This window comes from Sparus aurata, chromosome 8 (genome assembly GCF_900880675.1).
Source record: "Sparus aurata chromosome 8, fSpaAur1.1, whole genome shotgun sequence".
NCBI lineage: Eukaryota > Metazoa > Chordata > Actinopteri > Spariformes > Sparidae > Sparus > Sparus aurata.
In genome coordinates, this window is record NC_044194.1 from 36,016,847 (window position 1) to 36,086,790 (window position 69,944).

The following is a 69,944-nucleotide window of genomic DNA, read 5'->3' on the forward strand; positions in this document are numbered from 1 at the left end:
CCTTTGATTGGCTGTTGAAAGCTCGGTACTCCCCCCGTGGGATCATGAGAACTGAGTGGTGCATTCAAGGGCAATAGGACATTCAACCGCAATACGACATTCAACCTTTGCTGATGTAAACAAATGAAAATAATGAAAAAAATTTACTCTCTTCTTTGATCTAATTATGTGTTTTTTCCACCTGGGCTACAAGAGCATAATGTACTCAGCATGTCCTGGATGGCTCTCAGTTCACTGTGGGCGGGGCCTGCTGCTCCTCTGACCACCTCAGCATAGGACGGTCTGGCTGGCTGGGTCTGTTCCTGCTGCTGTTGTGGTGGTGGTGGTGGTGCAAAAGGTGTGGGAGGTGGCAAGGTCCTAGGTCTGGGGTTGATCTGTGCAGACTGGGTATGGCTGCTGCTCTCCTGAGGTCTGTGTTGAGGGTGTATCTACTGCTGCCTGGGCCTGGGTTGGTAGGCTCTCCTCATCGTGCTGATGGCCGGTCCTGAGAGGTGCCTCTCTGTTGTTGGGGTGTTGGGGGTTCCTGAGTTGCTCCCTCTGTTGAGAGTTCCTCTTCGGTTCAGTGTTACATCTTTCAGTGTCTTAGTGAATCGTGGAACTGCTTCCTTGAAGAGGTGTACATGGTCAAAAAGATCTTGTATAGTGAGAGAGGGGTAGTGGACAATGTGAACGTTTGGCCATAGTTCACAGTCTCTGGAGATGCTGACGTTCACTCTCTGTATTGTGTGTGGAGGAAAATCCTTCCTGGGTAACTTCACAATCTTAGAGTTAGGGAAGGTGCGACATGCCTTCTCAATGACGGCTCTAAGAGACAGGGCCACCCTCTCCTGTTGTGCCATCAGGTCATTTGTACCTGTGTGGATTAGGATGTGGCTTGGGGAGCCAAGATGAGACTCAGAGAGAATATCCATGGCTGCCTTTGTGTTTGAACACCAAAGTTTTGCCACTTTCTGCCTGGGGAAAAGCCTTTTCTCATCAATGAATCTTCCGTTTGAGTCGATCAGTAGCACAATATCTGCTTTTGCAGTGGAACCTTCTGATCTAATGGGACCATCAGAGTGTGACTCTGGCTGCTCTGGTTGAGAGAGGGGATCATCCTGCTGGGTGTTCTGGGAGGGGCGCACTGCTGTGTGTTGGTCAGTCCTCAGTGGTTCAGATTCAGTGAGGGAGTTCACCTGTTCCTTCAGACCATCCAGTGCTCTGTCCCTGTCTTTGAGTTCCTCTGTCAGAGCAACAAGCTGAATCTTGTGGCTCTCTCTTTTCCAGCTCCAGTTCTTCTAGAAGTCTTTTAGAGCCGCAGTCTCTTTCCTGTGACTCTGTCTCTCATGGTTTAGCTCTTTCACCTGTTCTGATAGTGTACCAAGCTCTCTCCTCTGGCTCGCGTTCTCTCGCTGTATCTCTCTCACTTGTTCTCTCAGAGTGGACAGCTCTTTCTTGTGGTCTTCTCTGTCTTTCAGTAATTGTTTTTGATGGGTTGTTTATATCTTTTCTTGCTCTTTTCTCATCTGTTCCATTTGTTGTTGTTGTGACAGATGAGCTGAGTTTTGGTTCGTCTGATTTAAGACCATTTCCCTGAGCTGCACCAGCTCTCCTTCTAACCGGGTGAAGTGTTCCTTCAGGTCTGTAAAGGAGGTCTGATGTGGAGGGGTCAGGGTCCGCTCTGTGTCACGGCGCTCCTCCTTAGTTGGGATGCTAGAGACAGTTGGAGGGTCTGTTTCACCGGCATGAGGCTGAAGTTCCGTAGGAGAGGTGTTTTCTTTCACTACCAGATATTTAAGTGCCTGGAAACTGTCTTGGAAAGGCTTGAGATACACCTGTACCATGACTTTACCACTTTTATAAACATTGACAGTTGTCATTATGCTGTCAAAGTCGTCTGGGTCTCTCATCTTCAACTGCCAGTACTCCTTGTTGCCCTTTTTTGCCACTGAAGGGTGATGGTCGATAATGGCCCTGTGCCAGGCTTCAGGTCTTTGAGTGTAGAAGATGAAATTACTGATTTCTCCACTTTTAAAAAGATCATCAAAAAGGGTTTCCGGCTGTCCCTTAAGAAGCTCCTGTTTGAATGTGCTTCTCCCGGTGTCATTCTTGATGTTGGGTGGGTAGTGTATGTGGATGATGTCACTCATGCTCTGCTCTGGACAGTGAGGGAGGGTTGTCTGCTGTTTAGGATGGCTCACTGGTCAGGTTTCTTTGAATACAACTCTCTATAAAAGCAAATAACCTCTGTCTGTCTGTCTGTGTGTGTGTGTGTGTGTGTGTGTGTGTGTGTGTGTGTGTGTGTGTGTATTCCTCAAATATCTCTGCGGATCAGGATCAGACAGACCTGAGAGTTTAGACATGGCTGCTGCGTGGTTCAGGGGTGTGCTATTTTGCATTTGTTTGGACTGCAATTATACCATTAATAAATTATTTCATATATGCTATACAAATTTCACGAGCATTGTCCACCGGAGCCACTATAGTCATGTGCACACCAGAGCCAATCACTGCACACCGTGGCCACGCGCACACCAGAGCCAATCACTGCAGAGCCCACTGCGACCCCCCACCTTAAAAAACAAGCAGATTTATACCTGCAGCGGCGCGAGCTGGACCAGGATTTTGCCGGCGGTTCGGTCCCGTTCTGTTCTGTTCTGTGCATCTAAACTGACTGTTGTGGATTAATGAGATTAAACGAGTCCGGACCGAGTCTGTTCGGGTCTGAGGAGATCCGGAGACGCGCGGACAACAAAGTGGAATCGGAATCTGTGGATGTTCGTGTGTAGCTAGCCGCTAGCTAGCAGCTAGCCGCTAGCCGCTAGCTACACGGCCCACCTCCCGAGGCGACGGACCGGAAGCATCGGCACGTCCAAAACCGGACCTAGGGTAAATAATGTCCGCCACGCTTTTTCGCGAACATTGCCGTCACGTTTGCTTTGTGTCTGCTGCAGGAAGAAACAGTAAAAACAGGCTTTTGTCACGAAAGTGTCCAAGTAGCAAGTTTGGTTGTTGAGGAACAGGAAGTTGTGGGAGGGACCTAGGCGGATGATTGACATGCAACGACGGTCGTTGTGTGTGAGAGTTGAGAGATTTGTGACATTTAGCGTGTTTGGAGTGTGTAGTTAGTGTGTTATGTAGTGTTTGGTGTAGTGTGTTTAGTGAGTAGTGGAGTCGTTTTTTTGTTTAATGAGTCAGAATAGAGGAGAGGCTGAATATGGAGCAGGCAGTGCAGCTCTTCATTCAGCTGGAAGGAGCTCAGGCAGACCTGAGCATTGCCTGCATTTAAATGTAAATAGTTACATATAACTTTGTAAATGTTTTAAATGTATGCACACATTTAGATAAACAACAATTTATATTTGCATTATAAGTAAAAAAAAAAAAAAAAAAAAAAGGTTTGTTAAACATATTTGTGGTTTTCACAGCAAAAAAATCTAACTTCTTCCAACTCGGATTTCATGTTTTTTTTTTGTGATTTTAGGTCCATTGTGTTAATACAGTATGTCAAAATAAAAGAAATAACTGTACAGTCACACATGTGAGGTTGTGCTGAAATAATGACACCAAGTAAATAGCTTTTAAGATGAAATATAATGGCAAAATCAAAAATAGTCAAAAACAGCCAATTATACCCTGGAATATCAGATTTCACAACAAACCTAAATATCCCTGACGTCCCACCTTCAAACACAGCCTCATTTGGCCATCCATGAAAAAGCTCCTTAACCTCCCACTTTTTTATAGGAATACACTTTTCTTACGGGCACTGCACGAGTGTTGAATAAAAAAGATGGAACGAGATGGCTGTTTTCCAACTGCTACTTTTATCATCCACTGTTAGTTTCCAACTGCCATATTTAGCTGCCGCTAGTTCCAACTGCCATTTTTGAGTTCCAAATGTTATTGTTTGACCACAGCTCCAAGTGTTTATGTGGATTATTCTCAGTAACCTTTTGTAACCCTTAAACAAACAACTATAAATTAAAGTTGTCAACAGTCCAGTGGTGTTGTTTCTTCTGTTAGCTGTATGTAGGCCTACTCACTCCCTTTAGATTATCTGTTGTTTGTTGATTTTGTTGATTGTCCTCCTGTTTCCTGTCTCCTAGTAACAAGCTCCTACAGACTCCTTTTAGCTCCTGCTAACTCTTGCGAGCTCTGTCACTTTTTCGTTGGGGAATTTTCTTCTTTTCTCTTGTTTTTCCTCTTTTCCAGTTCGACTTTTCGACTTTTCTGTTGTCCTTGGTCTTGTCTTTAAGTTGTTCAAAATTTGATTTTCTCTTCTCAATTTAAAAATGACAAAAATACATACATATCTAGGAGCTCATGTAGCACATGTCCTCCTGCTTTGGAATCTTCTCTTTATCTCTCTCTGTTCTTCTGTTTTCTTTTCTGTTTTTCTTCTTTCTGGAAGGTAATTCCTCCAAAAGCATTTTCCTCTTCAAAATTTGACACAAAATTAAAAGTTTATCTCATCTTAAAACCAAAAAAAAGAGATAATCTTCAGGAGCTCATGTTGCTCGGGCACCACTTGGCGATGCCTTTGCCTGCTCAGTCGACCTTCTGGATTCAAACTCTTCACCTATATTTTATGTAAATCACCTGTATCAGATATTCTGAGCATGAAAACTGTGGCTCTTCCTGAAATTTCTTCCATCTCTTTTTTTCCTGTTAAAAGGTTTTTCAATGTGACATGTTTTTCCATCACTCAAAGGGTCACTCAAGGGTCTAAGGACAGAGGATGTCATTCACTGTACAGAAGTAATTTGAGCTTATTTGATATAATCAAATGCAGTCTAATCAGTTTGATTCTTTATTTAGGCTTAGCGAGGAGATAAATCAATTTAAAAGTAGGAGCAAAGGATGATTTTAACGACAGCTGACAGAGCACAACTTGCGAGATGACTTTCACTGTTTAGATTTTTGGTTCCTGTTCTGGTGACAATAGAACTTGGAATGAAAACCAAGTATAAAAATAATCAGCACTCAGGCCTAAAGCTTTGGGCAGTCCTATTGAGAGGGCATTTTTTATAAAATACAGTGTTTTGGGAAATTAATTTAGATGCTTGATGCTTGACCTGCTCTACCCGCTGTAGCTCAGCGGGTAGAGCAGGTCAAGCATGTTGAAGTGTCCTTGAGCAAGACACTAAACCCCAAATTGCTCCTGATGTGCAGTTGGCACCTTGCATGGCGGCCTCTGCCATCAATGAGAGCTAGGGGTGGGCGGATTGATCCAAATATCAATAGTACCGATACCAAGGTGAGTATTGGTTTCGGATTGATACTAGCGTGATGAGATCGATATTTTTGTTGTAGTTTCTCTTCTATAAATTCAGCAAATCACAGAGTTTGTGTGAGCGCAGCACTCCTCTTCACTTCTCTCACTCTGCTCACTCAGATTCACTGTAACTGGAACTCAAAAATATATACTTGTATTGATATAGAGCCTACCTCAAACCTGAAGTTTGAATATGGCAGAATATAATAACCCCTTTGTGTATCTGTTGAAGGAACATCAGTATTTCTATTTAGGCTTCATGCAGATAGGTTATAGATTTAATTAAGTTAAATATAATTTTCTTATTTGGCTAAAATCTTTGTCCTGTGTTCTATCGTTATCATAATCATGGTCAACTAGTTAAAGGAAAAAGTACTAAATCACTCAATGATCAGGAATGTTCAGGTAAAAAGTATTGGTATCGGCAATACTGGCCCTGTAATTACTTGGTATCAGATCGATACCAAAATTTGCAGTATCACCCACCCCTAGTGAGAGCCCTGCGATGAACAGGCGACTTGTCCAGGCAGTACCCTGCCCTCACCCAGAGACAGCTGGGGTTGACTCCAGCAAAAACCCCTGCATCCCCATAAAAGGGATAAAGCGGTTACAGACAATGGATGGATGGATGGGCTTTAAAAGGAATATGTATCAGCAAGAAACTGTGTAAACAATAGTTTCAGTGAAAGTGGTATTCAGGACCAACACCAGGATCAGGCCGTTCAGGCTATCACTATGGGACAGCAGCAAAATTAGGTCTGCAGACAAGAAAACTATTTAAAACTGTGGTTCTGTTTCATGGAGGCCCATAGTGGACTTTAATAAAATGATAATACAAACTTAAATAATAACAATAGTATTGTCATTTTCGATATATGTATGTGTTATTTGAGTAAAAGTTCCAATTGAACTACAAATGTAAATATGAAAATGGAAATACAATCAAATTTCCATTTTCGTGAGCACATACTCATCATTCCATAGCCATATAAAAATAAAAATTGCAAAGCTGTTTGACAGTTTCATAGACTTTATTTGCTCTACAGTGGACAATATTCAGATTAAATAAACACAACAGCACTCCCCCAGTGTATTGAAGTTAAATGTGTATGTCTGCACACTCTCTTTATGAAAGTTCATCTTATCTGTAAATAGCCCAATATATAGTTACCTAAAGTGATAACAGGTTACACAGTTAACTATCTAACTAATCCATTGCAACACATTAAACAACATTGCATGTTGGGCTGAATAAAAAGGAAATGAACAACGTTTTCTATCCATTCCAAAACTATTGTAACGACCTCGTATCTTTTTAGATCGGTGTTTGCAGAAACAAGATGAATAATCTAATATCATATCATATCATATCATATCATATCATATCATTCGCTTAAGGCATCATTTTGAAATGTTGATGTCGTTACTGACGTTCACAATTTGGGCCGCTATCACTAAACACAAATCAGATTCAAATACTGATCTCAGATCTGTCCACATTCCATGCCAGCAGCGCCCGCCGACAGCGCCGAGCAGCGCCTTTCCCCTGTCGTGTCTTGATGACGTTGAGGTAATGGCCGCTCTCGCTGTGTCTTGCCCAGTGTTTTACTGTCTCTAGCATAGCGGTTAAATTAAACCGTATTATCTTTATTGTAGACTGTAAAAAACAATAGCAGTGGGAGAGGGCAGTTCGTAACGCTGCAGTGCCGTCTTTGAACAGCTCCGGGTCGGCAAGGTGAATGCAAATGTGTGGTTGTTAGCAGCTAGCCAAAGTGTAGCTGCGCTTTTAGCTTAGCCTCAGTGGAGACTTCATTGTTAATTGAAAGATATGTGAATGTGCTATATTGTCCACTCCTGGCTAAAGCGGTTGTGGCCGTTAGTTGTGAATTTAAGCTAACCGACTTGTTTGTTCATATTCTTCGCCGTAAATTTGCTGTTTGGTGACGGCAGGTGTGCTCGTTAGTTAAGCAGCTTCGTGTTGGCAAGTTATGGGCCTCGTTTAAAACTAGCGCAACCCAGTTATTAGAAGTGTTATCAGTTATGTTACGCTGCAGGTGAACTTGTGTAGTTATTACAAACTTGGAAATGTTGTCTTATGATATACATATGAGTAGGTAAATTAAACCGTGGAATCCTCAAAAAATCATATGTTTCAATTTTAGCTCCTACCATTAGCGCATAATTGTTAGCTAGCTTACTATAGCTGTTCAGGGTTTGCAGTGCAGTTGCATTAGCGGCACCGGAAGCTGATTTAAACAACGATATATCGAGTAGCAAAACTAAAGGAGTGCTAGTCTTCTTCTCAATTTAGATAGCGATTTTGTTTCCAAGCTAAATATTTTTTTGGGTTGGCTGTCAACGTTACATTTTGTGTGCTGTCTAGTCAAATATATGTTGTGTATCATGTAGAGTGTCATATGCCAGACGATATTGGAAGGTGTGATAATGCAGTTTGCCTTTTCTCAACTTGTTGAAGTATATAAGTTAAGTATGAGAAAATATTAGTACATACTAGCAGTAAATAGGAGTTGGGTGTACGAATTCCACAGTACGTTTCCGTTAAGAAAGACTTAAGGTTGTGGTTGTTGTTAGGTGGACAACTTAAAGATTGGTTTTATTGTAGTATTTTCTATGGGTGGAACTTTCACTCTAGACAGCTATATTGGCTAGGACTACTGCATGATGTTCTTTTCATGATACAGTATACGTTCAAGATCAAAGTTCCAGCTCAATTAGCACTTTGGTGTTACAGACTACTGTGTTTCTTTTTACACCAGAATATTCTCAAATGGATACCCCTGAAAGTCCTACCCAGTCCCCTCAATCCCCTGAAGAGGACGAGAGGGGCCTTTCAGACAATGAGCTGCTGGATTCTCCTGATGAAGAGGAGGACAGGGTAATATCAGACAGTGAGATAGTCCATGAGGAGGACGAAGAGGAGATGGAAAGCCGAGTAAGAGGTTCAGAATTGGAGGGGGAGAGGGAAGAGGGGGATGAGGTGGTACCTGACTTTGTCTCAGACCCAGAGGATGAGGAGCCTGTGGGAGAAATGGAAGGGATGGGACAGGAGGATGAGGCCATGTTACTCATGGAGGTGGATGATGACCATCCAAAGGGGGACCAGTTGGATGGGGAAAGAGAGGAGCAAGAGGATCGAGTCATTGACACACCTCAGTCTCCAGACTCCGAGCCAGAGCAGGGCAAGAGCTTCATTGCTGAAGAGGATGGAGATGATAGGGAGGAAGTATACAGTGACTACCGAAAGAAAGCCCCAGCAGAGCCTCAAACAGTTAAGGTGGATGAAGAGGAGGAGGAACACAAAAGTAAGGCTGAAGAGGAAGAGGAAGATGAAATGATGAGGGCTGAACAGAGAAGGAGAGCTGTTGCAGTGAGGGATGACTCGGTATCTGTTTCCCGGGAGCTGGATGAGCATGAACTGGATTACGATGAGGAGGTCCCAGAGGAACCCAGCATCCCTATTCATGAGGAAGAGGAAGATGATGAAGACACAAAAGCAGAGGGAGAAGTAGAGGAGAGTAAGGAAAAGAGCAGTAAGAAGGAGAAAAAAACAATCCTTCCTCCATCTCCTACAGACAGTGACATCAAGAGGACGGATGACTCGAAAGGCCCTGAGAGGATGCATAGAGATTCCTTCAGAGACAAGAAGAAGGATGAAGATGACGGAGAGATTGATGAAGGAGAGATTGACGTAAGTGATCCTAGTTTTACCAGTAGTTGTTTGTTAATCAGCGTGTGGTGATTGGCCATGTGCAGATAAATGGTGAAAAAAAATACCCTTCATATTCCGAATGTTTTTGTGCCTGTAGGGCTGCATGATATAAGAGATACACCATCTTCAATTTTCTTGGCCGATCCCACATAGACAGACATTTGTATATTTATAATAAAACGTAGACTATTGGATAATTCTTAAATTGTCTTCAAAACTGCACCAGATTACAGGATCTTCTCTCACTCTCACTTAAACAAGTCTCAAAATAAAGCTGTTACTGGACAGAGCTTCTTTTATCTACAAATGGTATCCTACTGAAAATGAATTGCAGTATATTCCACTATATAACATGTTGTAAGCTATTTTATTCAGTGGCCTGTCAGTGAATTGGTCTAAGTGAATTGAATATGGAATCAGATATATCTGGCACTGATTGGCCAGTTGTCAGTCATTGCTGGTCATACCCAAAACCAGCTGACTCTGGTCCCTGGCCAGTCCATCTGTGCTTCTCAACATATTGAGGTAAATCATATTGTCCTTATTATGACATATTTTTGAACTGCAATATGATTCATCACTAGTGGAAATTAATGTTTTTTGCATCACAGTTTTCATTTTAGCTGAAAAAACATGTTAAAAAAATTATGCGACATTTGTTGCGGTCTGCAATAAACACGTTTCCTTATATCTGATGAACAAGGTATGGAGTCCAGGATATCTTTTAGTTATTCTTAAAAATATATCTCTGTTATTGAAATTAAGAGTGTAAGAACTTGCCCATTTGTTGTGTACTTGTTTGTCTTAATTGTGCTCTTCTAATTGACTTGAATGTTAGTGTTGCTATTAGTACAACCCAACAAAGTCCAGTCCAGTTAATTGCTTTTTAGCTAAACATAGCACAAAAAGAATAAATTTGTCTTTGGTAGATTATTTCTTTGTTGTTACAATGCTTCTCAGCAATAAATCTTGTACTGTTTGAAAGCCTGTTTATTTCCCTTTTTGAATGGTACCACATTTGCATTTGTTTGGATGAGCAGCAGGAGCTAATTATGTGGGTTGCGCCCATGAAAAATTGGCCAAATCTTCTCTGCCAAACAGCTTATTCTGCAATTGACTCTTATTTGGTGTTGTTTGGTGGATTGGATGATTGAAGTCAGAAGAAACAAGACAAACTGGCAATTTAACAATTTATTAGTTTAACAAACAGCTAGTGTGGGGAAGAACCATACACAGCCACAGCCGCCTGGCAGCTGTTCCTCATGTTGGTCACTAGCTCTTTCTTCCCTGTACTCTACTGTGCATTTTACTCTTGAATGCAAAGAAAAAGTAGAGTTAGTGTGAAAAACACACTGGTACAAGTGACTCTGAATAATGACATCCAGACTGGTAAATAATGTTATGATTTGCTATGCTTCGACTCTAAATCGCTCTTTCTCTTTATCAAAGAGCAGCGTAGAACGTATTCAGGAGGCACCTTTTATAAGTGATGTTGACCATCACATTCCCTTGCTATGACAGCGTTGTAGGTGGACAGGTTGAAATTAAACTGAAACGTGCAAATCGCTGCAGTGTCCACATAGGCCAACCTCCTCCCACTCCTCTGAATAGGGTAGCAGAGATAGGTGATTTTTATCACTGGCACCTAATGTAACCCTGTATGAAAGTTCAGTTTCACATACTTGTGATCTCCTTTCAGATTTTAAGATTAAGGCCGTCACTTTCATTTCTGAAAATTTGACTTGTTCATTGATTACGTGTCATAAAATAAACAATGGCAAATTCATATCCCAAAATATTGTTTCAGCTTTTAAATGTGAAATGTAAATCAGGTTCTCTTGAAATGCTATCTAACTAGCATGATTAGTAGGAAGGACTTTGAAATGCTCTAATGTGCCTTTTGTCTGTCTGAGTAGGACGATGACCTGGAAGAGGGCGAGGTCAAAGATCCCTCAGACAGGAAGATCAGGCCACGTCCAATCTGCAGGTTCTTCATCAAAGGTAGGTGGTGACAAGAAGATCTTATTCTTTCCCAGACCCATGGATGCTATTATTTGCTGCAATATGCGTAGTAGTTTATATCGCTATGCATGGATGTGTAAGCTGTTCAGTAACAAAAATTGCTGTGACACACTGGCAAAGATATCTTTCAGGTCATTTAGAAAGAGTATGGCAGTTACCTAGCTTGTCTTCAAGAAACCATGGACCAGTTTATTTCTCAACAGTAAGATGTCTCACTAGGAGTTGTCTTCAATTCTGACACTTTTTAGTCAATTTGAACGTTGCGATGGAATGTTACAAAAGAGGAGGATGTTTCATTCTGTTTCTGAGGATTGCCTTGACAGATACAAGTAAAGATAACAAGCTGATATACAAAAGCACAATGACTGACGTTGGGCTGTTTTTGACTTGATAGACAGTGACAAGACATTAGTAGTGACTTCACTATGATTGAACATAATAACAATCTAACATTGTAATAACATCTGGAATCATGTTGGAGACCATGTGAGAATTGTTGCTGTTTGTGTTATCTATTGTTATGCAGGTTGTTTTATAGCAGGTGGAGCCGTTGTACTCAATATACATTTCAGTTTCTTTCTCTACTGCCCATAGTAAGATGTACTCAATAAGGATTGAAGTACTTGAAATTACGTTGGTTAAATTGGTTGGTTGATTGATTGTCAGGAATAAATACACAGATTCACCATTGTTCTATTTAGAACTAATCTTTAAGGATGGATAACAATTCTCCAAATTCACAATTTGATTTGACTTTTGATTTGAAAAAAGAAAAGAAGAAAAAATAATTTAATGTAAACCAAAAAACATAAATTACTATCCTTCAGTGTTTCAACAATAAAAGAAAGAAATTCAGTTTGTCACAAAATTTGGTCTCTCAAATCTCCAAAGGATCTTTGTCAATGTTACCATTTCCATTCAGTTGTTCCTCCTCTAATCAAAAAAGGTTCTGTGAAATATCTTTGACACTGTCCGAATTACCCTTGAACCAGTCAGCTGAATGACACCCCTAGCTAACATTAAAGTGAAACTCTCGCCAGAAAGCAACCAAGGCTTTATTTGTGATGGAATATGAGTCAAACCTTCGTGTAAAAGTATAATTAAGACAACAGATGCACTTTTAAGATTTACCGTAGTTTCGTTTTCGGGCAAGCTAATTTTCAATGGAGTGCGGGGCACTGGAATGCTAGCATCAAAATCTGATAAAGGAGGAAGGAGGTCCACCATTACTCTCCCGCCTGTTAGGTCACACTCAGGGATCTTTAGTAAACTCTGCGTACACAAACATTGTTCTCAATGCTCGTGTTCATGTGTAGAGATGCTGGTGATACTACGAGCAAAGTTTCATGTTGTGACAAGCATAAGAGTGCCCCTGCACTCCTTTGAAAATTAGCTTGCCCGAAAACGAAACTAAGGTAAATCTTAAGTGCCTCTTTCATCGTAATTCTGCTTTTACATGAAGGTTTGACACATATTCAATCACAAATAAAGCCTTGGTTGCTCTTTGGCGAGAGTTTCACTTTAATGTCTGTAAATGTGCAATGTATTTTTGATTGCTAAAATTTTGTCAGCTATGGTTTTGTGTCAACTAATTTGCCACTCAATTTGTGGGTGTTTACAAGAATGCACATTTTCAGTGCTTTTCTCCAAACAAGTAGCCTTCATGACAAAAAGAAATGTTTTTGTTGTTTGGGTAACTGCCTGTTTTGCCAATTGCCTGCAAATTATTTAAACCATATGATTACATTTTCTTTCTTCCAGGTAACTGTACTTGGGGTATGAACTGTAGGTTCATCCACCCTGGAGTCAATGACAAAGGTAACTATTCTCTCATCAGTAAGCCAGACCCCTTCTCACCAAATGGAGCGCCTCCAGGAGGACCACACCCACTCATACCCAATAATCCCTGGGTAAATTTCACTCCCACTACTACTATTTTTATAGCACTGATATGAAGACGATCATATTATTATTATTATTATTATCATTATTATTATTATTATTATTATTACTATTAACTTTGTGAAACAGTAGGCTTTTGCTTTTGAAGAAGTCTCTGTCTGCAGTTCTAGTGACACTATCACTGGGTCTCCGTATCTCTCTGTGAGCATATATGCCAATATTGAGAAACTGTGAATTCATTTGTCACCTTTTCAGGCTGGACCTGCAGTGGAGGAGCTCCCTCCACCCCCTCCTCCTGTGGAGCCTCCTGTGGAGAGTGCCTGGGAGAGAGGGCTCAGGCATGCCAAAGAGGTACATGCTGTCTGTTAGCTTAATAACGGTACAAGCAGAAGAGCTTATAATTTGCAGGGTTTGCAGTCGATAAAGCATTATTTTCATGCTGGTGTATGCATGTACGCGTCGTTTGTGTAGTTTTTTTTAAAGGTGAGAGGGACAAATGTGTCAATTTAGCTTTACCAACAAGCTGTTTGTTACCTGTCTGCTCAAAGCCTCAGCTCTAACTGTATTATACACTCTGTTGACAGTTCATCAGGTACACCTAGCTAAAGTTTCTATGTTTGTTTATATTTTAAACAAAATGTTCCCTATGGTTCTGTGTCCAACAGGTCCTGAAGAAGGCCACCATCCGTAAGGAGCAGGAGCCAGACTTTGAGGAGAAGCGTTTCAATGTGACCATCGGAGAAGACGAGAGAGAATTTGACAAAGAGAACGATTTCTTCCGAGAACGCAGTTACCGTATCATCAGAGAGTATGTCTTCTTCCCTTTGAAGATTTAGCACACTGTTTAGTGATCTAAAGTGAATGACGTGTCTAAGTTAAGCGTATGCCGTGTTCAAGTCAACTGGGCGCAAAGTAAGGTGCATGGTGTAGAGGGGTTGTATTTAGACTCTTAATTAGACATGGGTGTGTTTTGGGTGTAACAAAAATGAAATCCATCAGGATGCCATCTCCCATTCCCTTTTAAGAGCCAGGTGCACCAGGACCTTGAGCATAAAAATGGTGGCAGTCATCTTCAGACAGGTATGAGGTCCTCAGCTGATGGACCCTCTGCCTCTGCTACCTCATAGTCTTCAACAACTCCATTTAAGAGCATATGGTAAAACTGACTGATGTGAAGGAAGGGGGAGCGCTTGTGCTCATCCCTCTGTGTGTGCGGATTTCAGTCCATGGATTAGGCGGTAAAGTTCATAAAAATTATCATTCTGATCATCCTGAGCTTAAAAGAGGAAATTATTAATGACATTACCTGCAGCAATCACCCAGCAGCAGAATTATATATGTTTATCTTTACTTTAACATGAGCATTTGTACACGAGGAACAGCTGATTAACTTCTTGGATTATTTAAAACTCCTGGCTTGCCAATAAGATCAGTTAGTATTTCATGTTAATGTATGTTACATCAATTGGTAAAAAAGTCCAGGTTCATACAATAAAATGGTTTGGCTTGAAGCAGCTATCCTGATAAATTTGGAGACTGGGTCTTAAAATATTTGTTGGAGAGTTTCCTCTTCAGCTTTTAGTTTGGCTGTTTAAATGTGCCACAGTATTTGTTACAGTGACATTGCTGCACATGAAAATGTTTGAAAGGCCTCAAGATGGCAGTGTGGCATCAGTGCACCTAACCTAACCTCACTTTAAGACCAACACACCCAGGAGCGCACAGGTGGAGCATAAGCACATGTGAGGTAGGCACTGGGCGTAAAAAAAAAAATGATAGCTTCGGTCTGAAACTAGCAAGGACTGGCACACAGTTCTCCCCTTTGCTCCAGGCATTAGACAGAGCCCACAGTGTCATTGATGCTAAGCACCGGTCTCAGGTAGAACCTTTTATCCAGGGAGTGTGGTCCTTGCACACAAATATTTCTGTGTGTAACAATTATTCAGGTTGAAGTTAATATTTTTCGATGAGCTAACATAACTCTTTTCCTGTTCAAACCTGAAAGCTATAATTATTTTGTCACATTGTATCTGTAACATCAGCTGTACAATCTGTTGTTAGCTGACAACTTTTCTTTAACATGATGTAGATCCCTTGTGCGTTATTTGACAGTCTAATGAGAAATGCTGTTGTGTTTCATCATGACAGTACATCAAAGAATAGTGTTGTTACTTAACGTATCCATGTAACAACACGTCTTATAGGAGCATGCTCTCTGAAAAATGTTTTCTTTGTTTTTTGTTATTTATTATTTTTTAAAAATTGAATTAACACTTGGTTAAAACCATTTTACCAGTTACACCACACCAGTCTCAAATCTCTGTATAAATATTTGTACTAAGGGGCCATCTTCTCTGTAACAAAAGGCTTTATTTTCTGCTGGCGCAACCAGTCACAGCAAACTTTGCCATTTAAATTAACACACAATTAGTGGGGAATACACAAACTAAATATGATAGATAAATTGTCATTAATGCTATTTTTTTTTTTTTCTCTTTCAGTGAAATGGACTTCAGAGATCCTTTATATGGGTAAGTGCAGACTAACAGATTCATAAAACTCTTAACACCTCACCTATGCCCCTTTCATCTATCAACTCCGGACAATATGCGGAGAAATCAGATTATGATATTGTCAACATTTGCTTGTTAACGCATGCAGCACATAACAGGAGAGTGTTCATGTTAGGTGTGTTCACACATGTTGGGAAAACCCTGTACAGTTTGAGGGAGGGGCACTGCCTGGGTAGGAGTCTACAAACTTCTCTATAATGATTTACCTGCAATATCAACGAGAATGGAAAGTAATATACAGGCAAACAGAAAAGAGTAGCACAAAGATCCCACGTGGAAAGAAAGATGCAACATTTTGGATATCTGTTCAACAGCAGCGTGAGTGGGTCATATAGAAGGGCAAGATTCTTACCAAATGTTTTGCAGAACTTGACGGGCAGTTTAAATGCCGTTATCTCACGTCCCGGTGTTGAAATGCCCATTTGCTCGTTTTGAATTCACTTGGGTCAGTTGTCTGCTTTCCACACATGTGGCTCACTCAGATTTAGCACTAGGGAGCTGGCAGGTTGAAGCCCGGGGTAATAATGGTGGTCACACATATAGCTCCTCTGGCCAATATCTGGATAAATCCAGAGTTACAGTCCATGTGTAAAAAGGGGTTTGGTCAGATCTGTTCTTTATTAGAACCTGAATCTTCACTCGATCATAGTGTAGACAGATTTTTATTGTCATTGTTTCACAAACACAGAAAAAAAATTGTGCAGAGATAATAATCCACAACCGTTAGCAGATTGGCTCTGCTGTACTGTACATTAGCAGCTGTTAATGTGTCTGGTTGCCCTGACATCTTGGAAGAATGAATGTTTTTTAATCAACTGTTGAATAGAACATTGCTCAAAAGTTTTGTCATGCTTAAACAGAGCATCAATATTTCTGTGCAGCTTTTTTTTCCAAAGTGAAATTATTCATGAAACAGTGATGTTCCATTCAGTGACTTCAAATTTAAACAGCTAAAACATAATGAACATATGTACACTGTCCTGTATCAGTCTGTAAAAGGACATACGTCAAGCAAAAAGAAAATCAAGAAGTAAAGAATAAATTGATTTGTGTGCTAAATGAACATCCTAGTAACCTTTTCTGTGCAATTTCTCAACTATTTCACCCTGCAGTGACCCATATGCTGATCCATACTATGACTATGAAATGGAGGCCCTATGGCGAGGTGGCCAGTATGAAAACTTCAGAGTGCAGTACACAGAAGCTCCTCTTCCATATCCCTACACTGTGAGTAGCGGTCTGTCTCTTTAACGTCACAGGTTTTATTACTATAGCGTGTGTCTGTTGTTTTCTCGGAACTGTTAGAAACACGTCAATAAGCCACATCGCTACTGCTTGACATGGTCCCTGGCACAAACTGTAGTCAGTTCTGACTCAATCCCACATACCCCAGAATTAATCACTCAGGCACCAAATCTTTATAAAATATTCCCCACTGTATACACTCTTTACCCCTGATGGAGAAACTTTTTTGCAAGGCTACATTCGCTAGGCTCTTTCAGTCCCTTCAGGATGTTACAATGTTGCGGTGCTAATCTCTGTGAATTCTGATAAACCTTGCAGTTTTGTCCATTTTTTTTTTTGTTTGTGTGTGTCTTATAGTATTGAGTTTAGTAGGAAATAGAGGGTCAGGGCCATGCCACAAACAGGGTAGGGAAGCCAAAAAGTATAGACTAACACTGTTGATTTTGGTCTTTTAAAGAGATTAATTTACTATAAGGAAACATGTAGTATGTCAGTCTGAGAGTTATCCCTGTAAATGTGTTAGCAAATAGCATGTTTTTGCTGAAAACTGAGCATATCTGCCGCTACAGGATCGTGAACGCGACCGCGACCCTCGGGAGCGTAACCGGGACAGAGAGAGGGAGAGAGATCACCGCGAAAGGGAACGCCGACAGAGAGAGAGGGAGCGAGAGAGAGAGAGGGAGCGTGAGAAGGAGAGGATGCGGCGGAAAGAAGAATGGGAGAGGGACCGGATCAAGCGGGATGAGAAAGAGAGGCCAAGGATGCGTCCTCCTAGAGATGCAAGAGAGAAGAAAGATGAGGACAAACTGAAAACACGGTCGCCTCTCAGTTTGCCACCCAAGTAAGTCAAATTTCAATTGGCTGGATTGAATTTGCTTAAAAAAAAGTAATTGGGGGAAAATAATTGGTCTCACTAATGTATGTTAATTACATTTAAAACCGTCTTCTTGCCAGGCAGTTAGTTAAAGCAGTGACTAAGTGTTGCAGGGCAGCTGTGGCCCAGTGGTAGGGCCAGCAACTTGTTATCAGAACTGGTTCAATTCCCCTGGTCTGCATGTTGAGGTGAAGTGAAGGCCCCTAACTGCTCCTGATGTGCTGGTCGGCACCTTGCACCTTGCCATCAGTGTATGAATATATGTATGAATTACTGTAAGTCAGTTTGGGCAAAAGCATTTGCTATTGCAAATTTGATTTGAAAAGGTACATATTTTTCATGGAATCATTATGCTTCAAATGTAAAAAAAAAAAAAAAAGGTCACTGCTGGCTGGTAACTGTGTTTTTATAAGATTTCAGATTAATGTCTTACTGCCATCTTACTCAATAATTTTAAAATCATTCACATGTTTGATTTAGTTGCTAATGTCATCATTCTTCTAGCCTGTATTGCCTGCAGTGGTTTAAGGTTTGTGATTCAGCTCTGAGAGTATATTTTAATAGTGTACTGTGGTATTGAAGCCATAAACTGCACATCTATGAAATCCGACATTAAACTTCCACAGAGAGGAATCTGAAAAGTGAAATGAAAATGTGATCATCACTGAAAATTGAGAGACAGACAGAGAGAGACAGAGATCATATTACCTTTTGTTATACCTTATGGGATTACTTGCCCCACTTCCTTTTTGTTTCATTCCTTCCTCAAAGGAAACAACCTTTGATAGGAATAAACACTGAGGGCCAAAAATAGCTCCTGTGTTATGATTCTATTTTTAGCTCCCAGTTGTGCTCTGAATGTTTGCTTTTGCATCACACCTGTGGAATTTCTCATTCACTTGGGGACACGCGTCTTTTGTACTTGCGTGTGTACACATTTGTTTTCATTGAATGGTTGATAATATTTTTATAATTCCAAATATGTGTTATTTTAATTTGCCTTTGCTACATGTGATATTAACCTTCAAAGTGTGAGTGCTGTTATTGTCTAAAGGCAGTTTCTGTTGTACAGTAATAGTAAACCAAAACATAGTCGTCAAAGTGCATTCTTTATTAGACAGCAACCAGCACAGAGATAGGACTCCTTCCAGCTTTCATTTAAAGTTTTGCAATAGAGGAAGTTTTATTCAAAGTGGGAAATGCCAGTTATCTTTTTCATTTCCTCCAACAAATATTTAGAGACAGGCTTGAAGATAAACAATATAATCTTGCTGGGTTTTTTTTGTTTATTTTTTAAAGTAAACATTTACCTCCCTTCTCGGGAAATCACATACATGTTGAAGGTAGCTTGAATAATCGAACAGGTCATTGCTAGAGATGCACCGATCAGGATTTTTGAGGCCGATCACCAATCACTGAAAGCAGTATCTGCTGATCCCGATATTGCCGATCACCGATCACAGCGTCAAATCCATAAATTCTTCTATATTGTTGTCTTGTGTAACTTTCATATATTTAATTAATGATTCTTCTTACACAACATTGACATTGTAGTATTAAGTATAAGAATTAGGAGATGAGAAAGTATCATGAATTGACCACCGTTTTATTGCAGGCTGAGGCAATGTGCAATATTTCACACTCTAGAGACTCTCTTAGAGACAACTTGGACTCAGCTTACACAGAGGAACTGTAGCTTACTAGTGGGAATGCAGTCAGGGTGGGAATTTTGTCATTTTAGGGGCAAGTCCATTTGGCCTTCACTTCACATGGATTATGTATTAAAACATTTTTTTAATACCAATATCAAGTTAATGTTACATTAAGTAGGGTTAGGGTGAGGTGATTTTTGTGACACCACACTGAATATTAGTGTTATTGAATATTTCTCCCAATAGAAATTCCCCAAAATTATGGCAAAGCACATTTTTTCCAAACAAAAAATTGTAGAATAACCAGCAGGAGACCACTGATGTGTGGAGTGATTTTGGTGACACTACACTCTGAATAATAGTGAAGTTATTGAATTTTTTGTAGTTTCTCTTTTCGGTGTTGCACTTTGTAGACGGTCCCTGCGCCCTCGTCTCACAGCTGGCTGATCACAGACCAGAGTTAATGTCCAGACGCTCGTTCTGATTAACATACGGTTGTAGCTTGTTGTCTATTGTAGTACGGTAGGAAAGACCCGTTGTTTGTGTTTTAACAAGGCTTCACTTATGAGTTATTGATCCGGTAAGTTTGAATCTGTGAATATATTTCCAACTTTACCGGACTAAATCCTACCACATAAGTCAGTTACGTCTCATGTCAAAACCGGCTGCACTCGCTTTCGCACCTGTGCTGTAAGTTTCGTTCTTCTGTTTTGAGACGCTGCTGCTGTTTGAGAGGTTTTCACGTGAGATCATCGTGATGATGAGACTCCACCTGCGCAAACCGCGGACTCACTGAAGTTACTGTGAGTGACTACTGTGCACTAGTGATGGAACGGCAGTTCTTTTTACTGTGCTGAATCTCTAGAATCCGTTCATTAAAATGATTCGTCCAAAAGATTTGTTCACCGAATCGTTCAGTGCTCTCCAACTCCCTGAACTGATAAGCAGCCAAAGGATCTGTCATTCAGTTCATTAATCAGCCCTGAGGTTCACGTTCACTTACTGAGGGACGGTGCGTTCACGGACTATAGTACACAATCATTCGCGGGAGACGCAGCGCTGCTTTGAGTGGTATACATGCACTAAAATTATTACACAGTGAATGTGTCCTCTGTGCACAGCAAAATCACTTAACATGATGCTACACGGATGTTAGCAACACAGCGCTAATTTTAGCAGTACGGTTACTGAACGTGAATCAACTCCTCTGCCCTGAGTGAGTGACTGACTGACACAGCGCCACTTTTGGCACAGTACGTGAACGAGAATCACGTCCTCAGCGACGTGAATCACGAGTGAGTGACAGCGTGAGGGACCTGCTGAGGACGTGAATCACGTTGGCGCTGTCATTTATTTTCTAATGCTAAGTATTTACAGCAATTCAGTTTAATCACAATTTGTTAGTACACTCAAAAAAATGCAAAATTTGCAGAGAGAAAAGATAATACGTTAAGAAACTAACCTTATTTTTTAAAAACTAGCGAACATATTCACGTTCCAACCCATGACAACTCAGAAGTCATTACTACATAAAGGTTGGGCAGTATTGGTTTCATGATAGTCACCTATGTCCAGTTCGGCCACGACATAGTTGCAATTCAATTTAATATTGATCGATTCAATATTGATTTAAATGCTTCGATATTGATTCAGTAATAATTATTAATAAACAATTACCTGTTGATAATTTTTAAATTAGAAAAAGTAATCTTAAATTATAAATCTTTCCTCTAGGAAGTTCTAGTTCGAATTGAACTGAATTGAGCGGGGACCGAGAGGTGGCCGGCAAGGGACAGCGGGTGGTCGGGGGCCGCTGCTTGCCTGAATCGATTCAGAGGATTTTCTGAATCAGTATTGAATTGGGAAAAAATATGTTGCAATGCATTGATGAATCAATATTTTTAACCACCTCTACGAGAGTTGTTTGGTTGTTGCTGCTGTTTACAGTGGCTTGCAAAAGTATTCATACCCCTAGAACATTTCCACATTTTGTCACATTTCAACCACAAACGTCAGTGTATTTTATTGGGATTTTATGTTTTGGGGTTTTTTGTTTTTTTTCAAATAAAAAAAACAGAAAAATGTGGCATCCAAAAGTATTCAGTCCCCCTGCGGCAATACTTGGTATAACTACCTTTCGCTGCAATGACAGCAAAAGTCTTTTGGGGTATGTCTCTACCAGCTTTCCACATCTAGAGACTGGAGCTGTTTAAAGTTTAGTATCTCATACTATAAAGATCTGAACATACTGACATGATCTTGTCACTCGTCTTGGTATTGGTAATAATAATAGTAACGGCATTTCAACACTGTAATGAACTGTACCCTATTCCTGGACCAAAGTTTGAATATTGAACTAATTAGTTTGTCTTGCAAACAAATGCCACTGTGTTCTTTCCTTCATGTTTATGTCCATCCATGTTCACTAAAATGTTGGCCAATGAATTATTTAAATTGGCACAAAAATGGTCACCCCGAAGATTTCAGAATAAACTACAAAGGATTTAATTATTGTTATTGTTATTTGTCTCCAACTGGCATTGATCATGTTTACAATCTCCTCAGTAGGCCAATGGAACCTCCCTCAAAGAAGGAGGTTGTTCCAGTTATGAGGCGACCAGATGAGTGGAAGGACCCGTGGCGTCGGTCCAAATCACCCAGGAGACGTCCCGGGCTGGGGTCCCCGCCACGAGGTCGCAGACGACATAGGCCCTCAGGCTCCTCCGTCTCTCTGTCCAACTCCTCCAGGTATGAAGTCTTCCTATAAGTCAAGATATCATGTGTCTTCATGATGGGGGGGACAAGTGTTCTTGAGTTGAAAAACAAGCAGCATGTATTATCAACTTCTGCTTTAACAACTTTTAAGTATTGGTTAAATTAAGACACGATTTGTTCAAATATGAAAGAGATTCCTTACCATTCTTGTTTGATTTAGGACTCAGATGCTTAGCAGTCCCAATTCTCTATTGACATTTCTTACTATAAAGCAAGTGAAGCCAATCTGTCTGTCTTTCTCTCTCTTTCTTTTCTTTCTGTGGTTGGCATATCTTGAGAACCAATTATCCAATCCACTTCATACCTGGCAAGTGTGTTATTGAGGACTAGGGGTGTGAAACATTGGCAGTGTCAAGATTCCATTCGTTATGATTTGATTTCTATTTGTGGGTGTCCAGACTGATTCAGAATTGATTTTTGATTCAAAACGATTCTCGATTCAAAATTGTTTAACAATTGAACTAATAGAAAAGGGGTAAGTATTTTCAGTGTTTTGCTCCAGTTTAATGTGTGCTAAACCATTCACTGGTGTCCTTATTCTGCTGAAATAAAACACGAGACACAACTGTAAATTAAGATAAACATTCTGCAGCCTTGTATTTTAAAAAGCTAACAGCAGTAGTTAATGAATTAAGGAATTTGAAAGCATGCATGCTTTTATGTGAACAACAAAATAAGGGAGTGTGCTCTGCTGTGTTATTAACATTGCAAGTCCAGCACTGAGAGCAGTGTGGGGGGGATCTATCATTGTATAGTACAACATGCTGAGCAGAGTTTTTTAAGGAAACACAGGCTGAGCATAGTTATTGTCTTCACCAAGTTTTTGTTGAATGCTGCGGTGTGGGTTTGTCAGCTTTTTTTTTTTTTTTGTAACCGCTGCTCCATTCTGTTAATGTCACGTCATAACATCTCGGCAACAACAACGGCACAAAATTATTAACGTCATAATATGAAAATGCAAAAAGCGGTTTATATACATTTTTATATGATATGTTTTTAACAGTTGGGATGAAGATCTGAATAAAACTACTCCCTGACATATTTAGGGGGCCAAGCCCGAGGGGCCGAGGGAACGCGTATGCTTGCATAGAGGGTCCGACATCCACCCACCACAGTCTCAAAAAATCCTGTGGGAAACACTGTATACTTATATATTACTTATGACAAAATAACCACACCGAGCGTCCGTTTGTCCGTCCGTCCGTCCCCGGGCTCCTCACCGTCAGCCGGGGGACGGATGGACAGATGGACGCTCGTCACCCAGCCAGGGGACGCTTTTTTTACGAGAAGACCGCGGCAGCCCACAAACACCCGCTATAAAGCAGCTAACATTGAAAATGAGCTAGCAGTATAGCGGCGCAGTGCCGCTGTTCACGGGAGGTCCAGCTATCGGTGGAGAGAGCAAGGTAGGGTGCTTTCCTCATTTCGTTTTCAATATCCCCCCGGCATACTTCATAAAGTTCTGGGATCACTTTACTACTAAAATGGGTGCGGGAAGGTGAGCCTAAACAATGTGCTGCTCTCTTGCCTCTGCTCCTGAGGGGGTCACACTGCATGCGCGGCTGCGTACCGAAAATGCCGTTGTTTGCCGGTTCGGTAAAATACCGAATATTGTTGCATCCCTAATATACATAAAACAGCACATATACCTGATGGTAAACCCTCTTGTGTCACAAAGAAGCACAACTATATAAATTCTTAATTTTTTTCCCCCTATGAACCTGTTGACCCCCCACTCCTACAGACTGGAGAAGACCCCATCCTTGTATAGATCCTGAAACGTCTTGATACCTTTTCTGTGCCACTGAGAAAAAGTTGAGTCTGTCAGTGAGGGTAGGACTAGCATTTTTTATTAACTTCAGCGATTCTAACTAAAGAAGTGGCATTTCCTGTGCCTAGTCTACTTCTAGATAAAAGTCAACTAGCATATTTTTAAGGTAGAATTGTCTTTGTATTTCCCTTGCATTTGAAGGTGTAGTTTAAATTTAGGGATGACCGATACTGATGCTGGCATCAGGTATCGATACTGATGCTGGCATCAGGTATCGGGCCGATATTGTGCTCCTATGGTCATACCCATACTCACATGCAACACACCGATACCACTTTATAGCATTAGGTCGTACATTGCATGAAACTGAAGACCGCAATCAGAGGGCAGCTTGTCATTTCTTGTTGTTTCACACAGGCGGTCGATGGTCTGAGTTTGGACCCAGACGAGATCCTATACAGACCTGGACCTATAGTCAATACATTTTTAAAGTATTTAAAATTTTGGCGGAGCGCTTCTATGTTGACGGTGCCGCCAGTTTAGTGGATCAGGAAATCCACTGACCAAGCATGCGAGTTAAGCTATCCCACATGCTACCCAGCCAATCAAATCGGTGCATTTTAGGCAATAAACATTACGTCTCTGAATTAGAGCTGTCCCAAACGATTATTTTTCAAACAATTAATCTAGCGATTATTTTTTCGATTAGTCGACTAATCTAACGATTAATTTAACGTTACATGACCAAACAAAAGTAACGTAGTAACTGTAACTGTCGTTGGTAACTTATATGAGGGAAAAAAATACCACAGTTGTAGGCGGAGCAGCGTCTGTCCTCCCACCTGTCCTACCAACTCTTCACATCACACATTTAATTTCTGCCCGAAAAACAGCGTCTGTCACCAGCATAAACCTTTAACTCACTCAAGTGGTTGTGTTGATAGAAATCACCGCGATGGTCAGCCCTCCCGACCGAGACTAGTGAACTTTCCCCCAGAAAACAGCTTTCGTCCCCACAAGTGACAGATTCACGCAGCTACCTGTTTACTGATGGCGATTATGTAGTAATGTAATTTAGCACGAAAACGTAACTCTTTCCCCTTCCAGGATGTTTAGGGGGCCGGGTTTCTGTGTGGATTACATGGCAGTTCGTCTTTATTCCAGCGGTGCTTCGCTCTGTGTGAACGAAAAAACGGCGAAGAATTGATGAACCGCCGCTGCAGCATTAATGCAGCGTCTCTGTGTGAGAGAGGCTATTCTCAGCCTCCGCAGGTACTACCACTTCCTGTTTGGGACGACGCGCCGACGCAAATTATTCATGCCGACGAATTTATGTAGTCGATTACGTCGACGCGTCGTCCCAACCCTACTCTGAATACAGACAGCTGAAAGAGGTGAAAAGCGAATGACAGACAGAAAGATGAGTGAGCGATACAGGGAGAGAAGACTGAGACATGTGAGCTGGAAGTGTAAAAAAATAACTTCACATGGTGCTCTCTAAGAGCTAATGTTCCCCCACAGCCGCTTTGATTTTTGGACAGTACAAAAAGCCTTTTACTGATGGAGAGGCTGTCAAGGAGCGCATGAGTGCAGTAACTGTAAGTTCTTATTTAAGATGCACAATTTTTAAGAAGTTATTTTATTCATTTTAAATGTGGAGACTATGCAGTTGTTTGAGATATTAAGTTATCAGTGTAATAAGTTTCATAGTTTAATTTGTCAAATTTCATTGATATGACAGACGTATAAGACAATGTGAATGTGGCGTTTTTTTGTTGAAACAGGAAATTATGATTATTTATATTTATTTTTGTTCAATTTATTATCATTTGTTGTAACAAGCAGAGAAGCAAATAAATCTGTCTTCCAATTCAGTGCATCTGTAACCTTATAGTTATTTTCGTGGTATAAATATCGGTATCAGTACTCGGTATCGGCAAGTACACAAATGAAAATACTTATACTCAGTTTGAAAAAATGGTATCAGTGAAACCCTATTTAAATTAGTGTAAAACAACTAAAAAAAACAACAACTGGCGGCTGCTTTAGAGAGTGAGTCGCTTCCAGTATGTGTCAGAGGTACAAGCATGGTGCTGCAGTCACAGAAAAGTGTATTTTATTATTACTGTAGTCAGGTATAAAGTTTGTAGAGTTTGTTACTGAAATGATGCATGTCATTTGCTGCCACAGAAGAGAAAATAAAAATCACTGTTCATGTAACAGTATTACGACATTGTCCAGCATTTTTGACAGCAGAGTTAATCTGGTCAGATTTTCCTATAAATCCTTCTACACAAAAGACCCCCGTCCTTTACTGGCAGAATACACTTTTGTTTGTGTAAGAATTGGGGACAGGCAAAAATACTATGTTTGATTATTCTTTTAAAGGAGCTGTTCATTAATCTTCTAACCTGTGTGTGTGTGTGTGTGTGTGTGTGTGTGTGTGTGTGTGTTGCAGGTCTTCATCTCGCTCTTCATCCTACACAGGTTCTGGGTCGTCTCGTTCTCATAGTCGCTCCTCCTCGTTCAGTTCCTACTCCAGCCACTCATCCCAGCGCAGCTCTTTCAGTGGCAGCCGCTCTAGGTAAACATTTAGTGTGTGTGTGTGTGTCTACATGTATCTAACTACACCTAGCTGTTGAATGTCATGTTCAGTGACTAAGCAGCACACAATCAGAGAGTCTTTAATCTACTTCTGTTCAATTTACAGATGTTTAGCCTACTAATCTCCCTCCCTCTTGTTGTTCAGCAGACTACCAGGGCCACAAAAATCTTTGTTAGCATAACTCACATGTTATTATTTCCTACCCGTATGTTCAGTGGTTGTCGGGTATTAATGGGTTGACACGTTATTCTCAAAGTTGGTTTGTAAAAACAAACTGACTGACTGTGAGCTACAGTTTCTCCAACGTTAAACTCTCTGTCACTTTGGCTGTCACAGCTGTAGTGTCTCTGGGTGCATTAGTTGAAGCAGACAGGTTGGGTGGAAGCATCAGGACAGCTCCCCCTCAGACAGCCTTCCTATTTGCTCCACCTAACTAGCTCAGAGACACCGCAGCAAGAGTGATTCCGGAGGACCGGTGTCAATGTGAAGAGTGTTTCCCTGCAAAACTACAGCTCAAATACAACTAAAAAGAGACAGTTTGCGTCAAGCATGGAAAACGGAACCAAGAAGCCAACCAGTTAGAGGCAGAGTCGGGCAGGTCATATGAGAACTCCATGTGAATAACAATAAATGCTACATAACTGTTGGATGTGTAAATAAGCTACTGTATCTTAACAATTTCACCATATCAACTTAAAAGGTGAATAGGTGTCAGTGTTAGGATCAAACTTGTTTCTCCTGCCCCCAGTAGGCCAAGGATAGTTTGCAGGTGCAGTTCCAGCAGTATGCCATTTTCCAACTGTACTTTTGTATTATAATAGACAGGAAAATGTACACGGTCTGATTACCATCTACTGTATTGACTTCTACTGTATTTGTGGTGTTAAAAAATCATGTGACGTGAATTATTTTTGAAATTAACAACACTTTCATGACCTTTGTTGATTTATAGGTCTCGATCATTTTCTACATCTCCCTCCCCAAGTCCAGCTGCACCAAGGAATGCTAAGAACAAACCAGACGCTCCTCCTGTGTTAGCTAAAGGGTAACTCTTACATCCATTAAATCCATAGTCAGTTATGCTTATATGATATTCTTCCATCCTTGTATCTCTCTTAAATACATATTTCAATCAATTGATTTTTTTCCCTCTAACAGTAAATAATGTAACTCATGGGGGACTTAGAATTATGAGGTTTGGGGTTGTTCCCACATCACATTGCTTCATCCCTGTGTACAGAGTGTTTATTGATTATAAGCTAGAAAATTGCATGTGCTCTGTTGTAGGTATGTTAGTTGTTAGCACATGCCTGGCCATCACTGTCTGCATGCCTTCTTCCTCCCTAAGCATGCCGCTGAAGCCAGGTGCCATGCCCCCTCCTCGCAGAGACAAACTTCCCATGAAGAAAGCTCCCAGTCCTCTTCCACCCAGTGGACCACAGGGCAGGCCTTCCAAACCCCTGCCAGAGGGAGGGAAGCCTCCCACCAATCCCCGGGAGCCTGGACGTGCAGGTAGCGGTGGAACAGCGAGACCCCTGCCCCCACGGGAACCTGGAAAACCTCCCAACCCAAGAGAAGACAGGCGGAAAGAACGGCAGCAGCGCCCTCCTCGGAGGTAAGTGTCCCACTTTCAAGTTGGTGTTTTTTGAGGTGGGTCTTAAATTCATTTGTCTAAATTTAGGGCCTTGAAAAGTCTTAAATTTGTGGAAATTGTCTTAAAATGGTCTGAATTTCATTGCTCAAAGGTCTTAAAAATTGGTATTGGGGAAGAGAAGTATTTTTCACTTGACCACGGGAAAGAATGAGCGAGTGAATGGTTATTACCTCGCCAGTGTGCGTTTGGTTGAGTGTGGAGAGAAGACTGGAGATGACAGCGCAACTCACATCTGGTACTAATGAAAAATGTTTAAACAGTTTTTTTGCTTGTAGCTAACCACTAGTGCTAACGTTAGCCTAGCAACAGAATTTTGCTCTGGTATGGCTTGGCCCAATACTGCCTTTTTGCTGCCATTTGTCTTAGCTGATGGGGAAGTGCTAATTTTCTAGTTTCTAGTTTTAATACAACAACATTAGGACAAGCAAATACAAGGAACAAAAAAGACAAGAAACCAAAGTGCAAAAACAGAGACCAAAAAAGTTTTTAAAAAATGGCCAGTGTCAGAGAAGAAGACCAGGAAGCCAGGGCCAAAGGGGATCAAGGCAGGCCCGCTGTAATGAGGATATCAAACTCCCAGTTCAATGCACCACAGCCACATACAAAAAAGAACAAAGTCATTGTATTTCCTCAAGATGTAGACAAGAAACCATGTCATTCAGCCATTTTTGAAGCAGGGAGGGAAGATTGACTTCCATTCTCTTAAGATGGCCTGTTTTGCAATGACCACACCAAACGTGAGAGCTTGTTGTAAAGCAGAGGGGAGAACTAGTGAGTCATTGGAACAGCCCAGTATCACTAGCCCTTTTTACACAGCATCTCCGCATTAGGAGTGGTGGTTCTGCAATTCTCCGCTGATGGTGATTCACACAGAGCGAAGCATCTCCGTCGTTCCGCCGTGTAATTCACACAGAAAGCCGCCACTGCGGCTCCTAAACAGGCGTGACGGTACACGTCATGTTGATGACGTTGGTGTTTCCCCTGTAAATCTAAACCCGCGGTCAGTTTATAATCATATTGTTGCTGTTGTAATGTGTTGTGATTGAGATACTGACCCACCAAACACCCTGGAAAGTGATGAAGTTGCATTTTTTGTGTTAAATTACATAATTATACATAATCACCATCAGTGAACAGGACGCTGTCTGACTCTGTCACTTGCGGGGACGGAGGCTGTTTTCTGGGGGAAAGTTCCCTGAAGTCTCGGTCAGGAGGTTTTTCTAGGGCTCACCAATAATGCGGCCCTGATACTACCTCCAGAGGCGGATCAGTGCCAGAGCCAAATTTCCCCTGCTTAGAGCAGGACCAGAAAAGATGTCAGAGTCCTGTCAGCTGATTTATATTTATCACAAGTGGTAGAGACAAAAGGGAAAAATCTGTTCAGTTTGGTTTTAGAAAGGTTCAGTCAGTGAATGACTTTAAACTGAAGGAGCTGACGTCTAACATAAATAGAGCATGCTTTTATCCTTTTTAGCCCTTTCTCCTGTAACTCATTTGAGATTATTACACCAGTGTCCTTGATCCACATCTCTTTGATCCCGAGAGAGGGGGTTGCCATGAAAAAGATGTTAACAAACTGGGAGATCACATGTTTGGAGGTGGGAGCTTTGGTCATGCTATCATAAAAAAAACTAGTTGTATTGCGGTCGTATCAAGGCGAATTGCTAAACAAAATTTCTTATTTGCAAACATCAAGCTTCCATCCTTTTACTTCAATGGATGATCTACATGGAGACACACGCGGTGTGCACAGAGGGGAGGGGCTGTGTGTGTGAGATGCGTGAGTGACAGTAGCCCCATACACACTGCCCTTTGAGTGCGGGGATCCTGCGCCAGTTCTCTGCCTCTCCCTCTGTGTGAAAGTTTCAGAGGCGGCAAGGAGTGAAATTTTAATTGTCGATCTGACAGTCTGAAAACTACACAGGTCCTTCCAAAGCGGAAGGTATTAAGGAGACAGGTTGTCAACTCCTGCATTACAGACTTTGTTCAGGTCAGGATGAAGCCTCTGACGCAGTACTTTACATGAGGTGGGCCTATACGCTTTAACTTGCCCCAGAAACCTTGTGTGCATCAGTGTTAGGCATCAAATCTTGAGCAGTTGCCAGTTTCATGATGTGATTTAGGTGCTTATGTGTAAGCCTGGGTGCAGTTTAGTTTTATTCATGCTCTGGACAGAAAAGGCCTGTTCACACAGGTAAGTGGTCCCACACATCCACAAAACTTTACTGAGTTACTGATAAAATGTGTCCACGCCCGCAGAGGCAAATATGTCCTTTAAAACTGAATCACACTGTATGTCAGTTTCCTCAAGTTGGATGTCAACCGGCAGATCTGAAGCCTTGACTGCAGCCCTTTTTACACAGAGATTCCACATTATCGCCGCAATGATGTCTTGCCTTAATGCAGCCTTTGCTTGTTCAAACGGAACCATTTTTTAACCAACAGAGGCATAATGGTACACATCATTTATTTGTTTTTTTTTTGTTTTTTTAGTTTCCTCAGGTTTTCACCTGAAAATGTAACATGTATCAGGCAACTGTTTATAATATTATGGATGCTGTTATAATGTGTTGTGATCGAGATCCTGACCCCCCATGCATCGTGGAAAGTGACAAAGATCATTTTTGGTGTAAATGACATCACATAATTGGCATCAGTTAATAGAAGACCCTGTCTGGGGAGGGGTGCTGTTTTCTGGGGAAAAGTTCACTGAAGTCTTGGTCAGGAGGTTTTTCTACTTGCTAGCTGCTAGAGACAGTAACTACACCAACACAATAGTGGAAGCAGACAAAGACATGGTGATCGACAGGAGCCACCTTGCTTGCTCTCGCTGCTGGGAACAGACAGTGGTTTTTAGGCAGAAATGTGCTGAAGAGTCGGTAGGGCAGACAGGATGACAGCCACTTTTCCATGCATAAATTCAATATTCTATTCTTCATATAAGATGCTGAAGACACTACCTGCAACCACATTACTTTTGGTTGGTCCTATAATGTTGCTTTGTGGGTTGAAGTGTGGGACATTTCTATTTTATTTGATGAGTTAAGGATGTGTTTAATCTTTAGACCAATACACCCCTGCCTTGTGCTGCTGGCATTTCCATTTACCCAGACTTTGTCTTGCCTCTGTTGTTTCTACCTCCGCTGGACTATTCCATCTCTGTAACTTTAACACAGAGGGCGGGATGAAAGACCATGTCAGTAATCTGCACCAGCTTGATAAAATCCTCAGTCAAGCCAAGGTCTTATCAACGCCCATATGAATATGGCCAACTGAGCAACATTTGTAAAGTCTGTGCTCTCATCAGTTGCAACCGAAAAATGCAACAAATGCCTCTCCGGTAAGCTCTAAAATCCTTTCTGCCACAGTGTTTCTTGTCAGGCTGATGTTGCAGGGTATCCGCGGAGTCTTAAAAAGTCTTAAAAAGTCTCTAATTTGACAATCTCAATTTTAGGCCTTAAAAAGTCTTAAATACGTTCATATTTTGCATATAGGTCTTAAATTACTTTTAGTCGGGTCTTAAATATGTACGCTCATTAACCGCTTCCGTCATCGCCTTTTTTGTTTGTTTGTTTGGAGTAAATGTGTTGGTGAGATTCTCAGTCATCTCCGTGTGTTCTTCTGTCTGAAGTATCCAGGAACGTAAGTGGTATTTTGCCGACAGTGCGGTCCGAATTTATCGCCGCACACTTCGCCAGTTCCGTAACGACTTCGAAAGCGGAATCTGCAAGAGGACCCTCAAATTGGGCACACTCAGTGTGAAAGCGCTGAAAAAACACCAGTTAGCTTCTAAAGGTCTACAGCTAAGTCATGTAATCACACACTTCTGTACGCCTTTGTCACCAGTTCCCGGTCCAATTTCATCCAGTTCTGCTCGACCCGAACTCTACACTGCCTCTGCCACCTAACAGTCAAGTGACATTCATTTGACATCTTTGGCCCAACTCCGACGTTAAAAACGGAGGTGCTTTCGATTTTGAACACTGTGTGTGTGTCAGTGTGTGCGCACACACCAGGGTTATTATAGTTAACTCAAATTAAATTCCTTGATAAAAACTAAACTTAAACTACTTGGATCACTTGTTAAACTAATTGAAACTAAATTAAAATGAAAAAACTAACTGAAAAACTAAATTAAAATAAAAACTAATGAAAATGTTAAAACTATAATAACCCTGACACACACTCATTCACTCCATTCTTCATTGTTTGAGCTGCTCTGTGAATGGCAATTAATGTGGTTATTTGTTTAAAGGTCCCATATTATACTGTTTTTCATCAATTTCACACAGCTGTCAGAGGTCCAACAAATCTGTATTTGATATGTATTGCCCCAAACACATCCGTGGTCCTGAACTCCAGCTGTCTAAAAGTCGCTCTGCTGAGCTCTGTTCACAGCACTCTGTTTCTGTGCCTGCACCTTTAAATGCTAATGTGCTGCGTCTGTCAACGCCTACTTGGGGAGCCTTGCCTGCTACGTCACTCTCAGGGAGGGGAAGCCCCTTATGCTAACGGTAACATGTGCTAATGTTAACGGTGGATGTAACACTATGGCTCGCTAGGGCTGGGCGATATGTCGATATAAAACTTATATCGACATATTTTTTAAAAGTGATATGGAATTAGACCATATCGCATACGATTTCTAAGCAGCCTCTAGGTGTGAAAGCAGGCTGGGCCGAAAAACATTATTGAAGCAGTTAGTATTTACATCAGGGTGTTTTTTTTTTTATCAATCCTGCATACAAATGTGACTTGCGAGTGTATGATAAGTGTTTACTAATTAATTAACTACCAAGCAAGATGAAGCCACTTCTAGTTTCTATGTTCTCAACCTATAGTGATTAGGGATCAGATTGGTTCTAAAACATGCACATTTTCACATTTAGACAGTATTTTAAAGTTTGACAGCTTCCTGTGGATTTAGTCCTTGTCACTTCAGCTGCCATTCATGCAAGAACAAGACCCTGAAGGAGGCTACGTATATTACAGATGTAATTGCACTCAAGACCAATAAAGATGATGTATTTTGATGATGGACACATTTACATTGCTTTTTGGTTTTCTCTCGCTTGTCATCTAAACATGCGCGGTCTCATCCTTACAAGCACAAGTTCTCGGCATATATAGACCAGAAAATGATATGGGGAGTTATAGCATGCCAGCATTTCACTACCATTTCAATGTTTATATCTGTCAAACATGTCAAAGTTATGAACATGGAAAAACAAATGCTCGTGAAAAGTTACATTCAAATTGGAAAAAAGCAACCAAACATAACCTTTAGATCCATTGTTTGTCTTTTTTATGTTGGCCTTGCAGACCTGTTTTTGCTGTATACTGCCACACCCAACACAGTGTCTTTCCAAGAAAGCACTGAAAAAAAATGCTTTTATCACCACAAAATCTGATAATAAAATTGTCTCAGTCAATTGACTAATAATTGATTGCTTAGCATCGTTCGTCAACTCTTTTTTAACTATTTTCAGTGAAAATAATCAAGTCAAAGATGTTATTGTATGATGAGTTTCATTTTGTCATGTTGTACTGAAACCTGGTTAGGAGGCCTCATAGTGTTGTGTGAGCGCAGCGTGGGCATACTGTGTGGATGTTGTGGTAATATTTAATGATGCGAATGTGAGAACGTTGGCATGTAGGCAACTTTGTTGAATTGGCTCACATTTGCAAGGAAGTTGAATAGTGGATGACAACTCTGCAATGAACAGAACATTTGCATATTTGTGTTTGTATGTGTCATCAGGTTGTACTGCAGGTGTGTACAACAGCTGTAAATTCTGGGGGAAGACCATAGATATTTTGCGTGTGTGCATGATGGAGTGGGTGGATGGAAAGAGGCAAAACTGAACCTGTGTGTTTGACAGAGAGCTACATTAGCCAAAGAGGAAGAACATTTAAAGGCCAGCGAAGAACAGTAAAGGTGTGTAAGACTGTTTCCCCTGTGTGTGGGTGTGGGTGTGTGGGTGTGGGCAGACGCCAGTTACACAGTGGGAATTATCCCGGAAAACCATTTTTTTATTCAATTTGTAAATTACTTCTCTCTGATCTCCAGATATGGTATAGGTTCATGATGCTTGCCTAGGGCAGTGGGACGGGGTATCATTCTGAACATATTATATATGTATACAGATATAGTGTATCACAATTTCATGCGGCCCTGGGTTTGAGTCCCGGCCTGGGGCCCTTTGCTGCGTGTCACTCCCCCTCTCTCTCAGCCTGTTTCCTGACACATCTTCAGCTGCTTTGTCAAAAAAAGCCAAAAGGCCAAAAAACATTTTTTCACAATAATTAGTCCAGATAAAGCTACATTTTAATTATTATTTATCATACCAATATTGAAATTATATCTGATACAGTAGGTAGCACTGTGCCACTTAAAAATTGGTGTGCTATCTGCCACTACCACAGAGAAACTGAGGAAGAGAAGGGGGGTAGAATGACAACAAGCACCGCTTGCTAGTGGTTCACAGATGTTGTATCCCATATGGACAACTGTAATTGGTCCGTGTGTAAGCATCGCACTTTTTTGACTTATCCTCTGGTGCTTAGTGGCGGTGCTAAAGGAGTAATGACAATTTTTTGTAGGCCAACCCCAGAATTTGGCATTGCCCTGGTTCTTGACAAAACCCAATGGGAGTTTTTGATTGGAATTTGGATTATCATCGAAAAATAAGAGCTGTAGAAAACACATGCTAACGATATTTAGCCCTTTAGTTCACCAAAATAATCTCCACAGATGAACACCACTTTTGTGGGGGTTTTTTCAAAGCATAGATTAAATTGCTACAAGTAAAACGCTAATGGTAGGCTATAAAACCAGGAAACGCACTACACTGTTGGGGAGAGAAGGGACGGACTGGATGTCTGAAGGGCAGGCCACTTAACGAGCTGCCCAGTGACAAATGCTGGCTTGCCGCAACCAAGTCAATTTAACTTGGTGTTTATGGAGGGGCTGCCTTCCCTGCAGTCTCTTAGCCTGTCTGCTCTCTCCAGTCCAGAGACACAGCTGAGAGTCGAAAGGGTCGGTTTGTTTTAAAGGGGTACAACTGGCAATCCGTTCATTGCCGCCAGCACACATATATCAGGGTTCGTACGGGTGCTTGAAATCCGTGAAAGTGCTTGAAATTCAATGTTGTGTTTTCAAGGTCTGAAAAGTGCTTGGATTTTAGTTTAAGTGCTTGAAAGTGCTTACCATTATGTCTATGCTAATTTCATATACTCTATGTCTTTCACAAAATTGGGATCAGACTGGATAGTTTGCTTATAACAAGGAGAAATAAAATCAGTAAGAGATCCGTATGTGGAGATGTTTCCTCCTGGGCTCCGCTGAGCCTCTCTGCTCCTCTCCGCGACCTGCCGGTCTGTGTGTGACCCCGCCCCTTTCGAAGAGAGACAGCAGGAGATGACAAAATGCCGGGAAGCGTTGGCTTCAAAATGATAACTACAAACTATGGTTAAGATAAGGACCTAATCAAAGAGTGGCGTCATGCAAGGTCTGCAAAAAGATTTGCAGATGTGTGCAATGGGAGAGTCTGCGCTCTCCAGTCACAAGAAATGTAAGTTAAGACTTTTTGAGTAACTTAGGCCAACACTGCATGTTAACACTTTATGTTAACCGCTAACGTTAGCTAAACCATAACACGCTAAATAATAATTAACACACCATTAATCACGTTAAGTGACCTCGTTAAGTTAGCGCCTGATTGTCCGTGTGTCGTTACACATGCAGACTGGTAGCAATAGAGAAGGATGGCTGAAGAGAAGGTCGAATTTGATGCACCAGAGCTGAAAGTGCCAGAGTCAGAAACCGACTGTTCAGTTTGTCTCTGTAACGTCACACCAGGCACTAACATACGTAAGAGCTTTAAGTGTGAAAAGGAAATGTTCACTTTTCTCCCATTTTCATGACTTGCTTCTAATAAAGTAAGATTAGCCTACATTGTAAGGCCCTTTAGCAAATGTTTATGAAGTTTTTGTATGTTTTATCTGGATACAGACTGATGTGAAACAGATTGACGTTATGTTGCTGATATATTATAGTCAATAGCCCAACAGCACTAACCTGTTGAGGCAATGATAGCTTACCTTGTTATTGCTAGCCTGGACGGGGATCTTGCTCACAATTTTTCTAAAAGACGGAGAATCCACTGTTGAAAGTGGCAGCATATCTTCGACAACATACTCTGCCACAGTCTCCTCACTTCTTGAGGTTCAAGCATCGCAGAACAGGAGAATGTTTTTGCTGCTTAGTTTTTTCTCCGCTCTCATCCTGTTTGCTTTCTTTTGGTTACTAGCTTAATGTTAGTGTGGCACCGCTCTAGATGTTTCGTTAAATTACTTGTGTTGTTTCGCGAGGTAGAGAGATCTTTTGGTTTTGCACACAAAGTGCACGTAGCTATAATGTTCTTCACATCCTTGTCTCTGAGGAACTAAAAATAATGAGCGTATGTCCATCTTGCGAGTGTAGAGTCCAACTTGTCTGCTGCTGCAGTCGTCTTCTCCTCAATCAATAGTTCTCCAGCACTAACAGGAAGCTGTTGGCAAATTTGTATAAAAACAACACACCACTTGCATTGTAACGCGCGTTACTGGGATTTGTACCAAGTAAAATATTTTTTTTGTAATGCCTGACATTACTGCGTTACAGCAAAAAGTAATGCAATACAGTAATTGCATTGCTTTTGTAATGTGTTACTCCCAACACTGCATTTTGAAACATACAAAAAAAGAAAATTACAGGGTGCTCTCAGGTCTCTCTTTGTCTCGGTGCGAGTGTGTCTGAAGAACGCCAAGTGGCTTCCATTTTTTTGGATAAAACTTTGTGTTCTCTTTTAATTTCTAAACTTTTTGCTATTTTGAAACATAATTTTAGAAGTTTACAGCATAACACAATGTACATAATTGTGATAAAAAGTGAAAAAAAATAAAAATGAGTGTATATATTCCTGTAGATCATGTATTTTACCCCAGCGATATGGTGCTGGAAAAATTTGAAAATGACCCTTAAAAGTGCTTGAAAAGTGCTTGAATTTGACCTTGAAAAATGTGTACGAACCCTGATATATAGATGCTCACTAAAGATGACTGCTCCATCCGGCAGAGATGGCGGAGAATTGGCCAACATCCGCTGCAGTGATAGGCAGCGTCTCTGTGTGAAAAGGGCTACTGTCAATAACTACAGCAGATGTGAGAAAAATCCTGCTGAGAGTCAATATAAATAAGTTCTGCTGGTCCAAATAATATGCGTGGCCATGGATCAAAAACGTGCCAATCAGCTGAACTCATGAAACCTGTGACACTGATTACAACACTTTGCAACTAGATATTGGAATTCCTCTCAAGCAGAGGGTTCGGATTTGCTGTCAAACATCCTCTACATTAGTGCTCAATATTGGAGCACACAGCAACTATGATTGCACACCAAGATATAAACAGAACTATATTGTCAAATATGCGGACGACACCACTATCATCAGCTGTATTATAAAAAATGATGAGAGTTCATACCAGGAGGAAATCAACAAATTGCAGACTGGTGCATAAAGAAGAATTTACTGCACAGTATCAGCAAAACCAAGGAACTAGTTGATTTTTGAAGGGAAAAAAAAGAAAAATTGTCTACATCAGTGGAGCTGAGGTTGAGCAGTTGAACAGATATAGGTTCCTTGGAATTGCCATCACTGAAAGCCGATCTTGGTCATCACTCATCACCACCCTAGTTAAAAATCCTCAGAAAAGTCTCCACTTACTATGGCTAAAGTCTGGAGCAAGATTCTGGTCAGCTTTTACAGAGGAGCAATAGAAAACATCCTTGCTGCAAACGTTACAAACTCGCTTGGTTCATGCACAGCCCAGGACACTAAGCAGGGTTCGACATAAGCCATGGCCCGCTGGCCCGGGGCCAGTAAAAGTAGGTGCAGGGCATGTCGATTGGTCAGACGGGCCAGTGACTGACCAATCGCTGATTACACTGATTACAGTGATTGGCCGGTCACTGCCCGTACGACAATCGTGATTCACTAGAATGCATGCAGGAAATGCTTAGAGTGAAGGCGGGAAAGTGATTCGGAAAAATGTCGGCAAAGGAGTGCTACGAGTCCGAGAGGAGGAAAAGGGGATTTCTCCCGAGGTGGAGGGATCAGTATACCTGGCTGAACCACCGCGACGGCGTAATGTGAAGTAGTATGTATGCTCGTGAAGTATGTCGGCAGTTTCCGGCGAAGGCTGACCGCGGTGGATCATTTTTTTAAAAACACCGACAACTACCGAAAACACACTGGACGCCCATGAGAAAAGCAAACATCATCTGCAATGTCTGCTCGCTAAGCGTGCAGTGGACAACCCTTCATCAGTGAGAGTCTGTGTGTCACATTGATTATGTGATATGCGGCATTAATTAGTTTCTGGATCTGCTGTTTTCGCTCTCCACCCCGCGTCTTGCCCAGATGTTAAGCGGGCCTGATGAAGGGTTGTCCACCGCACGCTTAGCGAGCAGACATTGCAGATAATGTTTGCTTTTCTCAAACACTGACAGCAGAGATGATGAGTTTGCAGCGAGTGCTGGTCGGCTGAATCGTTTCCTCCGCCACAACAACTTCATTTGCAGAAGGATGCCAGAGAATTCACCGAGAAGCTGGCGAAGTTTGACATTTTCATCTCGGATTTTTGTGAGGAAGGAATTAAACGCCTGTCCCAAATAAACGCCTGATGTCTTTTAACACAAAAAAAGTGATTGAAACAAATAAACGCCCCGGCCATTATTTGGTATTTTACGGTATGATAACTCGCCCGGCCGGGGAGAGAGACATACAGAGAGAGAGGAGGAGGGGGGACCCCAACTGCAATGAACCAGCTTTGGGGGAGCCCAGCGTGCAAAAGGTTGAGAACCCCTGCTCTAAACAATTAAATGGGTCTTTATTTATTTATTTTTTTCAAAACATTTTTTATTTTCATTTTTTCGTGGCTGGGCCACTAAAATTACACATGGGGCCAGTAAAACTCGAATCTACTTGCCAAGCGGGCCAGTAAGAAAAAAATGTTGTGTTGGACACTGCTAAGGCTTTACAGTGGGTGATTAAAACTGCCCAGAACATCACTGGTACCATCTACAGAGCATCAGTGACATTGGTGAAATGCTATTTCTGCACAGAGCCAAAACGATGCTAAAAGACAACACTCGTTAGACACCTGAACTCATTCCCCAATATGGATTAAACAATCACTGATATACTCATTGACTAGTGTCATTTAAAAGGCATAATTAAAATCTTAAAAGCCATTCTGATTGTTCATCTTTCTGAATGTTTAAGTCAATTTTAGATCAGTTTGGATTGGTAAAAAGAGACTTTCTGCGATTGGCAGAAAACGAGTGCTTTTCTTTGTGAGTTTGTGATTTCTGCTGTGAACTGCTCTCAATTCATTCTCAAGACTCCGATCTATAGAATGCTATGTCTATCATGATTCAGGACTGGTAGCAGCCTGTTGGTTTATGTTGAGATTGTGTTTTAGACTGATTGTCTACCAGGGCAGTTGCACTTCAAGAGAGAGTGCAGACAAATGTCCTTTGAGTTGATCTGAATCTTGGCTGAGAGAGAGACCTTGAGAGCTAAAAGGATATAGCCCACTGCTAACCGGTTCTACAGAGATGGACTGTGATGCAGCAGACATGGGGCATGTAAGTTAGGAGAAATTGAGCCTGTTGTGTTCTAAAAAGCCTTCAAGTACACTCCGGGGTGAAATTTGTCTATAATTTACTACATGTAACTACTAAACTACTTGTTATTGCTAAAATGTGCTTATATGTTTGATAATACCTGAACAAACAGCAGTACACTTTGGTTTCGGTTACATAAAAAAACGACCTGTTGTGTGCTGAGTTATTTGTCTTTCTTTTCCAGGCGAACTGTGAGTGGGAGTGTTAGTGGAAGTGGTAGCAGTTATACTGGTTCTAGCTCCAGATCCTCCTCCAACTCCCTGTCACACTCACGATCACGCTCACGTTCCGGATCCAGAAAATCCAGGTGCTCACCTATGTCAACACCCTGACACATAAGAACTGATGACCATGGTGACAAAAAAAATGTTGCTGATGATATATTGCATGTTGGGGGGCATTCATTTATGTAAATGACCTTATTTATAGATAAGAACTTCTTTTATAAATGACTGTCACACTTTCATAATGTAACATCAGTTATGTCAGCACATATATGTAGATAATGATAATCTGAAACAATTAAGAGGTTTGCATAAAACGTTTCAAGGAAATGGCAGTGGTTCTTCTGGGGAAAATGTACAGTCAAAATATGTTAAAAGGCAAGTTTTTTCCCAGCTCATTATATTTAATAAGATATGTTGCCCTAGAGGAACCAATAACAGAACCAAAACACAAAAGTGAAGCAAATCATTTTTTGTAACTGCAAACATTCTACAACAAATATGAATACATGTTGTAAATCTTTCTTTGAGTTTCTCGTTCAGCAAGAAATTTCAGTCCAATTTAGTGTATAATAAGCAATGGGTGTGGCAATACGCAAACAAAGAATCACAAAAATGCTGAAATTTGGTTCTGGCTTCAAATTTCAAAATGTTCTAACTGAAAAACCATCTGGAGTACAGCTATAGGATTTTGCAAGGTCCGGTGAATTTAATGGAAGTTTAAAAAGTTGTTATTTTATTTGAATTTATTAATTTTTGCATTTATTTGTTTTTGAGAAAATCTATAACATGAACTTGGGATTTCTGGGTGAGAAGGAATGAACCTATCGCAGACCTTTTAAACTACTATTGTAGGAGTGGCAGATTTGTGGGAAATGGTAAATTGCCAAGGGGCCTGAGTTGTACATTCCCTATGCCTGACCAGTTTTGCTTAGAGTATGTATTAAAACAATGTTGTTCTTATATTTTTCTCCACTTTGTTGATGAGTTTTTTATTATTGAAAAAGAAACCATTATATATACTAGTGCAGTAACAAAACAATGCATCTTTTTAATCTTAAAAGTAGGTTGGTCACTTTGATCCTACTGAATTCCTTCTGTTAGACATCCTGTCTGAAAACTTTTTTATGAAATAAGACTATTTTTGTTCTTGGAACCAGTCATCCTCAATGAATGGCCAAATTAGTAGGGGTGGGAATGTCTTGGCACCTCACGAATCGATTCAGAGGTCAACGATTAGATTCTAAACCAATTCTCGATGCATGATTTATAATAATAAGAAGAATAAGAAGAAGAATACAATCTGAGTTTGCTAATCACTTCGTACTTTTGTGGTGATCATTAAAGACAATCAACAGATTAATTAACTTCACATTTAATTCCTATTTGATTTCAATGTTTCATTAAAGAAAAGGCTTTTCTTTGTCACAAATACATTTGACTTGAACAGGGAATCCTTCTGTTGCAGGCAATGAAAAAAAAACAGTATAGTAGCCTATATAAAAATAAAAAAGCTTTAAATGCAGCTTGCATTTCAACACATTATGGACCTATGTATCAACTCTCATACTAAAACATGACTACTCTTGGTCATTGATCATAAAAAAATAAACAGATTAATTTTTCTACTCTATGTGTCTATAAAGACAAAGCTGCTCTCAGTCAAAGATAAGAATAAGACTTCTCTTATCACAAAATCCCCCTGTTATGGGTGATAGGCAGCATATCCCAATGCTATCCAAGCGTTGCGCAACAAAGCGCGACTGAATACAGATGCAAGTCCTCTGCAATCAAAGTTACAGTAGAGTTTGTAATCCACTTCGCTCTTTCCAAGTTGGAAAGTTGATATCGCTTGCTCGATGGTCCTCTGGTTGGAAGCAACTACAACTATGCTTCCACACGCTTGCTGTTAAAGCAGAGGCTGCCAGTTGAATGTTGCACTGAGCCATCTCATGTTTTTTTGTTATGTGCGCACAATCGACTGGCCGGGCGCTGCACTTCCGCAATTAGGAGTTCCGCCTCTTACATTCCGTCAACAGTCAGTTGTCAATTAACATTTAGAAAATCGATTTTTGACTTTTGTAAATCGATTCAGAATGGTCTGTGTCGCGATGCATCTACGAATCGATTATTTCTCCCACCCCTACTAATTAGACTACACACAACATCATAAAAGGGACAGAATGAGGTTGTTTATTAGCCCATGGGTCACTAGTTTAGTAAAACTGCCCTACTGTTACCCTCACAGTCATGGCACTAATGTCTCGCTGCTTTTAGGTTTTGGTACTGTCAGAATTGTAGCTTATCTATCTGTTGCATTTATCTTAAGTCACTTTTTTGTAAGTTAAAAATCCGAAATATATACGTATCTTAAAGATACGTTAAATGGGTCATTCTAACTGATTACACAGACTGACTGTTATTTTCACTTGCTTTCATGTGCCGACTCTGTTGGGAAACCCTCTAGGAAATCCAGGTATGATAATTAGTTTTTTGGTTTGTTGTAAGTGTATGTGCAGACGTGTGTGGCTTGTTTACACACAACTGTGATGACAGCACTCAGTCATCACATACCCTATGTATCTTCTCAGTTTGACTGAGAACCAGCTGCTAATGATCAGCCTGTTGTTTTTTGCTGCAGATCATTGAGCGTGAGCAGTGTGTCATCGGTGTCATCAGTGTCGTCCAGCAGCAGCTCGGTGCATAGTGCGGACTCTGATGACATGTATGCTGACCTGGCCAGTCCGGTGTCCTCTGCCAGCTCCCGTTCACCCACACCAAACCATCCCCGCAAGGAGCGAGGGCCAGCACGAGATCGGCCTCAACATGGCAGAGACAAGAACAGAGGTTAGTGTAGGCATTAAAGTAGACATGAGTCGGGCACACAGGACACGTAGGCTAGCTGATGCACAACGGCATTGCTGTCAAATCATAAAGCCTCAGATATGTCAATATTCAATTCTTTAACCAATAACGGCCAGGTAGAGAACTACCTGTACCCCATCATCTCTCATGGTTATAACTGCATAATGTACATTTCAGAGCACTAATTTCATGCAGTCACCACTCTACTTTTTTTCACGATTAATTCCTTAAACCTTTAATAATAAAGCTGCACAGTTAACGTAAGCACTTTCTGTAGGTTGGTCAAAGTAAAGTCTCAGCAGAATAACTGGGTATTGTGGCCAGTAATGCAAGGTTGTTGACATAAAACTGTCTGTTTAAGGGATAGTTTGTGTTTTTTGAAGTGGGGTCATATAAAGTACATATCTATAGTCGGTCTGTTCCCTACCGTAATCACTGATCAGCGCAGCCTCAGTTTGGAGAAGTAGAGAGCTGCTCCAGCCCAGACACTCAGCTTTGTACTGCAGTGAACGGAGTCCAGAGGCAAAGTGAACTAATTTTTTAGGTGGGCCTTGTTTTAGGTGGTTAAAATTCAAGTGTACGTTATATAGAGAAAATTCACACCGCTGTACATTGCTGTCAGACCACCCTTTCTTTGGCATTTTGTCAACCATAGAACCTCCGTATCCCTACGCAGTTGCGCTAATGCATAGAGATAAGAAGGTTCTATGGTCTGTGTCTGAAATTGTTAAGTTTCGTTTTGATCAAAAGCAAACAGAGTTGTGTGAATAAACCTCTCTTCCAGCAGCTGGGCCTCGCACTTTATTTCGCCGCTCGCAGATCACCTGATGCGCTAATGCGTAGGGATACGGAGGTTCTAAGGTTGAGAAAATGTAGTGCCAAAAGAAAGGATGGTCTGTCTGCGATGTACAGCGGTGTGAATTTTCTCTATATAACGTACACTTGAACAAATTTTTTAGGTGGGCCTTGTTTTAGGTGGTTAAAATTCACTTTGCATCTGGACTCCGTTCACTGCAGTACAAAGCTGAGTGTCTGGGCTGCAGCAGCTCTCTACTTCTCCAAACTGAGGCTGCGCTGATCGGTGATTACGGTAGGAAACAGGCCGACTATAGATATGTACTTTATATGATCCACTTCAAAAAACACAAACTATCCCTTTAATAGAAGCTTAACAGCAAAGATGTGTGTTAAAGACGGATATTTCCATATTCATCCTTCCACATATTCTCTTAGTTGTTGTTTGTCAAAGTAATAAATTATGCAATTTTTAGAATGTATTTTTGATTTTCCTCTTAATGAAAAAAAAAAGCACTGCATGGTTCATTAGTCCTCACGTCCTTTTTGTCCTTGTCACAGAGAGACAGTCTAAAAAAGATGACGCCTTTAGGGAGGACCGCAGAAAGATGGATCCATCTGGTGCCCCACCTCGAGGAGGCAACCCATTGCCCAGATCAGGACCCGGCAGCAGGGGTGGTCACCCTATACACCCCCCACCAGGCAACATGCTTCCCCAAGGAAGCTACGGGGGTTCAGGATCCCACAAAGACATTAAACTCACCCTCCTTAACAAGGTTACTATTACTCTCCTTTCCGTTTTTTAAAGGGTCTTTTCACCCAAATCACAAAATACACATTTCTTACCCACTTCGAATAGTGTCATTTCTTTTACATTTTACGTGCAATAGACATGAGATAGCCCAGATAAACTTGTGACCAACTAGACCTGAACTGACCATATTATACTCAACTGAGTAAGGTTAGTTGAAGCGAGAAATTCAAGAAAATGAATGGAGAAAATTAGACATTGGACAAGTTGGTAGTTGGTAATCTTTGACACCCATCTTGACACAACAGACGCACTGCACAGTCAGAAGTAGTCAGTCTGTATGTTAGTCAGGAGAGTGAATTTGTTACAGGTTTTCGGATGCACAACAGAAGAACACGACACTGTAGACTACTCACAATGAGTTAGAGATATTGTGATATGGTTGTACACTGTAAATGCATATGCAAGGATATGCTGTAAAAAGCACAAAATAAATAAGAATTTGGAAATGTCACAGAATAAACAAACAGTGAAACACTAAATTATCCCAAAATCCCTAACTCATTTTGAGTAGTGAATTAAAATCCAAAAACATCCATCTTCACGCTGCCTATTGAGGCTCATACAAAACAGGTTGTGATGCGACACACACCAATCAGCCACAACATTAAACCAACTGATCAACATCTTTCAATTTATTGTTCTGCTGGGAAACCTTGGCTCCTGAAACACACTTGAAACACACCAACCATCCAAACACCGCTGTGGAGTAGAGTACACCCCCTCAAACAGGACAATGCGCCCTGACATACCAAAAAAACTGCTCGGTAGCGGTTCAAGGAACACAACAAAGAGCCCAAGGTGTTGACCTGGCCTCCAATTCTCCAGTTGCCAATCTGATCGAGCACCTGTGGGAGGTGCTAGAACAAGCCGTATCCAATATACAGAACCCAAAGACTCCACCACTAATCTCCAGACACCGCAGGACACCCTTAGAAGTCTTATGACCATGCCTTGAGGTCAAAGCTGTTTTGACTATACAAGGGGAACCTGCACAATTAAAAGTAGGTAGTTTTAATGTTGTGGCTGAACAGTGTGTATGCTGCCGGTTTGTGTTTGAATTAAGCATTCTTTGTAGCTGCACATGTGTTACCCTTCAATTGTTGGCTCTTTTTCTTCGAGTCAGCCAATTTAGGTCCAAATTTATGTGAAGAAGCATAAAGTCATATTTCCTCTGAAAAACACTGGGTAAATCTCCAGGAAAATTACTTGAGTTTATGATTTAAATTTAAATTGGTTTGCCTTCGGATGTGGAATAAATGAGTTGGCCTCTTTCTAGCAGCAGGGAGATAAGGGCAACAGGAAGAGGTACCTGCCCACAGACAAAGACAGGCCTGGTTCCCCCCTCAGCAAGAGAATGGCCATGTCTCCAGACAGAGGTGAGAAATGTGCTAACTAAAATTATACACACACCTTTTACTGTTAACACTATTTCAGTTAATCCTAATGTAGCATTTTGGTCAGATTTCACACAGTTACAATGGACTTGTTTTGTATTGTATTGCTGGTAATGTCAGTAGTATATCCTAGATCAAGAGATCTTTATACACATTGTCATTTTGATAACATTTATTTGTTTAGTCTTCAACAATTGCTGTATGTTGTTTGGTGTAAAAAAAGGAATAATATAAATGCTAACATTCATGCAGAAACCATTTTTTGATTAATCAGTGAGACCATTAACAGAATATTAATGAATGCTATTTATTCTATTTATCAATTACGTTTGCCAAACACAAGTTGGTTTCGGCTCCTGAAGTGAGGGCTTTCTTCTCTGTGTATTTGACTATAGATTTTATACTTTATATTTTTCATTTATTGAATTTCTTTTTATAGTATAAAATTTAAGAGATCTTCATCTGGTTAAGAATTAAAAATATAGTAATTAGTTTTAGCCCTATGGGAATTAGTTAGAAGTGTTTTATCAGTCATTAACAGATTATATTCATGATGCATGTTCTCAGTTACCTTAATTTTATCATTAAGCAATGCAAACTGTTGCATTTCACTTGCACTGCAGATTGTTTTTGAAGAGCTGTTTAGTCTATAAAATGTCCAATAGATATCCAATACATTACATAGAAAACTAAACCTAATTAAATCACCATTTATCTCAACACGAGAAGTTGGAACAAGTCTTCAATTGTTTGTACTGTACTTAGCAATGCCCTTATGTGCAGTACTTTGAGCGGCTCATGATGGGATACAGGGAACTACATGTATGACTCAAACAACGACGTCACAGACCATGGTTCAATTACTTCTTGTTCCGGATCAGACGTGAAAGTACAGGGTTGTTTTGACGTGAATGGCCATTCTGTTCATTAAATCTCTATTACAAAGACACAAGGCCACAGCCTAATTTCTTTTGTTGAGAAATTTCATGAAACACTTTTAAGAACTGTTAAGACTACATTACTGTTGCACTTTAAAAACTATGTATTCATAGCCAAACATCTAAACCATTCATTCCTAACAGCCTCAGTTACTGAAAATTGTGTTTTTCAGGCCGTGATAAAAGGATACCTGGCCGACCCCCGCTCTCCCCTCGTATGGATCGGCCCAGAGGCCAAGGCCCCCGACCCATGCCACCCCAGGGAGACAGGTTGGTGCATCCTTGAACATGTTATTCCTTTAGGACTGTGATATACATCCTTAAACACTTAGTTATTCAGCAACAAAGTTTACAAGGGCAGTCAGCTTGAAGAGTGGGTTGTCAGAGCATGAAGTTTGCTTGTTCCTAAAATGAGGAACAAGCCACTGAAGAGGAAGCACACAGATATTACACTTTCTCTGCACGTGTAATAACATTCACCAGATCTCGCAAAAATTCCTGAATTTGAAATGGGTGCTTTGCTACGGAAGAGGATTAGGGCCACATGTGAATTTTTTTTTTAGTTCTGACTTTAAAGTCAGAATTCTGACTTTTTTCTCAGAATTCTGACTTTAATCTCAGAATTCTGAGATTAAAGTCAGAAGTCTGCACATGTAAAAAAATTTTGAGTTCTGACTTTAATCACAGAATTCTGAGAAAAAAGTCAGAATTCTGACTTTAAAGGAGTCATCACCCGGAAATTGCAATTTCTCTTGTTAAATCATGCATATTGGTGTTGTACCTCTGTTGAAACTTGCCTGAAAAGCTGGAGTTTGAAAGTGGCTTATTTTTTTCGCTTTGGCTCTTTTTCCGAACAGGAATAGTGCACAGTAGTGCGCGTTCCTAAAGCACGAGATTTTGACTCTGCTCCTGTGGTGACGTTACCACAGGAGGCTACTTGCATATTAAGCATTGGCTCACAGCCGTCCTCAGCCAGAGTGAGCACGCCGAATCTGCTTATTTCTCTGTCATTTTCACGCCATACATCGTCACCGCCAGCATTAAAACTCAGGTCTTACATGTAAAACACGAGTGTGAAAAGTAAGACGGAAAAAAAAAGAATTTACCATTCAGAGACATCCTGCTGTAAACGTGTCTCTTCCACCGTCTCTGCCTCTTCACTCTCCCGTTCGGTTTCCGACTCTGGCTCGTACATAAATGCCTGAATTCCGTAAGGTTCGTCATTTAGTGTGTGCGCCATGACAGGGGGCTGTTTATGTTTTGGAGTCTGTGTGTGCATGCAGGCTCGCCCCCCATTCCGGCTCTGTCCTTCCTGCGGCCAATCAACGCACGCCTCATTACATATTAATACAATGCACATCCGGACCGGTCAAAACCTCGCGCATAATCTCGCGTGAGAAAGTCGCGGTATGAAAAAGTGTCAGAACAAGCTCTATGTTTGATTTTTTTTTTTTTTTTTTAATTTCTAATAAGTTTTAAGGATTGATCCAAAGCGATCCAAGAGGGACTGGATATGTAAAAAACCAGGTGATGACTCCTTTAATCTCAGAATTCTGACTTTTTTCTCAGAATTCTGACTTTAAAGTCAGAACTAAAAAAAAAAATTCACATGTGACCCTAATCCTCTTCCGTACAGTAGGGCCAAGTTCAATACATTTTTATCACATCCTGGGACAATGGAAACAATAATGTAAAAACTTGAAATTAGTAATTTCGACAGGTTCCAGGTGTGTATATACACACTACTCACAATAAGTTAGGGATATTGTGAGAGACTCAGTGGATTTCATACATACGGTGTTTGTTTCACTTCAGAGAGTTTTGGGATAAGGAGGCAATTGTATTGGGGTGATAGACACACCTCATTTTGTGTTTTCCACGTAATGGTCTCACTGTGTACAGTGTGCCTTACATATTGGGGCCAATACCAAAAAACTAAAAGACAACCCTTTTCAACGTGGCATCAATTTCAACATTCTGTGGGTATAAAAAGCTGGTATTGTCAGTAAGTCATTCCAAGTTCATCATTCAAACAGCCATGAACACACGACGTCACTTAACGGACGAGCAGCGCCACCTGGCCATAGCGCGCCTTCGGGTCGGTGGCAGGCAGTCAGATGTTGCTCGTGAACTTGGTGTGTCTCAAAGTGTCATCAGCAGACTTGCATCAAGACACAGAACTACTGGCAGAGTTCGTGACAGACCCAGGAGTGGAGCCCCACGAGTGACAGACCGCAACGATGACCAGTACCTAAGGACCTATGCACTCAGACATCGTTATGCAACTGCCACACAGCTGCAGGCCCAGTTACGAGATGTGAGGGGTACTGGGGTTTCCAGACAAACCATTCGAAACCGACTCCACCGCTTTGGCTTGAATGCCAGACGACTGTTGCAGGTGACTCCACTGACACCAAGACACCACCGTGAACGTTTGCAGTGGGCACAAGACCATGTGACCTGGACAATGCAGTAGTGATCTACCGTCCTGCTCACTGATGAGTGTCGGGTCACCTTGCACAGAAATGATGGTCGTCAGCGTTGCTGGAGAAGGCGAGGTGAGCGATACGCCGAGGTCAACATGGTCCCCAGGGTTCCCTTTGGTGGAGGAGGTGCAACAGTCTGGGCAGGCATCACCAGTCAGCGCAAAACAGATTTGGTTATTGTAGATGGCTCAGTCACTGCACGTTCTTACCTCAGAGACATCATAGAACCCATCATCATCCTCCAATTCCGCCAGCACACCCCCAACTTTCTGTTCATGGATGATAATGCTCCACCACATCATGCCAGAATTGTCACAGCTCGACTTCAGGAAGTGGGAGTGCCTCATATGGTATGGCCAGCAATGTCCCCTGACCTGAACCCCATAGAGCACGTCTGGGACCAGCTGAAGCAGAGACTGGATGATCGTACCCCACCCCCACGTGACCTGGCAGAACTGCGTGTAGCACTTGTGGAGGAGTGGAACGCATTGCCTCAGAACAACATCATGAGGCTAGTGAGGAGCATGAGACGTCGCTGTCAAGCTGTCATTGCGGCAAATGGTGGAAACACCCGCTACTGACATTGTCAATTTTTGTTATTTGGGGCTATCCTTGTTATTGTCTAAATTTTTGGGGTAATAAATATTAAACTAATGAAAATGGTGTTTCTTCTCATTCATTATTAGTAATATCAAAGGGAACTTTTACTTATTTCATTCAAATTCAGACCAAATAGGAAAAGCACTCATGTAAATAACAATATCCCTAACTTATTGTGAGTAGTGTATCTATATATCTATATATCTATATCTATATCTATCTATATCTATATATATATATATAAATAGATAGATAGATAGATAGATAGATAGATATAGATAGAGAGATATATAGATATAGATATAGATATATAGATATATATAGATATATATAGATATATATAGATATATATATATAGATATAGATAGATATAGATAGATATAGATATAGAGATAGAGATAGAGATAGAGATATAGATAGATATAGATAGATATAGATAGATATAGATAGAGAGATATATAGATATAGATATAGATATAGATAGATATAGATAGATATAGATATATATAGATATATATAGATAGATATAGATATATATAGATAGATATAGATATATATAGATAGATATAGAGATAGAGATAGAGATATAGATAGATATAGATATAGATAGATATAGATAGATATAGATATATATAGATATATAGATAGATATAGATATATAGATAGATATAGATATATATAGATAGATATAGAGATAGAGATAGAGATATAGATATAGATATAGATATAGATAGATATAGATAGATATAGATATAGATATATATATAGATATATATATATATAGATATATATATATAGATATATAGATATAGATAGATATAGATAGATATAGATAGATATATAGATATAGATAGATAGATATATAGATATAGATAGATAGATATATAGATATAGATAGATAGATATATATTAGATATATAGATAGATAGATATATATTAGATAGATAGATAGATAGATAGATAGATAGATAGATAGATAGATAGATAGATATCTATCTATCTATCTATCTATCTATCTACTCACAATAAGTTAGGGATATTGTTATTTACATGAGTGCTTTTCCTATTTGGTCTGAATTTGAATGAAATAAGTAAAAGTTCCCTTTGATATTACTAATAATGAATGAGAAGAAACACCATTTTCATTAGTTTAATATTTATTACCCCAAAAATTTAGACAATAACAAGGATAGCCCCAAATAACAAAAATTGACAATGTCAGTAGCGGGTGTTTCCACCATTTGCCACAATGACAGCTTGACAGCGACGTCTCATGCTCCTCACTAGCCTCATGATGTTGTTCTGAGGCAATGCGTTCCACTCCTCCACAAGTGCTACACACAGTTCTGCCAGGTCACGTGGGGGTGGGGTACGATCATCCAGTCTCTGCTTCAGCTGGTCCCAGACGTGCTCTATGGGGTTCAGGTCAGGGGACATTGCTGGCCATACCATATGAGGCACTCCCACTTCCTGAAGTCGAGCTGTGACAATTCTGGCACGATGTGGTGGAGCATTATCATCCATGAACAGAAAGTTGGGGGTGTGCTGGTGGAATTGGGGGATGATGATGGGTTCTATGATGTCTCTGAGGTAAGAACGTGCAGTGACTGAGCCATCTACAATAACTAAATCTGTTTTGCGCTGACTGGTGATGCCTGCCCAGACTGTTGCACCTCCTCCACCAAAGGGAACCCTGGGGACCATGTTGACCTCGGCATATCGCTCACCTCGCCTTCTCCAGCAACGCTGACGACCATCATTTCTGTGCAAGGTGACCCGAAACTCATCAGTGAGCAGGACGGTAGATCACTGCTGCATTGTCCAGGTCACATGGTCTTGTGCCCACTGCAAACGTTCACGGCGGTGTCTTGGTGTCAGTGGAGTCACCTGCAACGGTCGTCTGGCATTCAAGCCAAAGCGGTGGCGTCGGTTTGGAATGGTTTGTTTGGAAACCCCAGTACCCCTCACATCTCGTAACTGGGCCTGCAGCTGTGTGGCAGTTGCATAACGATGTCTGAGTGCATAGGTCCTTAGGTACTGGTCATCGTTGCGGTCTGTCACTCGTGGGGCTCCACTCCTGGGTCTGTCACGAACTCTGCCAGTAGTTCTGTGTCTTGATGCAAGTCTGCTGATGACACTTTGAGACACACCAAGTTCACGAGCAACATCTGACTGCCTGCCACCGACCCGAAGGCGCGCTATGGCCAGGTGGCACTGCTCGTCCGTTAAGTGACGTTGTGTGTTCATGGCTGTTTGAATGATGAACTTGGAATGACTTACTGACAATACCAGCTTTTTATACCCACAGAATGTTGAAATTGATGCCACATTGAAAAGGGTTGTCTTTTAGTTTTTGGTATTGGCCCCAATATGTAAGGCACACTGTACACAGTAAGACCATTACGTGGAAAACACAAAATGAGGTGTGTCTATCACCCCAATACAATTGCCTCCTTATCCCAAAACTCTCTGAAGTGAAACAAACACCGTATGTATGAAATCCACTGAGTCTCTCACAATATCCCTAACTTATTGTGAGTAGGGAATATGTATATATATGTTTTTATATATGTGTATATATATGTATATGTGATGTGGGAAGACAGAATTTTTTTTAACTGAGTAAATGAGGCAAAATGCTTGTCAATATACAAATCTCTCAAAGACACTTTCCCTTTCGGTATCCAACTACTAAAGGAAACATCTGTAACAGATGGGGGGAATTCATGATTGCAGCACATTTGGGTGTGACTAGAAGTATCTGGGAGACTGCAACCCTTTTCAATGTGCTGCCATGTCCTCAAGCAGTTCAAAATGATCCAATTGCCCACATGTCTGTAAATGTTTGTAGGGCAACTGGACCCCAAAAAAGAAGTGCTGGCAGAGTGTTATTTTTAAACATCACCCTTGTCAATGGCAACCCAGGAAGTAGTCTCAGACGTAACTTCTGTGCTATAACCTTCTCACCCTTCTCTCTGGGCTTATGTAAATGTATTTTCAATATTCTGTGAGCTTTATAGTCCCAAATGAAAGACATAACTATTGAATCTAATTATTTGACTAAAAAAATGACTTTGTCACAAAATAGGTACATTTTGAAAGATGTATAAAAGAAAGGGGAGACCATTTTAATCGCTTTTCCACTCTGTCAAGGAAGTTCAGCTTAAAAATGTATTTAGGCTTTTTTGGCAACTCTACTCCAAGACAATCCAGTCTGTCCATGATTTTGCAAGGGAAATTATAGAGAAGATCGCTGCTAAATTCGACACCCAAAAACAAATTCACTCTTCTGCCAATTCATTGTATATCCTGAAACTGCACCGAAAGACCTTATAAGATTCTGAAAAATGGTGACGGAGTGCTCAGGCTGTGATTAAAAGAGAACAGCATCAACAGCAAACAGAGAGATGATCCACGTTACCTAATCAGATGGGCTCAATAGAAGGATGATTCCTAATACTGATAGCAAGTGGCTCAATAGCAATGGCAAAAACAGGCTGAGTGGACAACCTTGAAGCGTCCCGCAATGTAATGAGAATGGCTTAGATTTTTCTTGGTTCGTCAGAATGGAAGAATTAGGGTGAGTATATACCATTGGGGTCCATGCAACAATTTGGTGGCCAAACCCAGATTCCTCCAGTATCGCCACCATGTAGGCCTATTCCAGCTAATCAGATGTGTATCAGAAAGATCAGGCAGCAAGTTAAATGTCTTATATCTTGGAAAAGGGCTTATTCGTCAAAATTTCTGCCATACACATTACACCATACACAAGGAGTGTAACTTGAAATGAATGAATATAGCCAGTTACCAAGTGTACCTGCCTTGTACCAATGATGCCGTAATGAAATTAGTTTGAAACACATACTTGTCATGATTTTTACCTCCTCCAAGGAGGTTATGTTTTCAGCTTTTCCGTTTATTGGTTGGTTTGTTGATTTGTCAGCAGGATAACAAAAAAACTACTGATCAGATTTCCACAAAGTAAGGATATGTATGGGTCTCGGCCCAGAATAAACCCCATTAACTTTTGATGTGATCTAGATAAAGGGACGGATCCAGGAGATTTTTCTCACATTCTTTAACACTGAGAAGTAGAGCATTTTTCCACATTTTTGTTAGTATCTCAGAATAACGCATGGATCCTGATGGAAAAAGATCAGGCATATTAAGGTGGCTGGTTTCTATGAGTGAGAACAATTTGATGTGGATCCTAAAATCTGGATCTAGCAGATTTTGGTATTTCTAGTTTAGGGCTGTTCTTTAATATTGTATTGCTTGTTATTGCTAAGACTGCTTTTCCACCAAAATTAGCACGTCTATGCAGGCTTTTTAAACGCCGAAAAATCGCCTATTGACCCCCGCCCCACTTCCCGTAGGAAAGGCAGCCTGTCTTTGAAGCGTTACGTTGTATGTTATTGACATCACATTTCTTGTCATGAATGTGCTGGACGCAGTTGTAACAGAGGAGAAAACAACAGGCCCATTGTGAAAAAGCGTTTGTAAAACAATGGATAGATGTTTTGAGCATCACAATTCCCGCAAAATGACTAATTTCACTATCAAAGAACGGCTACACAATTACATTATTTTATTACTCAAGTTTAGCTCACTCATATCCCAAATTCCTTCCTTATTTTCACACCACTACAAGATGTTGATAATGCATCATAATTTTGCGCAGCATTTAGCATGTTCACCTTGGTGTTGAGTTTAGATCAAAGTCAAGCCCAGCCGAGGTAATAAAATTAGTCTCTTAATTGACTCTTAAAGTGTAAATGAAGAGTTTACACATTGCCATAAAATCCCAATCTTAGCGAGTTAAAGTGTGATTTTTGGCCAGTGGACAAGGGGTATAAGACTGCAAACAACTACAAACTGTAAGCTCCGTTTTTTTTAATGAACTGATTAAATGTTCGAGGTCAAAGGTCAAGGTCACTGTGATCTCAAATCTTGTGAGGTTAATATTTCAAGACATCATTTAGGGATTTTTGTCAGATTTACCACAAACCTGCACTTGGACTCGAGGGTGAACTGATTAGATTTTGGGGGTAAAGGTCCCTGCAAGCTTACATATTTTGAAAAAAAATGCTCAGTTACTAGAATAGAGGGTTATAGTTGGACCAATTATTTGCAAAGTTTTTCTGTGAAGTTCCAGTAACTTCTAGCAAACTTCAAACTAGTGCTTAATAATAAATGGAGTTGTACCAATAAAACATTAAGACATAAGTTATGTTTCAGTCAGCTGCTAAGAAACATTAGCTGCCTAGTCAAAAGCAATTAACTATGTAAACAGGATGTCACTGTAGCATCACAAGCCCCAGCATAACTGCCAAGATTTTGTGTATGTATGACTTAATTTTGATTTATAAGACATTCATAGAGAAATATGTTTTAGTTACTAGTGTTCTTGCAGTTTAGAATGAATGTAAAATATCTGATTAATATTACTTAAATAACAGTCATGTAGTGATGTTCTGTATTTGAGGTCTGTCAACTTCTTGTGAAATTCTAAATCTTTCCATTTTCAAGTATCAGGTCAGATGTGTCATCCACATTTCATATTACATTTATTACTCTTTTTCTTTTATTACTCAAGCTTAGTTTTGTCTTTTAAACTAGCTTGTCAGTTAATCATGCAATACTACTACCAGCAATTACGGAGTGTACAGCTTTCTATCTTTACGTAAGAACAGGTGAAACCTGTTTTACTTTAGTGAGCCATGAATATCTATGTAGCAACAACGTTACAACTGGGATTTGAACTTTAGGTGCCAGTAGTTACTCAAACAAGTGTGAGTAAGGGGCGCTCGTAGCTCAGTTGGTCAGTTTGTCCTTGCTGCAGCGTCCCAGGGTTCGAGTCCAACCTGTGGCCATATGCTGCATGTCATCCCCCTCTCTCTTATCCCAGTTCCTCTCATCTCTAAGCACTCCTATCTAAATAAAGCCATAGAACAGTCCAAAAAATACTTAAAGATAAAACAAGTGAAAATATTGCTGTTATGGAGATTATTAGCTCTGTATTAATACAGTTTTTCTGCTCAAGTGAGTATTGGGGGCAGCAGGGTGGTTTTTCTGGAACTGAGTCAAAATAAAATACAGTGTGTGAAATATGCAACAGTTTGGCTCGTTGACACAATCCTGAAGATCTATCAGGCTTTGATACACACAATACTGTTGTTTTTGTGGGATTTTTTGAGAAAGAAAATATAGAATAACACCAGACTTATCATTGGTGTAAGACAACGAGATAATGGATCTCTCATAGTTGGATCCTCATTTGATGATAAGACATGCTTATTGCTTTTGTTGAGTTTATAATTGTGCAATTTCTGTCTTGACTCACCATACTTGTCTGTATGAACACGAGTCAGAATATAACCCCAAACTCTTCTTCTTTCTCAGAAAACGTCCTCTGTCACCACCCACCAAATCATCTGGAAAGGGTGCGGTGGCACCACTGGGCAAGCCGGCCCTCCCAGGCTCAGTTTCAGCTGCTGGCTCTGGATCCAGCTCGGGCTCGGGCTCGGGCTCAGGCTCCAACAAACCCAGCAACACACTGTCACGCCGTGAGGAGCTGCTGAAACAGCTGAAGGCTGTGGAGGATGCTATTGCCCGGAAACGAGCAAAGATCCCAGCCAAATAAAAGAAAGCCGGCCCTTGGCCTGTTCGCCAGTCTGCCTGCTTGTGCGGCCTTGTGAGCCGGAGAAACAGTGAGGGTTATGGGAGCATTCCTCCCTGCCTTCAATGGACGTATTAAAATGTTGTATGGTTCGTGTATAAAGGCTATTGTGTAAGTGAACGGGAAGTGGTCACTACGAAACCCATCTTCTGCTTGTTTACCCTCAGAAGAGGTTTAGCTCTGCTCCATTCTCCAGTGTTGTTCACTCTCATTTGCCCAACTTTAGCTCCCCATAAGTCTTTGAATGTCTCAGCTGCAGTTTACCTCATCAAAAAGAATCAGGAGGAAACATTTGGGCATTTGGTGAGGGAGGGGTGTCTCAGGAATGGAGTGTACTTTGTGTAGACTTTACAGTCCAGAAACAGAAGGGTGGTAATGTGAACTTGATCACTTGCTTCTGCTTTCTGTTCCTTCAGTAAAAAGGAAGCATCTTCCTTATGTGGTTTAATGAATAACAGATTTATACACATTGAATCTACAACTTCTGTCTATCTTTCTGCGCCCCCTTTTATCGTCTTGTTCTCTCATATGTTTTCTTTAGTTTCCTCTGTGTGGAGTGACACGACTGTTGACTCAGCTCTTCAGGGTTCTGACATCCGACAGGCTTCTTTGTATAAATCTTCAAGTTCTTGAGCATCCATAATCAGCCGCTGTTGGTGATCATGAGCCCATACTTTGGTCACAGCGGGCCCATCTTCAACCAATGACTGAACTATGTTCTGTGTTATATGGCAGTGTTCACTGTCACACCTTGTACAATAATAGCAAGTCATCAAATTCTTTGCAGCGTATGATTATAGACAACAGTGATGTGAAGTATTGCTCTTTTTTTAATGTGCACCATTTTGTTTTCTTCTTAACTCTTCTCAAGTGATAAACTGATGTTTTATTTGTGTCACATTTTTAGTTGGAGGAGTATGAGAGGTGGAATGGGGACATTTATAGACAAGATATGTTTTGCTTTTGTGACAAAAGCCTTCTAAATAAACTATTTTGATAAAAAGGAGTTCAGTTGCCTGGATTTTTTGTTGTGGAAAATAATGGGAGTGTTTGAATGCAGGTGCAGTCACACATGTTTATGATGGCATCAAACAGCGTTGCTCAGCATGAAAAATCTGGAATACACTGATCAGCCACAGCATAAATCAGGGTTCGTACGGGTGCTTGAAATCCTCGAAAGTGTTTGAATTCCAATGTTGCGTTTTCAAGGTCTGAAAAGTGCTTGGATTTTAGTTTACATGCTTGAAAGTGCTTGACATTATAACTCTGTGTCTTGGCAAAATTGGGATCAGACTGGATAGATAGATACAAGGAGAAATAAAATCACTGTGTGTGTATCATCACACATGCAGCCTGGTAGCAATAGGGAAGGATGGCTGAGGAGAAGGTTACTGATGCAATTTGGACTGATGACACGTTCAATATTAATAAACTTTGATGAATAAGCGAACAGCTTATAAAAGTTTATGTCAAAAAAGAAAATTACAGGCTGCTCTCAGGTCTCTCTTTGTCTCGGTGCAAGTGTGCCTGAAGAACGCCAAGTGGCTTCCCTTTGTTTGGATAAAACTTTGTCTTCTCCTTTAATTTCTAAACTTTGTGCTGTCATGAAACATCATTTTAGATGTGAACAGCACAATACAATGTACATATTTGTGATAAAAAGTGAAAAAACCCAGCGATAAGGCACTGGAAATTTTTGAAAATGACCCTTAAAAGTGCTTGAATTTGACCTTGAAAAATGTGTATGAACCCTGATAAATACCACAGCCCAAACCTAGGGGTCACTAGGGTCGCCAGATAAATCTGAATCTGAGATTATTTTATCGGGTAGGAGAGAAGAAAAACTATCTTCTGCAACACTAATTTGTAATAATCTTGGATTTTTCTCTGAGCACCAACCAGACTGCTTTTTTATAAGATTTCACAAGTCAAAGGAGTTTGGAAACCACTATTTTACTCTCACGCTTTACGTTGTAATTTATAAACTTTTTATATATAAATATATAATAAGAGCAACTATATCTACTACTTAATGCACCAGTGGAGAAAAGAAGTTGACTGAAATGTAACAGTGTGAACTATAAACTAGATTACAAATGGTAGAGAAAAGGAGTACTTCACAATTCTACTTAAGAGGCAGCAGGCAACTTCTAAGTGGTGTTGTTGGTGCTGCTGTTGCAAAGACAACTAAATAGTTTATTTTTCTCAGAGTCACAAACAAAAGTGAGTGTATTCAACGTTGAGTCTGTGATAGAGATGGATGGTCAGTCAAGCTTCCTGTTCCCAGGTGACTGCATGCCTGTAGACAGACAAAAATGTTCAGTGATAATGAAGTTTATCACAAACCAATGTGAACACTTATGGTTTTAATTACTCTATATTCTTATTACACTGCAATCAACATTTATTTCATAATGATATGTTGAAGCAGAAAACATGTTTATTACTGGTTTAACAGTTAAACTTAACTTCTGTCTCAGTTAACTGACCACTGTAAAAGTAGCCTGTTGCACTACAGCCTTGTAACTACAATTAGCATTGACATTTTAACAATCTATTATTTTGGCTGTATAAAGCTGCTGTGTACAGCTGTTGTTTACAGCACAGTGTCCTTGCTCTCACACCTCTCTATGCATTTGTATAGCTCCTGCATGAGTGTGTATTACGGGCCTGTGTCTGGAACAAATAAAAACAGTGAATCATTGTATTTCTCCACGGGGATTGATAAAGTATAAATTAAATGAATGATGAAACAGTGTAATAACAATATATAATACAATACCCCTAAAGGCTAAATACAGAAAACATGTCAGATTGTTTTCATCCTGGGGTGCAGTATACTTTAATGCATCTAATCCATGAATCAAAAACTTTCCAATTGATTCACTTTCTATATAATCTCCCACCTCCTGGCCAAAAATGTGATCTGCTCAATGCTCTCTATGGGCAATAAAGAATCATGAGGCATCATCTTGTATGGCTTTTATGTAAAAAAAAAAAATAATAAATAAACAAAAAGAAAATCTCCGCACATAGACATTGTGTTATTGTGTATTGTGTGTTTCGGAGGGTTAGGCCTGTAGGCCTTTTAATGACCGGCCTCTTTCTTGTTTGTGTTGCTTCTGGTTGTAGTCTTCAAGCTAGTGATGATATGGTATCATTCAACTGTGTGCCACAAATCTATAAGTAAGCTTGGTCCTAAGACAGTATATTGTTCAAATCTGGATATGTCCCAAATGTGATCAGTGTGATATTAAAACAGCTGCTGGCATTTGACTCAGTCCTGACAGCTCTGGAACACACAGACACTAAATGTGGTTTGAAATCTGATATGTATGAGCTGTGCTTGAACCTTAGAATTGCAATTTGTGGTGTATACTGAACTGCTGCTATTTCAGTGAAGACCGTGACTTCAACTGTAGTTCCTCTATTAGTCACAATGCACGCTGTCTCAAAGAGCAAATGCTAAAAGTCCCAACTTCTCTCTCTGAAAATACACTATGATTTTTCACACAACAAAACAGTCCATATCACTAAATCTGAAGATAGTCTTTGAGATGTATTGTTTCATTACAAAGATTCTCTATATGGTTGCTTTATTGACAGTTAGTTGTGTTGGTTTAAGGTTGTTGTTCCACCTCAGCTGCACCCAGACATCCACTCCTATGGAGCCCTATATTTTTGGATTTTACAGCTAAAGATGGAGGATGAGTGGACAATCCAGATGTCTCAGCATCCCCACTAGCAATGTTTTTCTGCTGTCTGATCTAACAGTATTCCAAATTCAAGAGGCTACTCGGGTTGTTTTGTCTCACCTTGGTTCTAGCAGAGGGCCACAGTGCGATTGGGAGGTCCCGTTGTTGTACCTGTCTGTACCTTGTACCGGGGCCATTTTACCATATTTTCTTCGGACTGAATGGATCAAATTCAAATCTGTTTTTTTTGTGATCAATGAAAGAAATGTACTCATTGTTTTAAACGATTAGAATTAGAAGTAAAAAGACACATCTCAGTCATCCAATGAGAAGAGATAGTTGAAGAACGTTTTCTTAATTAAGAGAAGCAAAATATATCATATATTTTTCTGGTAATATAAATGTGAAAAAATGACTCTTAATAACTTGGATAGTTTGAATAACTTAAGAAATTGTGTTTAATAATGGAAATGACCTTTGTTCTTCCTTAAATGTTGTTCTTTAGGTCTGATAAACTAAGAAATATTTGCATTACATTCATTCATAAAGTCACATTGCAACAAAACTTTATTCGGTTATCTTCTTAAGCAGTAGGCTAAATTATACAGATTCCATAATCTCCATCCAGCCTGTCCTACGCTATAGTCCCATAACATGAATGTACTGTCCAGCAAACTGAGACAGTGTTGTTTGTGCTCTTTTACTTACTTCTGACAAGTAATGCAACACTGGCTCAGCTGCCACCTACAGTAACCCTGCATAAAGACACTGGTGCTTATGCCTGCACATGCTTTACACTGTTGAAGGGACTGGCCAGTGGAAAGTTAACTGTGAATGCACCTGAAACACGTGCTGATAAGAGGACATTCCCCTCTTTTGATAGATGGACCATCATATTGAGAGTCCCTCTGCCAACGCTTGCACGTGCACACGCGCATACACACACACATTGCCACACACTGTGACAGAGGCAGAGTTGGTACTTTTGTTGTAGCACAGGTTGGTACTGGACTAGACGTCTAAATTGAGTAACACACATTTTCATGTCTGCATTAATTAGGAATTGTACCTTTTTTCTTTAGTAGATCACTGACTAAAGTTTCCGATGACCAAACATCACCGAGTGAAAACGCTTTGTACTCATACAGGCTGCAGGTGGAAGAGGCCAGCTGTGTGTACAGTAGCCACACGGGCTTCTAGTTCTTTTAAGATTTTAAGATTCTAGCTGTAGCAAAGCTGCACCACCAATTGATACTTTTTATGAACAACAGAATGAAATAAAAAGAGTAATTGTAAATACACACGAGGAATGTTGCCCCCACCTCTAACAGTAAATGTACAAACACATTTTCAAATTAGGTTCATCAAAAACTTTATTAGATATCTAACTCTGCGGCCTGTTTTGGAATATGGGGCCTCTTGCCCCTATGGTTGACAGAAAATGATTAAGTGCCCTCCATGTCTGGAGTACAAGGAAAAACATGATACAGCGGCCTGTAGGGAGCTTTTCCCGTGAGGAAAACCCATTGCAGCACCATATAGGCTGCCCTGCATGCTACAGGTACGTCCCTATAAATGGGTTTGTGCTCCACTGCTTGCTGTTGGTGCCCTTTTCATTTTTCTCCCTTGCCCCAAGAACAGCTAAGTTCACAGCTGTGTTTTTGAGTTACTCGTGTATTTACCAATGCAGTTGACCTGCATGAAAAGTGACAATACTAAGAGGTAAAGGCTGCTCAGATCATCGCTGTGAATGTGCAAAGATTTCCCTTTCAGCCTCCTCTGCCTTGGACACACCATGAAGGCAAAAATTGTTTTACAGACTGATGATCTGAGAAAACCTCCTCAACAACTTTAAACTGGCTCTTTGACAATGTTTCGTGTTTTATTTAAGTGATTTAATTGTCTTTGTGCATAAGAGATGATGACTGAGACAGTGGATCAGTTGTAGAACAAGGCATGCATTTATGCTCTCTTTCTCTTTATGTTGAATCTGACCACACTCAGTTCAGAATTGTGCCCTGTTGAAAATGATATGGAAAGGTTGCTGCGTAGTCTGATTGTGGTTGTGTGTATTTAAAAGTGAGCAGGGCGCTTTTTCAGACATAAGATCAAACTCTTTTAACTTTTGAATATTCTTTTTACTATCTTATAAAACCAATGGATTTGTCTTGTGTACATCCCCTGTGAAATGGAGAAACTAAGAAACTTCTTTCAATCAGTCTAACTACATCTTCAGTCTAGAGTCCACCTCTGTCTAAAAGGCAATGGAGGAAAGGGCAGTCTCAGAATATGTGAAACATTTAGATGAGAGAATGAAAGACACTGTCTTCCCAGGGAAAGGACAGCATCTGTCCTTCAGCATGTGCCACACTTTACATATCTTCTCATGTTTAAGTGACAAAGGGTTTATGTTTGGCCAGCACAAGCAAAGGGGGAAGTAGTGTAACAATGTTATACAGCTAAAGTCCACAGGGGGAAGTTGAGGTGGTTGGAAGTGTGACCCAAATGTCTGGCTTTTACACAGGAAGCACTGTGGGCTTCCTGTTTCACACCTGCATAAAATGTTGCTTTTCAAACATGGCTATAATCCTAATCTCCCAGTACAATAAAAACATTTTTAAAAATAAGTGATAAAGCCATTAATCCTCTAAAGCTGTCTGACGGAGCTATAAGATAAAATGGGAAATGTGTACAGTGAAAACAATCCTGTACAGATATATTCTAATTATCTGTCAATCTAAAGCCTGGTAGTAAGGCAACGAGGGTTTCTGCTCTAGACTCATTGAGTTATTTTATACCTGGTCAAACCATTAAAGGATGATTAATATTGAGATAAGTGAGTCATAGCAAGGAACATGGAGACAGCTGATGTCAACTCTGCTCTGGGTTTAACACAGAACAGTATCGCCAAGAACTATGTTCATGGACAATTCAATCACAATGGCAGCGTTCAGTACCAGTGTAGGAAGTATTGTGGCCCTAATTTAGCAAGGTTACATTAAAATATAGTAAAGCTGGAGAGGTGGATGGCTGTGCAGTAAAACTGACTCTCATGCTGGTGTCCTGTCACAGATCTGAGATCATGTTCACCTCATTCTGGTTTACTTGTCCTGACCCCACCGTGCCATATTTAATCACCTCTGGTGAATTTAAGTGGCTGCTATTTATGAGTGAGTAGTGGACTGTTGGGCCTTGGTCTTTGCACTCTACTGAGTGACAATTACATTTTTTCAACATGACACAACACACACATTGGTGTTGTTTCTGTCTGTGGTGGGGTATACTCCCCGAGTACAGAGCAAGGTGTAGTGTTGGTTAATGCAGCCTTAAATCAACAAATATCCCTAATCAGAGCCAAGCTGTAACTGTGTGCCATTGTTCTGCGTCTGCTTCCTGCTCTCTGTCCCTGCTGTGGCCGGCTGTGTTTGGTGTCCCAGGTATGCTGGGAAAAACTTTTTTAACGCATATTCCCATCTTAATGATATAGTATATACAATTATACAGTTTGTATTATAGTGGACTGTCTTTGTTTGAAGCAGCTGTCTATGTGAGGAATCCCTGTTTGGCCCTTATCAGAGTGGGATCTGTGTTTATGTCTGGTGCCATAAGTGGTGAGTAGGGTTCCCCTTTGTCAGGTTCACCTGCACAATTACCACTGCTGTTTTTACTACGCATGTGCCTGTAGTTTAGTTTTGTGTTTTGTCCACATTTTTCACTTACATTTTGTGTAATTTGTTAAAAGAAACTGGGTTACTTTACTTTATTTTGTTACCTTGTCTATTTACTTGTTTTCTGATCTTTTCATTTTTTATTTTTTCCCAAGCATATGGTTGGGAGGCTCAGCACTCGCGTTGCAGTCCCTTCAATTTTTGCATGTGCGTTAACACACTGGTACACACTATTGATTGCACCATTTTGCTGTGCTGCACTGAAGGTGAGTGCTGGTAGCAGCCCTGGACACTGCCTCCATGTAGTCTGCCTCTCCACATATGGCCTTTCACAGTCGTGGTTGGACTGAATATTAACATAATTATACTGATTATTTTCTGAGTTTTTCATTTGCTCATTAACCCTTTATTTTCTCAGCAGTTCCAGCCCCTGCCTGTTTACGTTGATTATTTTGATTTATTGTTTGAAATAGAACCTTTAATTTACTTTATAACTCTCATCTCTGCCTATTCAGTAACAAGCCTGTGTGCCCCTTGCCACAATCTTGCGTTGCCGGCAGGATGCTGTAGAGCAGAGATGTGCATATGTGCATTTTTGTTTTACAGCCCAGTTGGTTCTTCACTATTTTGTTGAGTGACTGGTAGCATGTTTGCGCAAAACAGCAGTAGTTCCTGGACAGATCGCTGAGCTTCAAATCAGTACTTAATTAACCTCCTTTCTTTTTCCTTATGGAAGAGGAACATGCCCAGCTTAGAGACTTGGTTGCACAGTTATAAGCTGATAATCGAGTGATGCGCCAGGAACAGGCAGGTGATCAGCCTGGGAACAGTGCCGCATTGGCCAGTTCTACTCCTGGACACCCATCGGTCCATGCACCAGTAACAGAGACTGATTTATCTTCCCAGAGACAGGACGTGCCCAATGTTCAGGGGTTGTACTAGTGGAAGAGGTCCAAGCATGTATATGTGCTCGCCAGCTATTGTCAGCTGAAAAGTCACTTTTCATTTATGATCATTTGGAGGGTAAGGCCCGGGAAGAGATTTAGTATCGCTCCAAAGAGGAACGGGAGAACCCAGATACATCTCTAGACATTTTGCAAGAAAGTATTTCAATGTACTAAGTCATGTGTCTTTGAAGGAAGACTTTTTTTTTCTTCCAGGAAGCAACAAGAGTGGGAAGACCTTGCAGGAATTTTCTCATTCATTAATGTGTTTAATTGATATAGTTGTCAAAAAGGCCCCTCATGTTCTACCAAATGAGGATGTGCTACTAAGAGATCAATTTGTTGAACATGTGTCTGATTGTTCCCTATGCAGAGAATTTGTATGGGTTCACCCTGATGACCCCAGCCGTAAGAGGACTGGTGTGCACAATTGCTCCTGTGAACAACCCTCATCAGGTAAAACACGTTATTGTCTTCAACCTTGCTGCTGACCCTGACGCACAAGGGCACAGTTATGCTGCTAAAGGGGATTGATGCTGTACTGAAAATGCACTCTGCCTGAATGGCTGGAAAGAAAAACTGACGTTGAATTGTGTGTGTGTGTGTGTGTGTGTGTGTGTGTGTGTGTGTGTGGAGACAATGAAGAATTTCTTAAGCCTCAGCACCATTGAACTGGAGCCACAAAGGTTTGCTAATAATAGCTGCCACCTCATCTCTCTAACAGGACACTTGGCATTGTTATGGGCCGGCAACACAAACCTCTGGGGGAAATTCTCCTGGCAAAAACTCCAAAGAAGATCAATATTAAAAAATCCTGCTATATGGAGATCTCAGCCCTGGATATTTATAATGATGTATTCAAACATGTTGTGTTACCTGTTGAAACCCCTTCAGACCCACATTTTTTTGGCTGGGCAAATTTTTTTTTTAAACTGATTCTGACTCCTCTCAAACATAAAAACAAAGTGGAAAAAACACGTTTGGTAACTCATGTTTTAAATAGGTCCATTCCAATGGACACATGCCAATGTAAAAGAGCCTTTATGTTCTTTTTGAAATGAGCCTTAAAAAGACCAAACAGCTGCAGTCTGTTTTACATTTTGATCCTTTACTTTAAGTTTGTTTGAATAATTTTTTTTAATTTCTTGTTCATCCAGTTAAACTTCATTGAATGTATTTGCACATCTTAATGTTCTGAAATGAAGGAAACTTTTTTTTTCCGGATGTTTCAATTGTTTTCATTTCATGAAGGATTGTGAATGAATTCTAAGTGCTGTTTAGGCAACTGGACTGCTGTGACTCACCAGGCAGCTGTTGATGGTTATTGCCTCATGTTGGTACAAAGGCCAGGTTAGCGCTGTAGCTGCCATGACGTCACACTGTTTATGTTTGACACCACCGTGCGAGTAGCCTGCGTGTGTGATGAAAGTTCCTGGTGCAATGCATTCTTACAACACAGGAGTATCTCTCACACCTACACGCTGTGGGCAACTTTCACCTGGGAAAGAGGAAGTCGAGGAACTAAATAGCGTTTCCATTTCCTCATGCCACCGGTTTTTCCCAGCTGTACCGATAAATAGACGACCGAGCATGGAGGCGAGTCACAGCACAGCACACCAGCCCGATAGTTGGTCAGTGGGGAAAGGAGACAGACGTACAGGATGGACATGAAGCAGGTGAGTGACACCAAGAACAGGACAGGACAGACAGGACAGGAGAGGAGAGGAGAGGACAGACAGGACAGGTGAGGACAGGACAGACAGGACGGGACAGGAGAGGACAGGAGAGGACGGAACAGGAGAGGACAGGACAGGACGGAACAGGAGAGGACAGGACAGACAGAAGAGGAGAGGACAGACAGGACGGGACAGGAGAGGACAGGACAGGAGAGGACAGACAGGACGGAACAGGAGAGGAGAGGACAGACAGGACGGGACAGGAGAGGACAGGACAGGAGAGGACAGACAGGACGGAACAGGAGAGGAGAGGACAGGACAGACAGGACAGGAGAGGACAGACAGGACGGAACAGGAGAGGAGAGGACAGGACAGACAGGACAGGAGAGGACAGACAGGACGTGACAGGAGAGGACAGGACAGGAGAGGACAAGACAGACAGGACGGGACAGGAGAGGAGAGGACAGGACAGGACAGGACAGGAGAGGACAGACAGGACGGAACAGGAGAGGAGAGGACAGGAGAGGACAGGACAGGAGAGGACAGACAGGACGGAACAGGAGAGGAGAGGACAGGACAGGACAGGACAGGAGAGGACAGACAGGACGGAACAGGAGAGGAGAGGACAGGAGAGGACAGGACAGGAGAGGACAAGACAGACAGGACGGGACAGGAGAGGAGAGGACAGGAGAGGACAAGACAGACAGGACGGGACAGGAGAGGAGAGGACAGGACAGGACAGGACAGGAGAGGACAGACAGGACGGAACAGGAGAGGAGAGGACAGGAGAGGACAGGACAGGAGAGGACAAGACAGACAGGACGGGACAGGAGAGGACAGGACAGGAGAGGACAAGACAGACAGGACGGGACAGGAGAGGAGAGGACAGGACAGGACAGGACAGGAGAGGACAGACAGGACGGAACAGGAGAGGAGAGGACAGGAGAGGACAGGACAGGAGAGGACAAGACAGACAGGACGGGACAGGAGAGGACAGGACAGGAGAGGACAAGACAGACAGGACGGGACAGGAGAGGACAAGACAGACAGGACGGGACAGGAGAGGAGAGGACAGGACAGGACAGGACAGGAGAGGACAGACAGGACGGAACAGGAGAGGAGAGGACAGGAGAGGACAGGACAGGAGAGGACAAGACAGACAGGACGGGACAGGAGAGGAGAGGACAGGACAGACAGGACAGGAGAGGACAGACAGGACGTGACAGGAGAGGAGAGGACAGGAGAGGACAGGACAGACAGGACGGGACAGGAGAGGAGAGGACAGGAGAGGACAGGACAGGAGAGGACAGACAGGACGGAACAGGAGAGGAGAGGACAGGAGAGGACAAGACAGACAGGACAGGACAGGAGAGGACAGACAGGACGGGACAGGAGAGTACAGGACAGGAGAGGACAAGACAGACAGGACGGGACAGGAGAGGACAGACAGGACGGGACAGGAGAGTACAGGACAGGAGAGGACAAGACAGACAGGACGGGACAGGAGAGTACAGGACAGGAGAGGACAAGACAGGATGGGACAGGAGAGGAGAGGAGAGGACAGGACAGACAGGACAGGACAGGAGAGGACAAGACAGACAGGACGGGACAGGAGAGGAGAGGACAGGAGAGGACAAGACAGACAGGACGGAACAGGAGAGGAGAGGACAGGACGGGACAGGAGAGTACAGGACAGGAGAGGACAAGACAGACAGGACGGGACAGGAGAGGACAGACAGGACGGGACAGGAGAGTACAGGACAGGAGAGGACAAGACAGACAGGACGGGACAGGAGAGGAGAGGACAGGAGAGGACAAGACAGACAGGACAGGACAGGAGAGGACAGACAGGACGGGACAGGAGAGTACAGGACAGGAGAGGACAAGACAGACAGGACGGGACAGGAGAGTACAGGACAGGAGAGGACAAGACAGGACGGGACAGGAGAGGAGAGGAGAGGAGAGGACAGGACAGACAGGACAGGACAGGAAAGGAGAGGACAGGACAGGAGAGGACAGACAGGACGGGACAGGAGAGGAGAGGAGAGGACAGGACAGACAGGACGGGACGGGACAGGAGAGGACAGGACAGGAGAGAACAGGACAGACAGGACGGGACAGGAGAGGAGAGGAGAGGAGAGGACAGGACAGACAGGACGGGACGGGACAGGAGAGGACAGGACAGACAGGACGGGACAGGAGAGGACAGGACAGACAGGATGGGACAGGAGAGGAGAGGACAGGACAGGACAGGAGAGGACAGACAGGACAGGAGAGGACAGGACAGACAGGATGGGACAGGAGAGGACAGGACAGACAGGATGGGACAGGAGAGGACAGGACGGGACAGGAGAGGACAGGACAGACAGGACGGGACAGGAGAGGACAGGATGGGACAGGAGAGGACAGGACAGACAGGAGAGGACAGGACAGACAGGACGGGACAGGAGAGGACAGGACGGGACAGGAGAGGACAGGACAGACAGGACGGGACAGGAGAGGACAGGACAGACAGGACGGGACGGGCGGTTGCTCAGACAGTTGCGCTGTGCCTCCTTCATCACTGCTCTCTGTCTGTCCCTCCACAGATTATCATCTTTGGACTTTTCCTCATGCCGGTGTTGACGTGCAAGATGCACCGGTGCTACGAGGACGACGAGCTGAGTGAGGCTGTGGAGAGGAAGCTGAGGAGCCACTACCCGCAGCCCCCGGACCCTTCACCTGCGGCGGCACGTGACTCACCTGCCGCCTGCCCCGTGGCGCTCTACCAGCAGCGGGCAGCGGAGCAGCTGAGCGGCCGCTCCCTGTCCCCCTGGAGATACGTGTGAGTACAGTTAGAGGAGACAACCGCTACACAGTCCTGGTATTTAACCTGTGAACTGACACATGCATGATGTGAGCGTATCTGAAGGGTTAAAAGGCGGCATTGCATCTCTTCATATGACCCCACACCTGTTCAAACCACAGGATACAAAGGTCCAAAGCTGGCGATACAAGTCAAAATGTTTAGCTCGGCTGCTGTCCCCCCCTCCGTCATCTTGGCATGTTTGGATGACTTTACACTCCCGACTGGATTTCAGAGGAGATCCCGTTTGACATGGGAAAGACAATCAGAGATCTGTGAGACAGTCCGTATGTTTTAGATTTAGATCATTTCATTTTTGTCGTCACACAGTTTAGATCATTTGTGTCGTTGATCTGCTGTTCTGGACAATCACTGAAAACTCTTAAATGTTTCAACTATACTTAATATGTCAGGTTGAGATAAGTTATCCTGAGTGTTGGCAAATGATGGGCCATGCATATCTGGCATCACTCAGCATCATAAAAGTGAAATTAATATCATCACAGTCCTCAAATGCATTATGTTAA

At 41.4% G+C, this 69,944-nt stretch overlaps 2 protein-coding genes across 8 annotated transcripts in view; both read left to right on the forward strand.

Annotated features, from left to right (window-relative positions):
• Positions 1–6,749: 6,749 nt before the first annotated feature.
• On the forward strand, positions 6,750–57,595 carry zc3h18 (zinc finger CCCH-type containing 18). 7 transcript variants are annotated; one of them, XM_030425459.1, is made up of 20 exons: positions 6,750–6,827; positions 8,035–8,966; positions 10,904–10,988; positions 12,771–12,919; positions 13,167–13,262; positions 13,577–13,719; positions 15,413–15,442; positions 16,597–16,711; positions 17,299–17,570; positions 21,821–22,003; positions 26,260–26,385; positions 27,359–27,451; positions 27,755–28,021; positions 39,976–40,098; positions 42,483–42,491; positions 42,657–42,862; positions 44,237–44,451; positions 45,766–45,865; positions 46,995–47,091; positions 56,313–57,595. In XM_030425459.1, the coding sequence occupies exons 2-20, from the start codon at positions 8,046–8,048 to the stop codon at positions 56,551–56,553; spliced, it is 3,471 nt and encodes a 1,156-aa protein (XP_030281319.1). In that variant the 5' UTR covers positions 6,750–6,827; positions 8,035–8,045; the 3' UTR covers positions 56,554–57,595. The 7 variants fall into 7 exon arrangements, with proteins under 7 accessions (XP_030281319.1, XP_030281318.1, XP_030281321.1 ...); XM_030425458.1 differs by having other exon boundaries at positions 6,820–6,992; XM_030425461.1 differs by having other exon boundaries at positions 6,820–6,992; positions 45,769–45,865.
• An 8,125-nt stretch (positions 57,596–65,720) lies between these two features.
• The window catches only part of il17c (interleukin 17c), a 5,859-nt gene continuing 1,635 nt past the window's right edge, over positions 65,721–69,944 (forward strand). Inside the window, exons 1-2 of the mRNA XM_030426572.1 lie at positions 65,721–66,572; positions 69,161–69,396. Coding sequence (XP_030282432.1) covers positions 66,558–66,572; positions 69,161–69,396 — 251 coding nt within the window. The 5' untranslated portion in view covers positions 65,721–66,557. The remainder of the gene's footprint in view (positions 66,573–69,160; positions 69,397–69,944) is intronic.

What these genes read in the sequence shown, in the direction of transcription:
- zc3h18 (XM_030425459.1), top strand. Translation starts at nt 8,046, where the DNA reads ATGGATACCCCTGAAAGTCCTACCCAGTCCCCTCAATCCCCTGAAGAG. An exon ending in CTCTTCCATATCCCTACACT is followed by an intron (nt 16,712 to 17,298) that starts GTGAGTAGCGGT and finishes CTGCCGCTACAG; the next exon opens with GATCGTGAACGCGACCGCGA. An exon ending in TGGCAGAGACAAGAACAGAG is followed by an intron (nt 42,863 to 44,236) that starts GTTAGTGTAGGC and finishes TCCTTGTCACAG; the next exon opens with AGAGACAGTCTAAAAAAGAT.